Source organism: Takifugu flavidus, chromosome 6, assembly GCF_003711565.1.
Source record: "Takifugu flavidus isolate HTHZ2018 chromosome 6, ASM371156v2, whole genome shotgun sequence".
NCBI lineage: Eukaryota > Metazoa > Chordata > Actinopteri > Tetraodontiformes > Tetraodontidae > Takifugu > Takifugu flavidus.
Window position 1 is genome coordinate 13,418,566 of NC_079525.1, and position 70,027 is coordinate 13,488,592.

Consider the following 70,027-nt stretch of genomic DNA (forward strand, 5'->3'; position numbering starts at 1 on the left):
CTTGAGCTTTCTAAAGCTTGAGTGTTGATCTGCGCTTCCGGAAGGTTTTCGTCTGCGTCTGCACAGGCGAGAGTGGACCAAAACAGAATTACAGGACAATGGCAGTGATTTCAGAGCCACAATGAGTTGAGCTTGGTCGTGCAAAGCAACTGTGAAATGTTGAACGCGAGTCGCCAGAGTGCTTCAGTTCAATGGAAGACGAGCTGCCTCTGCCGGCAGACGTCTCTGCGTCGTTGCTCCACTCGTCCCTTTTTGCCCCCGCAGTGTCAAAAGCTCACGACTTTCGGGTTCAGAGCCCAAACAGGAAATGAGGAGGGGAAGGCTCATGCATTTATATGAAGAACTTAATCAGTCTTCTCCAATCACAGAAGACATCTGACGTTTGGTTTAAATATGAGAGATGAGGGGAATGATGCTGGAATAATCACTTGTCTGTAGTCAGCTTGGAAAAATAGTTGAGGATAAAAGCGTATTCACACACAAGAGATGAGGAACTGGTCTCAAAGCACCACAATGCCTTTAAAGAGCATTTGCAATCTTGATCAGAGGATTTTAGTAACTCCCAGATGTAAAAAGGCGATGAAGTATCAGTAATATCGGTAAAGTTGGTTGAGTACAGAAGTGCGAGTGATGCGCTGGTGGTAATGCTCCATATCTGCCATATTAGAGCTATTAGACTATCTCGTGGTGGTGTCAGAGTAAAAGTATGAGACTGGACTTTTGCAACATTTATCAAGTCACTTCCGGCTTCCTTTGTGACTATGAGCAGCCCCGGCCAGAAGGCAGACCTCCCTAACCCGTCTCGATTAGCTGCCCTGTGAGAAACTTTGCCTTCGCAAACATCTGCTGCAGATTTCACCTACCTGTGACCTGAGGAGGACCCACAACAAGGAGCTGAACATGTTCCCTTATTCAGTGAACTATTTAAAGATGCTTCCACAGCTGCTGCACACACACACACACACACACACACACAGATGCACGTAGCATCTGCCCCCAGTAGAGTTCTTACCCTGAACAGTGAATCCTCCGTCCACCTCTCCGTCCCTCCACATGCACAGCTGCTGCACTCTGCTCCTCTTCCCTGCTCTTCTTCTCTTCCTCCAGCAGATGTGCGTTGGAGTGGAAAACAGACAGATGTGTTGCTGTAAACTACTGCAGGGAGCATCAGACGGTCAGTACCTGGCTGTGGTCTGGAGGATCCCAGAGAGGGAGTATTCTGTCATTATAAATGGTTCTCTCTCTCTCTCTCTCTCTCTCTCTCTCTCTCTCTCTCTCTCTCTCTCTCCTCTCTCTCTCTCTCTCTGTCTCTCTGTCTCTCTCTCTCTCTCTATCTCTCTACCACCCCCCCCCCCTTGTTTTAACCCTTGAGATGACATGATTGCCCCGCGCCAGACTAATTTCTGCCGTTACTTTGACATGACTGCTGTCCTTATGTTCCTTTTTCCAGGACATTTTGTTGTCCTGGTAACGCACAATAGTTTAAAACTTCTCACTGACTGGCAGGGTGAGATCTAAGTTTTGCCTTTTACCCAGTAACATCATTTAGCCATGATTTTTTTTTTTTAAAGTGCAGATAATATAAGAATAATAATGCATCAGAAAAAATATGTAAGATTTTTTCTTACACTTTATGTTATTGTTGCTTATAAAATAAGTCTAGATATTTATTTTAGGCTATATTTTGCCATCCACTGCTGACCACTTGGGTCAGACAGACCTTGTGAGCCTGATAGGCAAAGATAATTGATCAATTATAAGCATTTTAAGTCATTTATGCATGTAATTTAATAATTGGAATTCATGCAATATTTAGGGCATCTGTTCTGCTGATCTATGGCAGAAGGAACAAAAACAATCAATACTTCATCATTTTACGGAGGGGACTGCTGATACTGACACTCAAATATGTCCTTAAAAAAACATGTTTGAGGAAATGGAGGCTGACAAGCCCTGCAAGTGTGCAGGGAGTGAGGGAGATGTTTAATATTGGGTGGGGAGCGGGGATGTGAACGAGCGCTGAGGTGGAGAAATTGCCGAGACGAGTCAGGAGAAAGAGGAAATAATAGGGTTTGCACGCATATGCAGGCAGATATACACACGCGCATGCATGCGCACGGACGTTCCTTCTTCAGTCCACCCCATCTAAATGCCTAACCCCAACCCTGACCTAACCAAACCCCAACCTTATGAGGACCAGCCTACGGATGATTCATTGAACACAATGACGGGGGGCATTTGTGCTTCAGCGGGGTGGAAGTTCCATAAAAGCATCCACACATGCGTTAAAGGGGACCTCTGCTCTCTCCAGCAGCATCAGTGACAGTTTGTTCTGGTTCTAAATCTGACCGCGAGCCTGTGCAGAGTCTTTCCGCTCCCATCTGGGACCAGGAGAGTCTCAAATCCAGGAAGAATCCAATGGGAAGAAAACGCAGCAGAACTGCGAGGACCCACTAGAGAAGGTATTAAGGAGATGCCGTCCTGAAGTCGGTTTCTCTCTTTACACTTCAGTACGTGACTCGAGTGGACCTTAATCCCAGTTGAGCAGTCCAGTCCAGCAGGATTATCCAACCTGGTCCCCAGCTCCACCAACTGCCCCAGAGTGGGAATACCTGCCTGTCTCAGTCTGAGCTGGGATGGTCCAGAAGTTCCCCGAACAGGCTCTGCTGCTCCTCCTGGATTTCATGATTTCAGAAGCTTTTATTCACACATGATGATGATCATCATCGGGCTCTTCGCTGTTCACCCTCTCAGTCATGCACTTCTGCACGCTGTCCTTCCTCTGCCACTGATCTCTGCCCCACTTCACCACCAGAGTAGGCAGGAGGTCAACGCCAGACCCCGGAGAGTGCGCCCCCCCCCCCCCCCCCCCTTCTTCCCGCTGGGGCGAGCCTCCACCAGCAGCCAAAGCAGGCAGCTGCTGCCTCCCCTCTCCCTCCACACAGGAGTGGATCAAATGTCCCTCTGTCCCACATCCAAAACCCTCAATGGTCTCTGGCGTGGCAAAATAACACGTAGCTGTAACCGTTTACGCCGTTTCAGGACCAGGAAGCCGCCGACAAGCCGCCCCAACCAAGCAGCCGATACACCAGTTCGCATCACGACAGAAAGACAGACAGACAGACAGACAGACAGACAGACAGACAGACAGACAGACAGAGGGGATAGCAAGACTCCCAGCATGCACTAGAGAGGGCCACAGCTTTGAAGGGAGACTCTTGAAAGAGCGTGTGGCGTTCCCTCAGTACAATTTCTCATTATGCTAATGAGAGCGATAACTAAGAGAAAAACATGGTGACATTCACAGACCTGCAGGAAAACGTCAATTTATGCATGTGCATAACCACACAAACACACACACACTCTGTTTTCTGTGACTAAGATGAGTCGTTACCAACCTTTCTCTTAGGTACGAGTCTCTCCAGTCCACAGCAACGTGTTGCCTTTATTAAAAATGTAACTATACACTCGATACATTATTCCCACTATAGGGGAGCTGCATAGTTTTTTCCCATGTAGCCACAATGAGATATTACATTGATGCAGAGATGGGAAAAAAAGTAGGAAAGAAAATATAGCACTGAAATATATTTACTCTTGAATGAAAATGTTTTGGGTTTTGCCCATTTCATTAGTTTTGGGGGAATGAAGGATGCTCATTTTACGAGCAAAAGCCCCAAATAAATCAAATGATCGCTTGGAGTAAATGTCCTCGAGGGTAAAGCGTCACCATCGGATCCAGGAACCGCCATGTTCCTGAGGCGTCGCTAAGGCGTTTCCGAATGCAGGTTCTTTTGTGGTTCCTGATTCTTCTGCACAACAGAACCGAAGCAGCAGAGAGTTTAAGGTTTGGCTGAAAATTGCTCCAAAGTTTCTGCGGCAATAAGCAGGTGCTTGTTTAATATTCTTCCAGATACGATAACAGGAAATTCAGCCCCGATCGCTCGGGATCCCCAGAACAGAACTATATCTGATAGTCTGACACATTACAGTGAATAAGCAGCCGACTATACTGCTGCTCCCCGGAATATAAATGTGGCCACGGCCTGACATTGTCAACGATCATATACTAAAATGGTTGCTCAATGGCCAGATTGGGGGGTAGAGGAGCCAGTCTGATGCATAATTGATTTGGTTTACCTCTTCTTTGGCATGTGTGACAAGTTGTGATGCACTGCCAGATCACCGCAAGGCACCAGTGGCAGAAACTCAGGAATCCCAACAGGAAAAAACAACAGGATTTTCTATTTTTTTCCCAGATAGGTGCCTCGACACTCTGCTGTCGGTGCCTCTCAACCTCAACGACCTCAGGAATGGACACGTGCATCATATAGGCAAGGCTGGGGGAGCAGAAATAGAAGCCGCACTCATCTGCAGGACACTCCTCAACCATCAGTAATGTGATCAGCTGCTCTCTGTACTGGTGAAGCACTGAAAGAGCATCACGCCTCGCTGCATGCAGACGGAATACACCTGTAGGTAACTCCTTTGGATGCTTTTCTTTTCTCCAAGTGGTCTTTCTGCCTTATGTCCCAAACATTTAACAGGTAATGACCTGCGGCTTTTAACTAATTGTGAGCAACGATTCAAAAACGCCCCGGGAGTCTTGTCGCCGCGAAAGCTTTTACGACAGCGTGCGCACAGCTCAAGCACCCCAGGGAGTGATGAAGGAGGAGATGTGGAACAGCCTGGACTCCCTGCAGCTCTCTTTAAGAAACTCTTTAATCCTGGAAAGAGGTGCAGGAAGGAACCATTGTAATACTGTACCCATATTTAGCAGGTCAAGACAGCCAAGACAGGAAGTAGAACAGCGATTAGCAAAATAAAATCACCTCTGGTTGACTTGTGTTCAGCCAACTAGTGCGTAACTCTGTGTGTGTGTGTGTGTGTGTGTGTGTGTGTGTCAGTGAATGACAATATGCACACATGCATATATGCACAAGTTGAGCTGTATAATTTTGTTATTCTCCACAGAATTGGGTTTCATGCATGAGGTTTGTTCTCCGTGCGGGTTCCTGCCTGGCGAGGAGAGCTTGTTATATTCTGACAGGGCCTGACTGTTGGAGTGAAATGCATGATGGGATGCTGTGATGAGCAGGAAGAGTCGGAATAAACACACACCCCCCACTGACTGACTGACTGACTGACTGACTGACTGACTGACTGCAAGTTGAGCTTGTAGAGGTGCAGCTCCTCTTAGCTTTAGGAACCAAGGTCACATAGGTCACGTGGGTCACATGTGGGGAGATGACAGGAGGGTGACTGGTAGCTGGTATGTTTTACATGAATATTATTACATTAAGCACTATAGAGTATATAAAAACAGTCATTAACTTGAAAACTAAGAATGTTTAAACATTTGTCATTTTCTTGGCTCTCCCCTCGAATTTAGATATACTTTTTTTTATTTTGTGATAATTGCATCCTGAACAACCAGTCGTGTCAAGAACCTGGCAGCCGTAGTCCTCAATGATCAAGCCTCTCTTCTCTGACAATGACCTTTGACCTCTGCATCCCTTTCTGTCATCCCCTCTCATACGCTCAAAGATGGGGGGGGGGGTGATATCGTTGAGCATGCCATGAACTGCATGGGACACACACTGTGAGAGAGTGTGTGTTGGTGTCGAGATTGATGACCACCCAATTAGAGCCACCGCTGCCCCCGGGGCAATGTTGGAAACCCACTCGCTTAAATACCTGGAAGACGTTCCCAGTTTATCCCAGCTTATAGTGGTCAGGAAAGAACTAAAACCTAAAACCAATAACGGGACAAACTGGCGGCATCAGTGTGAAGCTCTCGGCACCTTTACCAGCCAGACAAGTTGATTTTTTAATTAACTCCAGGAGTGCAGTCAGTGTTGGAACCCACCCAGCAGGTTGGAGGCAGGAATACACCCCAGATAGGTCACCAGTCCCTCACAGGGCGCACACACACACACACTCATACTGGGGGGAAGCTGAGGCCGACACCCAGTTGGTGTTTTCACACACACTCGTTTCAGATTTTATCCCTCACAGTACCGTGTGTACCAAGGAGTGTTTTCATTTTGTGACAGTTTTTTTTTAGTTGGGCCCCACTGTCACTCACGGCCACAAGTGTTAATTAGTGTGTGTCTGTGTGTCCATGCAGTCTTCCTGCACTGTCCAGGGAATAATCATTAAAATTACATGAAACACCGCTGCCTTGAGAATATACTCTGCACCTTATTTCAATCTGTCACTCAAGCCTGTGTGTGTGTGTATGTGTGTGTGTGTGTGTGTCAGTGAGAGAGAGACAGATAGAAAGAGAGAAAAAGTAAGAAAAACATACAGAGAGAGGGAAACACACACATATATAATCAAACCACCTATTAATACGATCGTTATTGCCATATGTTAATGCAGGTCGCTCCTTTAAGGAGAATAAATGAATTCCGAAAGCTGTTTAAAATGCTTCAACATGTCTCTCTCGCTCTCTCTGTCTGTCTCTCTGTGTAAGAAGACCTGCCACCGAATCACCATCTCCTCCTTCTGTCACTGACAGTTATTAAAACTTTACCCTAAACGATGAGCTACGAACCGTTGGGACTCTAATGAACCTCTGACTTTCACATCTCCTCCTCCAATCAGAGGAGAGGAAAACACTGTTGTGCGGTAGCACGGTGGCTCAAAAGTGAGCTGATCGGGATCCGACTGGTGGAAGAACCGGAGTCATCGCCATGGCGTTCCAAGCTTCGGCAGCCCGCGATCCCGACGCCGCTGCCCCGGGCAGAGCGGCGTGACTATGGCAACAAATGATGACCGAAATCTGATTGGATGAGAGCTCTAAAGGAATTTTACATGGCTGGAAGCTGAGCGAAAGCTAGAAAATGAAGAGACCGTTGGGAGTAATTTAAAAAGATTAAATTGGATTGTTAAAAACAAACTAACAAAAAAAAACATCTGTGATTCTGATGGAGCCGAGCGAGTCGGCCGCAGGGCCAATGTTTGACTGCTCAGTGGAGAAATGTCTTCCTAATATGACAGACACATTGCCAGTAATGGTCCAGCAGACAAATGATGCAGTACAGCTGATTCAATTTAACATCTACATTAGCTCCGTTATGTGATTTAGGGGATGCATCCACCGCCATTTTCCACCCCACACTCATCATTAATTTAAGTGCATGTTTTACCAGCTTTTTTACACCCGACTAACTTATTAATTCTCATTCTCATTGTGTGCAGGAAGACGAAAGGACAGAGAGAAAAACGTTTTTACAACGTCTGTATTTACCCATTAATTTTATTTACACCAGTTAAACTGCAACAAAATTATTTTTATTAGGAGTAAAAGTAGCGCCCTTCGCACTACTACTCTTGTCTGTCTGTCTTGTGTGAATGGATGCAACTGCAAGCACACACACACACACACACACACACACACACACACTCACACACACACACACACACACAGATCCCTGCTGTTGGAAGCATGTTTCTGACAAAAGTGCTTCTGCACCTCAGCCGCATTCGGAATTTCCCGGCTTTGCTGTCAGCGTGTCAGCGAGGGCTCAAGGTCCAGTGCTCATATCACCCGTCCACACGTGTGTGAACGGGCGATACTGCTGATCTGTCTATCTGCTGATGTGCTTCATGCTTTTCCTTCCATCCCACTTCCTAGAAGAACCTGCTTGTCGGCCGTTGTCGGCTTTTGAGGAAGGTCGTCCGCGGATAAATGCGCAGCTCTGCTATGATCGCTGGTGAGTCGGGGGTTGTATGTTTCTTAATTATCTTAATTAAGACCTCTTGGCGAGGGCTGGTGCCACCACCTGGGAAGAATAAACCCAATCAAAATGACCCACAGGAAGCATTTTGGCTGTTTCAATTAGAAGTCAGAGTATGAAAAGACGGAACTACCGAGCAACATGAAAGTAGTTTAAAGTAAAGTTTAAATACCACATCCAGGCAAAGCAAACGTTACTGAGAGTCCGGCTCTCCGCCCGTCGGTCCGTCCTAACTCTCATGTTTAAGATTGGTCCAGCATCTTACTGTCTTCATCCAGCCACACTTCCTTTATTGGACCTCAAACAAAACAGCCCAGGGAACATCTGAGCGTCTGCATCAACGGCACCTGTCAACGGCGGCTCTTCGCTGATGGATCAGTGCTCTTAGAACCTGCAAGATGAAACGGTTCTGTAGCTGTGGAACAACAAGCCACGTGGGCGATGGATCTGTTTGTGCTAAAGTAACCCATCAGAACCATGTCAGGAGGATGTTGACAATGTTTGACTTCAAAAAAGAGGGAACGTTTCGGTAGTTTTAATCTGCTACAGCTAAATACAGATAAATAAATGAAAAATAAAGATCAAACTGCCCAAACTCTGACAGCAAAACACTCATCTGAGGCAACGGTGAGGTACTGATACCTGGATGCCAGGAACCATGACACCATGACAACAGCCAGTTTCAAACACACTCACGGTGTGTACGGTGGGAGGGAAGCGTTATTAGAGTCGAGACGAACATATCGATAAGCAGCACACACAGAAGGAAGACTTAGGGTATATTTTTGTCTCATAACATCTAATCTACAAGGAAATTTATTTCTACCACAAACAAACTCAGTTATTAGCACAAAACATTACCAATACTGATTTTTTAGCACTCCAAATGAGTTTATAAAAAACTTCTTGCAGACACACACACACACACCACACACACACACACACACACACAGATTCTTGGGCCAGGTGTGAACTGACAGTTCCCTAGAAAGTATTAATATTAAAATAAAATAAAAAAATAAAAATAGCAGCAGTTCCTTCTTGACTTTAGTTTGGTTGCTGTTATTCTGATACGGTTGAAAACACCAAATCACTGCTGATAGTGGTTAAAAGGGCTAAAAAGTTTCTTTTTTAAATAAAAAATATGTCATGAACATTTCATATTTCAACATACACACACACGCGCGCACACACTTTTTTTTTCCACATTATATTCTGCTTATTCTCTTTAAATTCAAGACTCTGCATCCATCATCAGGAGTACAGCTTGGGGGATCTGTCCATTTATTTATTTATTTTTACAGTTTGTGTCGTAAAACTGAAAACACCGAGTGTGAGCGTGCGCGCGCACGCGTGTGATTTCCACAAATCATTTCCTTAAATGATCTTAGCATGCTAATTCCTGCTGATTCCCTCCCATGCTGCATTATAAAAGTCAGCAAAACACTCATTAACAGCAGAAAATAGCCTAAAACTTTATTCATCTGACTCCTGAATGAACCCAGCACAGCATGCCATGAAACATGACCCTGTGTGTGCGCGCGTGTGTGCGTGCGTGTGGGGAGGAGGGCATGTTATCTTCCTAATCCATGATTTATTGGCCATTAGTACAGCCTGAAAGTCATTACAGTTCATTTTGCTGCCGCCTTGACGTTTTATTAGGACAAATACAGGCTTTTTGGATATGTGTATGTGTGTGAAAGTGTGTGTACATGCTTGTGTGTTTATGAGTACACTGGAGTGTGAGTGTGCGCAAGTGACATTTTATCAGGACAAATTTCCCCCCGGAGACTGAGATCATTATTTTTTAAAAGCAGGAAAAACTCCAAAAAGCTTCCAAAATGATGGCTGCGCGATATAGAGATTGACAGACGGATACAAAGAAACGTAGAAAAAGAAGAATGGCATGATGTCATTCATACTGATGGCACAATGTTTACTGACAGAATGGGTAAATAATTGTGAAAGGGGCTAAAAAAGTGATGAATAAGTGGAATGAAAGTGCAGAGAGGGGAGAGTTGGAAGGAGCAAAGGTCACGTTAGAGCTTCAGTTACACGATGCACTTAGGGTTAGTGAGTATTTAGAGAGTATTTAACTAAGATGGCCACCTTCATTATGATGAACCTAATTGGAAAAGTAAATCCAAAGATGTAATCAGGCCTCATTGTAGCAGCAAGATTGGTTCCAATGCAGTCGTAAACTGCTCTAAACAGGCAGTAGTTACGCTTATATGCTGGCAAGACTGTCCTGTTAAATCACTACATGTGATTACAATTGTATGACTAATTAAATGCCTATTCAGCCCTTGATTGAAGCCTAATTAGTGATCTATAAAAGAATTCTAATCAAATTTGGATCTTTTTATTTATGGCATCTGTATGTTGAAATATGAAATGTTCAGGACATATTTTTTATTTAAAAAAGAAACTTTTTAGCAACTTTTAACCACTCTCAGCAGTGATTTGGTGTTTTCAACCGTATCAGAATAACAGCAACCAAACTAAAGTCAAGAAGGAACTGCTGCTATTTTTTTTATTTTATTTTAATATTAATACTTTCGAGGGAACTGTCAGCTTACACCTGGCCCAAGAATCTGTGTGTGCGTGTGTGTGTGTGTGCGTGTGTGTGTGTGTGTGTGCGTGCATGTGTGTGTGTGTGTGTGTCATTAGTAGCCTGTAGGAAGGATGTCAGATGGTGATGAGCAACCAGTCCATTCCCCAAAGGGGACAGCTGAGAAGGGGTAATAACTTTGGTGACAGGCGGGCTCTACGTGTGTGTGTGTGTGTGTGTGTGTGTGTGTGTGTGTGTGTGTGTGTGTGTGTGTGTGTGTGTGTGTGTGTGTGTGTGTGTCACAGTTGTGGCTTTTCTGTGTCTTAATAATTATAAAAATCTAACCATATGTTTCACTGGTGGCAGAGAGTTTTTCACGATTAAGCTGATGGACGTAAACAAGGCAACTCTCTCTCTCTCTCTCTCTCTCTCTGTGTCTCTCTTTTTTATTTTTATTATAATTTTTATTCCTGAATTTAAACCCCAAACCAGCTTAATTACTGATGCAAACTATATAAAATAAAGTGTAGCTGACGATAATATATATTAGAGTCTTGGGAAAATATAAATGTGCAAGACCCAAAACTACTGAAAGTCCACCGACCTTGACAGGGTGTGTGTGTGTGTGTGTGTGTGTGTGTGTGTGTGTGTGTGTGTGTGTGTGTTATTTCAGTGATTGAATGATTAGGTTTTCTTAGCTTAAATTTGGACTGTTGCCGTCTGTCTCCCGGCCTTCGCTGCGGCTAACTACCCCCTGTCATACTACCCCCTGTCTAACTACCCCCTGTCTAACTACCCCCTGCCTAACTACCTCAGTGTGTCTCCGCTGTCTCTCTCCACCCCCTCGTGTCCCATCCCCGTCCCTCCGGTGCCAGGTCCTCGCAGCTGCATCGTTCTGCTGCTTCTCCTCCTCTGGTGACCCAGCCTTGAGTCCTCCGTTTGGGCCGACTCTCACATTAGCATTCAATCGAGTTTCTTTCTAAAGTGCTTTTAAAAACCAGCTGCTTTTGCCTCCTTCCTGCTGTTGTGCAACTCTCTCCCCACCGACGCACCTTCCCCCTAAAATAAACACGTAATAAAATAAAAAGAAATTCTAATACAAATGGTAAACCTCAAGCAGTCACTTTGCAGGCTGGTGGGGGGGGGGGGGTTTAAAAAGGATCCTAGCTTGCTTTTCACTTGGTGTTTTCACTGTTTGGATTCTTTTGAGTCCCCGTGTGTGGCCTGCTTCATATTCAAAGGCCCATTTTAAGCCATTTAACTGTCACTCAGCGGCGCAGCAGCAGTGTGTTGCTAACCACCCCCCCCGGAGGAGTTTGGTATGACCCACTGGAGCTTTACCTCCAGCCTTGTCCGGCGGATGACAGGCTAGGTGGCGATCCTTGCAGGGGTGACACAGCTGAATGAGTCTGCTGTGTCTAATAAGACTTTAAAGGTTGGGAAGAGGAAGCGGTTAAGTAGGAGTTCCCCGGATTCTCTCAGAAGTTTTCGGCAGACAGAACCAGTCGTGCAACTGCAAAAGTGGAGGAACTGACATCGGAACCTGTCAACAAATTCAGTTTTAGCAGATCTTTGGCGACTCGGAGTCTCCGTTTGAGATGGAAACGAACCGATGGTCCACGAAATAAGCCACCTTCGATCTAGAAATGTGAGTTTCTTTTTATGTTCATAAGCGGTGGTAGCTCAGTATGGCGGGGGCTGGGAAGCGGAGGGTTCTGAGTTCAAATCCCGGAGCCCTCGGAGCACTGCCGAGGTACCCTTGAGCAAGGTACCAAACCTACTGCTGCGATGAGCTGGCGACTCATCTGGATGGGGGGGTGCTCCAGCATCCTCCCCGTGACCCCGGAAGGGATAAAGCAGTAAAGAACAATGTTTTAATAAATTGTGATTGTGTTGTTTCTGTGCACGAAGCCTCTTTGTGCACGTTGTGGTTGAAAAAACTCACAGCAATGAGTTATTCCAGCAAACATTATCACGTCTGCACAAATTTACACACTTTCATGACAACCCCGTCTCTCAAAACTCAACATCCTGAAGGACACTTAGACAGATGGAACTATGGATTCACTCGTGCACGGACGCGTGTGTGTTTGTGTGCAGCCGCACCAACACTCACTGACACTTTTCTAGGCATGACTAAGACGAGGAGTAAACTGTCGGGAAAAAAGACAGCTCGTGCTCTCAGAGATCAGATTAACCACAACAGAGTAGTGAAAGACAAGAACGCAACCATGACTGAAGTCTATCTGGGAGGTGGGGGGGAGGGGGGGGGTTTATGGGATGCAGTGAGTATTCTTGTGGTTATCCTCATGTAGGGGGGGGAAAGGAGGCAAATCTGCGATGTGTGTAAGCTTCTTACAGCGTGTATTATAATCGTGCGGGGGTGGCGGTGATTGACAGGCCGTGATGAAATGCCTCCCATTACCATCTGCCCACTGACTCTTTCAACCAACAGCTCTCCGAATCAATCAGATTTGGGGCGGATGGGAATGTTGAGGCAGCAGGAAAACATGACTCGCTTCCCTGGTTTAACATGAGCCTGGACGGACAGATTGATCTACAATATAAAAAGTCTTTAAATGAAATTCATGCAGTGTCAACTTAAACCCCACAGGCTGGAAATGTTTCCTTGGAAAAGCTGACTGGTGGACTGCTGTGCCCCCCCCCCCCCACACACACACACACACCCGTTGCCGAGCTGTCGTGCGGAGGGACAAGCTCATTAGCTCAGGTCATTAGCAACACATTCTTCGAATGGCTTTCAATGGATTAAAGAATCTAAGCTTTTCATCCACGTTCTTTTGGTGAGAGACTCCCTGAATCGGTCAAAAGTCCACTCTCACTACAACTCTGTCCTTCCTTCACCCCTGGACGGAGCGAAGACAGGAGCGAAGGGCGAACATCACACAGTCGCTGCAGGACCGATGGGAGCGATCGACCACGGCGTGGACGGGCGGCGGGAAGCTGCACAGCTATTTTACGCTGTTAATGCATGTTTATTTATGCTGTTTGCTTGCCAACATCTTTTAAACATGCTTTAGTTTAACATTTCCTAAAAGGAACAGGCCTCCACCCCGCTGACCTTTCTGACCTTTTGACTGGTTCTAAACTACCCTTCCTGCCAACTGTGTACATTAAAACAATGTCAGTTGATTAGAAATACTTTGTTCAAGAAAACTATTTATTTTAAAATTCCACTCTGATTACAGAGCCTGTCATAGCACCAAAACAGCTCTTTTAATGGGGTTCTAAATAACTTTTTATGTTTCATGCATCTGAAAAGAATTGGCAAAGATTATATTTTATAATATATGTAATTATATACATATATAAGCAGCAACAATAATAACAATAAGTGAAATGAATAAAATAAGTTTACTTTTATTCATGTTAGTCTTTGTGACCACAAGGCGGCAGTATTTATCTGTTTTAAATCACTGCGCTATAAAAGTGAAAATCAATCTATATTTTGCTGTTTATGCTAAAACAAATATCACAAAATTATGATGAAATAAATAAAAATAAAATAAATAAAGGATGCACAATAAATCTTCAGCCACCTAAAGGAAATTATGAAAACTAAAGAACAAAGCAACCAGCCACCTCTTCCTCCTCTACTCTTCATGTCCGTGTTCTCTCCCTCAGTCTGTCTTTCAGCCACATTTTCATTTTTAAAAAATATTTTCCTGCTACACCTAAATATGCAAGATTTCAAACAACAAAAAAACCCTGCAGTAAACGCTTTGCTTAAGAAATTGTATATTTTTGCATCATTCAGTGGAGGTTTTGGACCCTTGACCCTGCAAGTGTGTGTGTGTGTGTGTGTGTGTGTGTGTGTGTGTGTGTGTGTGTGTGTGTGTGTGTGTTGTGTGTGTGTGTGTGTGTGCGTGTGTGTGTGTGTGTGTGTGTGTGGTTGGTTGAGTAAATAAAACTTCCGTAATCACACCTTTTTCACTTAAGTAAACAGGATTAAATGAATTCTTTTGGGAAATGCCAGTCCCCTTTTAATTTTGATTTGGTACACAGAAAAACACACTTCCCATTGTGTTACTTTATCTGAGCAGCTGATACACCCAATACCCCATTTCCTAATACCGTAAGTACTCTCTCTCTCTCACTCTCTCTCTCTAACAGGTCTTTATTAAAAAAAAAAAAAAAAGATTTCAATACAAGGAAGGGAGTGGGACTGTTCCTACCGGACTATACTGTAATGTATGTGTGAGCTCACCGAGTGCTTTCTCTCTCTCTCACACACACACACACACACACACACACACACACACACAAAGACACAGACACACACACAAACACACACACAAACACACGTGTGCCAACATTTAGCCCTGTCTTCAGTCGACCTGACTTCTTATTCCAGACTAAAGCTGAAGAAACCATTGTTCACTATTGATTCTTAGAGACAAACAAACAGAAATGTAATGCACAAATAAAAGACACAACCTTGGTAAAAAATATCAACAAGCAGTGAGAGACCACAAAACCATTGTTATTGAGGATGAGAAGGAAAGGCCGCAGCTTGAGAAGGAATGGGGCACCGGTCAACTTCACCGGTAGACGACAATATTTAACTCCCTGTTCTTGTGCTCAGGAGATTCTTCCAGATGAGGAAAGGACACCTAACAGCCCAACATGTCAACAGAACCATCAGGAGAATGTAATTTGGAGTTGTATGGCTAATATTGCATAGATAAAATACCCCAGTGTTTATCAATAAAGCTGAAACAAGTCATGAAATGGAGCCCTAAAGAAGGATCGGGGGCCCACATTCACTGACAAAGAAGAGCCGTGTGAAGCAGAGTAGAGGTGTGTGTGGAGTGGGCCACATTCTCCAAGGCAAGGCTGGTCCCACAGTTGCTACAGCCGTCTTCAAGTCTGTGAAGTTAAAGTTTGCTACAGTGCAGGACCAGAGGACAGAAGAAGGGATAGAAGACCTCACCCTGAGGAGCTCCGTTCCTTTGGCGATCAGTACCCAGACCCAGGGGACTTGCAGAGAAGAGAGGCGCCTGTATGTGCTGGTGGACTTCATGGAGCCATTGATGGCTAATGCCAGCAGTGTTGGGTCTGAGAGTGCTTAAGGAGCACAATGGAACTGAGTTCCATAATATCCAAGTGGGCCAGAGGCACCAGCACGATGGGGTTGGATCTGCAGTAGGGTGGAAGATGGAGCCAATGTTCTATCACCCCCTTCCCTTTGTCTACAAGGAGGGGGGGCGGGGGTTAATGAAATAAAATCAACAACTTATCGGGTTATTAATGACAGTTTTGCCGTTTCCTTCTGTTGTTATTAGTGGTTAGTAGAAGAAGAAGCAGCAGCACCAATTATAGTATAGTATAACACATAAACTCCATCATATCAGATACGTTAGTAATACATAACATCCAGTACACTTTATTTTACATAAGGTACATGATACAAAAATATTGATCACACTGTAATTTCAGAGGAAAAAAGACAGAAATTGCAGCGAATGATAAAATAACTTTTAATAAATTATGTAATCAATATCTGACATAAAGAATACTGCCATAATTCGCATATTTTAAAAGACAGTGGTTTACGAATGTTCCGTCTTTTTCTCTCCTTGTCCTGCACCAGTTCTTCTCAGAACTCTTCCACCGTTTCTGGGTTTAGGCGGGAATCTCCTCCATTAAACTGCTGTTGTCTCATCACTTTCCCGATGGTTCGATCATCAGGATTCACACCTTAGCTGCCAGTTCAGCTGATGAGGATACGCAGAATCAGCAGGTCTCCAAACGAGAGTCGGTAACGTCTACTTGTTGTGGTTTCTATGACTTCGTTGTGATGTTCTCAGAGAAGCCCCTGCTGATGCTCAGTCGATCCTTCTCCAATGGGACGGCACGCAGCGGCACACTTCCTCGCTGAAGGAGAAACCAGGGTCACACCTTTGCCTCCTCGCATCACAGGGAGGCCTGAGACAACTGGAACAGAGGAGACAAATCAAATGCCATTAAAGAGGAGTAACACCACGTTACTCTCTATATGCAGATGATATTTTGCTTTATATAACAAACTTGTCTAGGATTACAGCTCTGCCTTTCCTATGATTCTGCCTGTCAGGACCAGGAGAACCTACATCCAGACATGACTGGGACCTGGACTTCCTGTCAGACAGACCACAGATGTGGTGTTTGACCCTTTTGTTCATGCATCTGGCATCATTTGTTCCATTCTATTGTCAAATATTGCTAGCTTCAAGGCTCATATCAGAATAACTGACAGCCTGCTTATCTGAATTAAAGGTAACAATCAAATTTCATGATGTTTTATAGGGATGATTTGCCGTTGGTAGACCACAGAATATTTATCTACGATGAAAGCAAAGGCACATAAGTGCCCGATCCCAGACACACCAGTCCTGCTGCGACATTACACTCATAAATCACTTGAAACAAGGGGTCACAACTAGACAGGGTAGATGGATTTGTGTATGTGTGTGAACTTCCTCCACTGTGGGAAGAGGAAATGGTTAAGTGACAGCCAGACAAAGTCATTAGTACAATGAGATCTTATATTACACACCAGTTCCCTGCTATTGCCACTTACTACTCACAGACAAGAACTTCACCTAAAATGTGTGGGCGTGCGTGCACGTGTGTGTGTGTGTGTGTGTGTGTGTGTGTGTGACACTTTAGCTGAAAATGATGTAATTAAATGGAACCAAAGGTAAAATATAACCATAGAACCATATGTGGAAGATAAAAATTCAATCGTTACCTGCAAGTAGCCCGGTGAAACCTTTTTCCTTTCAGGAAGCACTTCTTTGGTGACTCGTTACACTCACAAGAACATTTGGTTTTATTGAGCGGCTGGTGCCTCGGGCATGTTCTGGTGCACATGCACTGACAGCTCTCCTTGTTGAAGACATGGTTTGGCGGGCAGGAGGAACCGGGCAGCGTGTTGCAAACGCACTGGCAGGTATTCAGGTCGAGGTGGTGGTGGGGGCCGCAGTTGTTAGTCGGAACGTTGCGCTGACACACGCACTGACAGGTTTCCATATCGAATTCTTTATCTGGGCCACATACATCTGTAGAGAACACGTCTGGAGAGAAGGAAGGGCAACTGTGAGGTCTGGAATAGAGTCATTCGGTGACTCAGGTAGGAAGAAGAATAGAAGAATACCAGTTTAAGGGGGCAGATCCTACCCTGTTACTGAAATCCACAGAGGGTCATTAGGTTTGCTCAGCAACATTTCAGTCTCAGTTAATTAGGCATTCTAACACACTAGATTTAAGCAAAAAAATAATTGGATAAGATACAAAAGAAGGGCTAAAGAAAATAAACACAGCAGTTGTGTTGGTAAAATAAAGTGGAGGGATCACATCAAAGTAGGGCTAAATTTATCTGATATTTGTTGCATATTTTAGCAACATTTAGCATAGCCACGCCCTCACATTAACAGGCTATGCTGCAAATAACACTGGCAGTAGGAAGAGGTAACTCATGATAGTGCTGTATGTGTCACTGAAGCCAGGCTACAGCGGCCTAGCACAATCGCCATTCCTCAAGAAACCTGTCTCAACCTCTGCTAGACTTGTCATCGGTAGACGGGCTGGCTTGCAGGCTCGTCATGCATCATCCATACCTTCCCAGACACACATATTGAGAAAGTTGGGAATTTTTCTGACAGGCGAGTGAGTCGATGTCCTTAGAAAAGGGTTGAAATGGAGACGAAGGGTAGCTGAAGTGGCCCATTATTGGCCCATTTACAGTAGCTTGTGTGCTACTGTGAAGGTATACCTATAAATATATCTCTGCTAATACCTTGGTGCTGTTGGGGTCTCGTTGAAGTTAGAGGTGGAGACGAGGGGCTGTGTCGTACATTAGTAGTCGTGCTGACGCATCGACATTGCCGACTGTTCCATGTCTCACCAGGAGGGCAGCTGCTGTTAGCCATCGAACACCTTCAACAGAGAAAAACCAGAGTGGTCAAGGAAGAAGGATGGAAGAAGGATGCATCTTTCAGTTCTTTTTTTTATTAAATTGCAAGCAATGCACTTTATGAAAGGATGACGGCATGGCCATAAGGTACAGCACTCTCCTGGTAGGGTAAGCCTGGTTCAATCCCCAGGTCCTGGCCTGTGTAGATGCTATATTCTACTCACGCTCACCAAGTGTGCGAGTGTGTGTGTGTGCATCATAATGAGTAAGATATTCTCTGCCACCATTGTATGACAGAGTGTAGGCAGGTAAAAAACGGAGCCATAAACGATGTCCAGAAAAACTATAGCCTCACAGCAAGAAGGCTGGGCTCCATCCCCAGTTACAACAGCCCTTTCTATGTCGGGTTAATATGCTGCTCTTTGTGGGTTTCCTCTGGGGGCTGCGGTTTCCCCCACCACCAAGAGTCCAGGTTGGGTTGATCAACAGTGGCAGCTCAGACTGACCCTACGCCTGGCCTCGGAATTTACTGCCATGATGACAAATATGGAATGTTCTAGATACGATGCATCAAATGTCTGGAAATCCTTTGATGACTGAGTTTTGTCAGTGTCCTTGTCCTGCACCTCTGTGTCCTAACCCTAATTGATCCTAATTACCCTCATGTGTCTCACCTGCCTGTAAGTGTCTCCTTGTGTATTTAAACCTGCTTCGTCTTCCCTCCTCTGCTTGACTGTTGTGTCAAGCGCGTGTCTGTGCTTGTTGGTCCCGTTTGAATGACATCAGTTTGGTTTATTTGAGTTGTTGACCTGATTCCCAGTCGGCTCATCCGGTTGAGTCCCGTAAGACATTAGATTTGCTTAGGGATTCATTCCCTTTCCATTGTTAGACATTGTAAATAAAGCACAACGTTATTTCCTTTCTTCGGTTGAATATGGTTGTCACATTTCCTTGTTCCTTGTTCCGTGTTCCTTGTTCCTTCTACTGAGTTTAATATAGTTACTTCATTCACTCACACCTGCAAATTATGGCAGCCAGTATTAATAATAATACTCTGGCTTACACAATGGATCAATGAGAGGCCAAGCTCAAATCCTTGGAAAAGAGACTTAATTGGATCGACAGGATCACAGCCAAGTCCTTGAAAAGGAAGTGAGGGCAAAATTTACCCATCAATAAATGGACAAATTTGATATCAAAGTTCAACATTTACATGCTGTCGACCTGATCCCCATTTGGGCGCCACTGCTTGCGCTGCCTGACTGTTTGGCTTTTGCTGACTAATTCCTTTTTGCTTTTTTTCACGTGGATCCAAAAGCTAAAAAATCAACATCAACTAGTATTCTTGCATCCCTTAAAAAGATGCGAGTGTGTGAGAGAGAGAAACAAGAGGATGAAGAGTGTGTTAAGGTTCCATTGAATAAAGGATGTAGTAAAGCAGTACAGGTGCTTACTGGGGAAGGGCTCTCCTGATGATGCTGTGAACTTGTTTGTAGATGTCTAGTTTGGAAAGGCAGCTGCACTGGGTGTGGTTGGCCACACTGATGGTTACTGGCTTGGTCCCTTGTGTAATCGGCACTGTAATCTCAAAAAGCTGAAGGGAAAGCAAAATACAAGCGTTAATGAGAAGCAGCATCCTAAAAAATTAGGGGAATTTTCAAGCACAATGCAAATGCAGTGACCACTTTTTTTTCAATTTTGCTGGATGAATTAGCTGTGAATGGCCAGTTGCGCGATAATTATGGCATTTGTAGGATAAATTCACCCGATTTTAGATCAATACTTCCAAATTTCCCTAAATGTACGATAATCTGAGAAGGCTACATTAACTCATTCATTCATTAAACCCAATCAGGACACAATTATTCCAATAACAAATGTATTTATACTTGGTTTGGATATGGATTTTTTTTTGGGAGGGGGGACACAGCTTCATTTGAACCAGAATACAACACATTTGTTAGTGTAAAACAACAATAATGTGATTCTGGGCCACAGAAAAGCCTTTGGTTTCCTCCACAAACCAAACACTTGATTATATTAGCTTATAAATATGTGTACTAAGAGCAGCAGCATAACCAGTAGATCCTGACAGCTGTGTAGTTTTGTTAGCAACTTTAATCACACTAGCTGGATTCCCCACATTCCTGTTGGATGTAGATTGTGAAACCAGGGGTAAAAAATACACACACACTAGATTTGCTCCTTGCTGACACCTCAAAGGCATTCAAAGCTGTCCCCACCCCCGACTTAGAGACTCTGACCACATATCCATCATGCCAACACCACTCTAAAACACCCTACAGGGTGAGTAAAAACAGATAAGGGTGTGACTGGCTGGACCATTTTTTTAAAAATGGTGAAATGCTGCAGCGGCTCAAGTGGGGACGCCACAGCTACCGCTCCCACTCCATTCTTTCACACCTAAATAAAGACGCCACTGATGCCAGGAGCTTGGCAAACGTCGATTGTCTTCATTGTTCAGTGCTGAAACTGCCTCTGCTTGGCCTCAACCCTGCTATGTGCTGGGGGAGCTTGGATTTCCTGAGTTCATCAGCAAAAGCGATGAAACCACGTACAGGGAGGAGGTCTAACAATGTTGAGGGAAAACAACCCCGGTGTGCCTCAGGTTAAGGGGATGATCGTAGACTTCAGCCTCTGCGCACACTTGTCAGCTCCTCCCCGGTGGAGAGAGTGGGGAACGGCCACAGACAGTCACACATTATCGCCTGCTCCATGAACACCTCTGGGATATGAGAAACATTCTCAGTACCAGCATCATGAGGAAAATGAAGTGACAACAACCCCCCCGATAACATTCTAAAGGTGAATGGGTGGTGAGAGGAGCAGAGAGGATCATGGGGGTTGACTTCTGTCCAAGACCTTTATCAGAGTGCCTTTCTTCCACAGGGCACAGGACATCAGCTAAGACCTCTCACACCCCCTCCATAATCTGTTTCTGATCCTGCCTGAGGAATGAAACCCAAAACAATGGGTTTCCTAAACAGCTTCCTCCTACAGACAGACTGCTGAATACCTGAATTAACTGACTCTGAATCTCTTTGGATTGTAATTTCTAGGTAGAGACAGACTTTTAGCTCTTTAAATAAAGTTCCAATGATACTTTTGTTCCCATGCGTCCCTTTGAATCTTGTTTTCTCCGGCATAAGACTGTTGGTTTTCACTTAAAAGTACAATCTTCTCTCTCTGTACATGGTAAATGTTGTTTCGGTGTTTTTTTGTTGTCGTTGCCGAGGCATTAATCTGGCCCCTGGCTCATAATTCCTTTTGGATCTCTTGATTTGTTTCATTTGTAGAAAAATATATGAACACTCGTTGTGTCTTTTGGGTAATTGTAGAGTAAGCATTGTATATCTGCACTAAATGTATTCACTCTTGGATAATAGACACTGGATAAAACTGACCTGAAGTAAAATGTATGCATGAAATGTACTATAAAGCACCCTATATTGGCCCATATTACATTTCACAGGTTTCTGCCAAGTAGGTTTCAAGAATGTTCACGTTTACAAAATTGCTGCACTTTACACCACTGTTCTATTATTTATTTATTTAAGTCAAAATATTAACACACGTTTGTCCTTTTAGAATTTAACATGAAGCGTCAAATGGCGCGAAACAATGAGTGAGAGTGGCCCTGAAAGGACAAAAGGAGATTGGTTTGGGCTTTCACACGGTGCCGACAAAGATACATCCCCTTACGCAACGCCATTGTAAAGACCTGAAAAAAGAAATGCTGAGAGCCGCTTCAGTCTTTTAATCCCACAGTTGAACGGATTGAATAGGAAATAATTAGTCTCAATGACTCAAATTCAGACTGTAAGATGACTTCAATACTGTGTCTCTCCCTTCTCCTAATTAGGTTGTAATAAAAGGAGCCTTCAGTTTCTGACCTTATGAGTGCTTACCGCACTCACAAAACACACACACACACGCACGCACACACAGCTCACGAGTCTCTCGTAAGGAATTCCACAAAAAAAAAAAAAACACTACATCTTGTTTCAATAAACAGAGGAGGTTCTGTAATTCATGAAAGGTTAAATAAGACTGACACGATGAAAATCAAAGCACTAAATCTGTGTGAAAAGGTCTCAGTCACGCTTGCACGTCTGAATTTCTGCTCCTGTCCTCTGAAGCTCTTTCAAGATTGGTTGGAGAGGCTGGGAGAACCCAAAAACCCTTCTGCCCTGACCTGTCACCCTGTATTTCTCATGCATGGATACATAAAACCAAGATGCTTATATAATGCCGATAAAGACTTAATTTTGGATTTCCCACACACCCACTTACGGTTTTGCTGAGGTATCCTGTGGAGATATTTCTGCATTGTTTGTCCTCAGAGTGGCAGCATCCTCCACATCTGTAGACGGACACACATGGTGGTTTATAGAATATGTTGGTGGGAGCCCCAAACTCCCTGCCCACGTCGACACACACTTCCCTGGGAACGCATTGTGTCTTCCTCCATTCCGACTCTATGCCTGCGTAAAACAAGCAGGAAGTCAAACGTCACAGCCGTCAAACGCTGCAGCTGTGCACACAGATGACGTCGCGCAAATCCGAGGCACAAGTGACAACATGGTGTGGACAGGTGGACGATGTGGACAGGTGGGCGTCGTCCAATCGCTTCGCTGGGAGCAGAGAGGCTACCTGCTAACTGGCGGAGATCACTGGCCACACACGTTCATGAATCAGAGGCACATCTTCCAGAATAATCTGGGGTTTGTTCACTTTTGGAGATTAAAACGCTTCTTCTGACCTATGCAGTCCTGGGGGACCAAACATATCTGGGCTACTTATTCCTAATAAAGGTCACAGGGGTCGCCACTTGGAAGAACCCCCTAGTCCATTATGAGGCACACACCAGTCACTCACACAGAATCAAACCATGGCTGCTTGGTTCAAGGGAAATCTGACATCAAATGTCGTACTTTTCAGGACATCCAAGTTGAGGTAGACGGCAGAAAAGACTGGATCCTCCGTGGAAGCTGGTGGCTGCTGCCGTTCAGCGAAGCGGGATCTGGATGATGCAGCAACTGAGGAGAGTTTGGAGTTGCACTTCAGAGTGGCCCAGTAGGAAGGATAGATGAGGGTCATCAGCTCATCAACGCTGGAGGCGGAACGCAACCTCTGCTCCATGTCTGGCCTTGGAAGAGAGTCCTTAAAGAGAAGAGAAGCGTTGAGAGAGAATCCTTTCTCACCTTCTCACCTTCTCTGTGCAGGTACCACAAGAAGCAACCCTAATGGATCAGCATGGTGGAATTTAAGCATCCACACACACACACACACACACACCACATTGACTATATACACACAAGCACATTCTGGTTGTTATGCTAATGTTACCATCAATTGTATTGTTTCATTGTTGATGAATTTCAGTGCTGAAATCCTTATTTTGAGATCTCCGAAAGATCACTTTGAAATAACAAGTTCTTAATCGGTTGGCAGAGCGATATAAAGTGTAATGCAGTAGGAGAGTGAAATAACACTGGAGTCTTCATGAGCCGAACCAGTAAACAGACATTTCTATATTTTTTGTTTGTTTGTTTTTTGGGGAAGGGGGTTGTTGATTTTTTTTTCCTCTTTTTGCCTGTGTGCTCAGACAATTGACTGAATTCTTCTTGTCTGACAGATTTATGGCTGAGCCCTTTGAATGTTATCTCACTTCCTGTCCTGCCCGGCTCACTGATAAATGTCAAAATCCACACAATCAATCAAATCCGAACAATATAAATGTTTGCTGGAAAAACTCAGATCTCTCTCCCTCACACACACTCACAAACATACGGACATCCCTGTACTTCTATCTTTGTGAGGACTTTTGTAGACATCACCAAGCTCCTTACCCAAACCCAAACCATCACAGCTAACTTCCTGACCCTAAACTAAACCCAATACTATCCTCGACCCTTGACCTTACAACCAGGTCTTACAAACAGGCCTTTGATATTGTGTTCACCTACAAAAAAAAGGTGCTTACTTCCCACTTTGCTAGTAGATTTTGATACTCTACTAATATGTAGAAATTACAGCGACACACACACTTGACTCTGCTGGCTGTTTCAAAAATGTCTGTTTGCTTCAAACAAAGCCTTTCCATTCAAGAAACTGGACACAGACACTACTCATAGAAATAAAGAGGAACATCACACAACCCAGACCTTAAAAATGTAAAATTTTCCAGTTGAAAATCTTCAATGATTACACTGTGTTATTGAATGACGTAAGAAATCATGCAAAAGACATTCAGTGGAAAGATAAATAAGATCACATTCGGACTCAACAGCAGCTGGACAACTCAAAATGCGACTCGGGGGGGGTGAGCCCCATCTGTCTGCGTGAGCTCCCTACAATTGGGACATGATCCTGATAAAATGACAGCTGGTCTCCTGGAGAGGCTTCTCCCAGGCCTGGATTAGGGCATCGGTCATCTCCTGGATAGTTTTTGATTTGTTGTGGCTACATGATTCATGTCTGGGGAACAGGTGGGACAGTCAACAGCATCAGTGCCCTCTCATCCATTACAGTACTACCATAATAAAATATTATTGCTCTGTGTATCCCTCCCTAGACCATCGCTGGACTAGGACCCTTATGCGGAAAAGAAAGCGGAGTTCTTCCAAAATAAAAGGTTGGCACCTAGTCTGATAGTTTATAGCAATGCTTCCTTCATCAAATAAAGTTTCCCTCCCTCCACTCAGCTCAAAGCTGCTGTTTGGAGCAGCTAATATCAATGTTTAATCTGGGAGTTTGCCATCCTCTCTGTGACTGACTTCTGGACTTTCAAACTGCCAAACCACAAGCAGTTTGGTTCAGCAGGCGCACAATAAACACCTCTCAACGCGCTTGAGGTCCCTCAAAGATCAGCGCTCGGCCCACTTCTCTTCAGCCTGCTGACCCACGCCTGCACACCCAAATGAGCCGATGAGGCCGCGTCATCAAGTTTACGTTCTAACCATCGTTGGTGGGTGTTATCAACCATAAACTGGACTACAGGAGCTACACCAGCAGGCTGTACAGTGTAATTATTAACAACAGTCTCCTCCAAAATAAATGACCTGCTGCTGAGTAACATTAGATTCAGCAGAGTATTACTAGATTAGTAGGGATGAACAGCACAGAGGATCTTTAATGGAGTAACACCAGAGCCCCACAGGCCAAGGAGGTAGAGTAACATCCCTACAACGTTCACATATTAAAGAGAGCACCCAGAATGCCCTTCTACAGGGGGCACCCCTGAATTTACCACAGCCCTCTCATCAGCATAGCACTCAGCATTGTGGATGCCCCCATCCCTCCCTGCTCCTGCTTAGGGGAGAAGTTCAAACACCCTGAAAATCAGCTTTTGCCTCATTTTAATGTCCTTTGGTACGCTGGACAAGGAAATCCTGTATATCAGTACACTACAGATGAAATTCAACCTCTTGTGTCTTTCTTTTAATATATAGGTTATTATGTAGGTCTGTCTGTGTTCTTTAACAACACTGCTCGGCAGCAGCGGAAAGTATGCAGCATAAACTCCACCGTTTTTCAAATAAAGGCAGCAAACGAGAGATAAACCACCAGGTTGTGTCGAGCGGGTGTATTCAGGTGTGTGTGAGAGTGTGTTGCTAAATTATTGAGCACAACAGCGCAGACTCGGTTGGTGGTCTCACGAGTCAGTAGCTTTGGTTTGATTTTTGTTTTTCCTCCCTGGATCTGCGTGCACGTGTTTATTTAGCCATCAACTGACCCAGAAACAACGTTTGGAGCCACATGGGGCCGTGATGCTTTGATCAGTCCATTTTGTCTAATCCCAGCTTCTTCTTCTCCTGTAAAGGAAATCTTTTATGTAACGGGAAGAAAATAAGCAACTCTATATGATCCTCCATGCTTCAGATAAATACCATCATGTTCGCAAACATGTGGACTATAATAGGGATCGAACCAAAGCAGTAAATAGTTCAACAAGTCCCCGGTTAAGCTTAATGCCTCTTGGCCCCTCAACTGTGACAGCCTCACTTAATTATACATTCTATCCTCAATGACCCTCGGTCACCTTTATTCAAGGGTCCCCTGCCCCCAACCAGGCCCACACAGCGTAGGACCGAGCCCGGCGACCGATGAGGTCTACAGGTCAAGCTTTCGAGGGTCCACGCCAAGCAGCCATCTTTTAAAAAAACGCTGACTCACCCTTCATGTGTCCGGAACAGCGGGATTGATTTCATTCTTCAAATTGTCGTTTTTGCGGACAGCGTTTCACGTTGGAGACTCTACGTACTGATTATTCCAATAAGATTGGAGGAAAAAATGAAATAATTGATTACTGCTTATGAAACTGTGGTATTTAGGTCATGGTACCCTGCCTTAAATAGATCTAAATATGATTTAAAGCCTGATGAAAATATCCTTATTCATTATTCAAATTAACCTATGAATGCTTCAGTACTCGTGACATCTATTATGCATTTTCTCTTGGTTTTTAAACTTAAAATTGCCCTTTTGCAGCCTCTCAGCCTGGTCACATTCTCGTCTTGGCCCTATTATTCCAGGTGGCTTTATGACCTGTTGTGGATTATGCTGCTTATGCAGTTTGCTGCTCAGAAGCAAGGCAGCAGTGTGTGTTTATGTTCAGCCTACAACATAATAGCACGTAGTGAAATTAGGACGAGGCGCAAACTTGCTCCCGACATGACGCCTCGCTGCTCAGATTCTGAAATGAATGGCGGGCCCTTATAGTGGTGCCCCAGACCAGCGTGGTCTTTGTAGCCAAATGGCGGATGATGCTAATCCCCCCGTGGACGGTGCTGCTCTCTTCTCTGCTAATTTGACTCACATTATTGCCAATCTGACAGGCAGGGTTGAGGCCAGGAAGTGTAGTCTTACACATTCTGTTTCTCCAGAGCTGCTGCCCTCCAACATAAACAACTTGGGCCGCGTGGAGATATTTTGGTTTCAAGGTTAGGAAAAGTTCATTAGCAGAAGAGTTGTCAAACTCCATAAATGATGACCAATAAATCATAAACTCATAAACAAAACACAACAGTGCTGTAAAAAAAACCAAAAAAAACTGGACGCTTGGAAGCAAACGACTAAATTTAGTCAGGAAGTCGACTCTATCCACACTTTGATGAGTGACTCAATAAGTAAAGTTATTATTATGGGAATGCTAAAGCTCATGTTTGCATCACTCTCATCTATGCTGGCATTGATCCCCCTCCTCTCCTCTCCTCTCCTCTCCTCTCCTCTCCTCTCCTCTCCTCTCCTCTCCTCTCCTCTCCTCTCCTCTCCCCTCCTCTCTCCTCCCTCTCCTCTCCTCCTCCCCTCCCTCCTCCCCTCCCCTCCTCTACCCTCCCCTCCCCTCTCCTCTCCTCTCCTCTCCTCACCTCTACCCTCCTCTCCTCCCCTCATCCTCTCCTCTCCCCTCCCCTCCCCTCTCCTCTCCTCTCCTAACCTCTCCTCTCCTAACCTCTCCTCTCCTCCTCTCCTCTCCTCTCCTCTCCTCTCCTCTCCTAACCTCTCCTCTCCTCTCCTAACCTCTCCTCCCTCTCCCCTCCTCTCCTCTCCCTCCTCTCCTCCTCCTCTCCTCTCCTCTCCTCTCCTCTCCTCTCCTCCTCTCTCCTCTCCTCTCCCCTCCTCTCCTCCCTCTCTCCTCTCCTCTCCCCTCCTCTACTCTCCTCTCATCTCCTCTCTTCTACTCTCCTTCTCTCTCCTCTCTCCTCTCCCTCTCTCCTCTCCTCTCTCCTCTCCTCTTCTCCTCTCCTCTCCTCCTCTCTCTCTCCTCCTCTCCTCTCCTCTCCTCCTCTCCTCTCCTCTCATCTCCTCTCCTCTCCCTCCTCTCTCCTCCTCCTCCTCCTCTCCCCTCCTCCTCTCTCCTCTCCTCTCCTCTCCTAACCTCTCCTCTCCTCTCCTCTCTCCTCTCCTCCTCTCCTCTCCTCCTCCTCTCTCTCCTCCTCTCTCCTCTCCTCCTCTCTCCTCTACTCTCCTCTCCTCTCCTCTCTCTCTCCTCTCTCTCTCCTCTCCTCTCCTCTCCCTCTCTCCTCTCCTCCCTCTCTCCTCTCCTCTCTCCTCCTCTCCTCTCCTAGCCTCTCCTCTCCTCTCCTCTTCTCTCCTCTCCTCTCCTCTAATGCTTGCTTTTCACCTGAGAATGTGAGTGGTAGCGACACCACACACGCTCAACTGTTAAAATCCCCAAAGCATTTTGCACGTACGAGGTATCAACGGTTAACAAAGCGGGTAACTCGGTAACAGGTTGTAGGATCAAGACATGCTGTCCACCGAGAAATCAGAAAAATTCCTTCAAAATGATTCCTAATTACACACTACATTCTTCTGCAGACCCCAGGGGGGTTGTGAAATAACTGAGAGGGAGCGAGGGAGCTGGGGTGGTGGATAAATAGAAACGGAGTGATTGTCATGATAAAAGCCATAGTGAGATTTGTTATGTTCTCTGAGTCTTTTTTCCATCATGAGGAACGAGACAGAGACAGAAAGTAAATACATAGGATAGGATATACATAGAGAATCTGCATAACCAACAGTTGCTAACATGCTAACGATACTGTGTGACATAATAGCTGCTATAGAGTGCTTTAAATGATCATTTAACACACAGGTTGCACTCCAGAGGCTGACCTCACTTTTGGATATCGGTGACAGTTAAATTCACTGACTCAGACAGACGGGCCACATTAAAATGGAGGAAACCGCTAACGGTACGATGCCCCTAATGCTTTCTGCTAATAGTTCCTTGTTCTGCCATTATTGCTCTCACTTGTTCGGGGATGGGGGAAAACCGCTTTTCTCAAAGAAATGGAATACGCATCTCGCGGGTGAAGAATGGAATTGTAAATGCAAGCGAACATTCTCTCCTGGCACAATAAAGAGCAACGCGAGCGTCAAAAGTGGGAAACTTATTTCAACACTTTAAGCAGAAGCAGCTGCTTTCACCGGGTTCCACGTTCGGAGATTGTTTTCATTGATCTCACTGAAGAATCGGTGAGTGATGGACTCGCAGTATCCCTCACAACTGAGGTCATTACTTCGCCTTGGAAGAGCGCCGCCTTTTGTTGCTTTTGGCCACCGCTGCAGTTCTTCGGTGTAGTGTAATACAGAGGACGTTGGGTCTAAACCAAACAGATCAAACCCACAAGTGGTGGGATTCATTTGTAACGCAAAAGCCTATAAAAAAAGGTTTCAGCCTTCTGGACTAAAGATAAACCGAACTCTTAAAGTAAAACTTTAGTGAAAATTAGCCTCGACAACACAGAGGATGATGGGTCATTTCCAATCAAATTAAGGCTCAATTAAGTACAGCAGCTTGAATACGATTGTAAAAAAAATGCTGATGTATGCACCTTTTATGACAGGAAGCAAGTGAGCCTGGATCAATGATACACAGACGCCATCGAACCATCAACGCAGTTTCATTAGAAATGGAAATAGATCTGGAATTCGGGGTTAAAGAAAAAGGGCAAAAAAAGATCTGACCGAAAATATGAAAACAGAGTGTTCTAGACAGGGTTCACTGGAGGTCTGGACAGAGGATTTTTTTTCCCCATAAGACAAATGTAGCTTAGCAAACGAGGCCAAACGATCTTACGGCTCCAGATAGATCCCCGGAATCTGAGGAAGTTTATTGTCTTCGGGCGACAGGGGCTGGAATTTGATTACATTCCCCAAACCAAATCAAACCAAATATAAACTGTTGTACAAGTCAAAGGTGAGTAGAGATGTCGCTAGGCCCCAGAACGGGTTCGCAGGTCCAGTTTCATCGCTAAAGCGCTCTCACTATCCAATCAAAACAGGCAAAAGCGCCATTTTTACAGGTGTATTAAATCCCTCATAGTATAGCGACGCACCAAATTTGCATTTTTTTTGTGTGGGGGGGGGGTTCCATGTTTCAGGATATTGTCTCAGTTTTAAAACAAACTTGAGATGCCATCATAAAAGCAGGAGAAAGTTGTTTTGGTTCAAACTCGGCACCAGTAGAAAGGCAGAGGGGAGTCCTTCCTCCCACCGGAAGGAGTGCTCCTGACCCGCCTCGGGTTCCGTGCGCTTTCATCACGCGGCTGCATCCTTCTGTCGTCCTGGGACCAAACGAGCCGCAATCAGCCGAGATTAAAGGGCTCCGAATATCTGCGAGGGATTTAAAGGTGCATGAGAGGGGTGCGACCGCAGCGCCAGTCCAATTAAGAGTCCCCTGTGATCAAACACCTGCCCACTGTTGCTAGGCAGACACACACACTTGACCCCAGTGACCCCTACACTCTTTGGCTCTCTACTCCCCTAATTTCCCCTCTCCTCACGTAAAAGCCGGTAAATGCCGGACTTTGCTACAGAAATGATGCGTCTGATTCTAATTGCAGCTCTGGCTCAGAATGAAGCAGAAAAAGGATCAGTAAGATGGAATTATGGTCATTTGTGAGAGAAACACACTCACACACAGGGTTCTGATTTGGGTGGCCGATGGTGTGACTAACATTCTTTCTCTCTCTCTCACACACACACACACACACACACACACACACACACACACACACACACACACACACACACACACTTGAACCTCTGTGAATAATGATGTCCAGTACTTCCAATTTTTGTCCTCAAAGCAGCTGTTTAAAAATGTTCTGAAGAACACTTAAAAACACACAAGTGAGGGTTTATGGGAAATGTTGTTTCAGATAAATGAAAGGTAAATAGTGGGTAATGTATATATATGATATTATTACAAGTTTGAAATGGCTTCAACATTTTGCCACAGACAATGAACTTCTCTAAAATAAAGTCAAAACAGAGGGAAGAAAACCCAAAACTTAGATTTAGATCTAATTAAGCCTCCTGGAACATTCTTGTCCACTTCTGTGATCTAAAAATATCAAACTGCTGTAATAAATAAAATGACGTGCATGAGTCTGAGTGCATCACTTCAACATCTGGCTGTCAGGTAGTGTGATGCTCCTGACTACCCCGGGGGGCTCCGGGGCACCACAGGGACTATATCTAAGAGGTCTGCAGCACCTGGACCCGCCTGTGGCTCCTGATACCAGAATATCACATGAGAGCAGACCAGGAATATTATTATATGCATCCAGCGGCAGAAATACATTTTCTTTCTTAAAATGCCCTTTAAATCATGAGGTAACGTCCGTTTGCTCGGACAAACAACGCTCCAAACTATTCAAACAAAGTTGTGCCGCACTTTTAGGGAATCTGGTCACGTGGTGCTCTCTGCGCCATAAACCCTCTCTCTCCCCACCTGGGCGAAGCAGTCTTTTTAATGTCATTTTTTAAAAATTCGTTTCTGATGAATGGAGCCCCGAAGTGATCCCGGCGGTTGCCGGTTCTCCTAACGGAACCGATCCCCCTCTGTACTCACCCTCACCGGCTCGTCCGTGCGCTCCTGCTCGTAGGAATAATCGTAGTAATAATCGTCGCTGCGGCTAAAGTCGCTGGCGAGGTTGGTGAAGAGCAGGAAGACCAGCAGTACACATATTCCCAGTAGGTGCATGGTGGTTAATCACTTGTTCAGCCACTGTGGGCCAGAAAAATTAGGGCTTAAAAGAACTCTCTCTCACACACACGCACACTCTCTCTCTCTCTCCCTCTCTCCCTGTCTCTCTCGCTCTCTCTCCCCCCGGATCCAGTCAGGGTCCAGTGCTGATCTTCTGAATCGGTGCGCCACAACACGACATGAACATTTAATGAGAGCTCAGAAGTGAGAGTCAGACCCGCCGGTCAATTATGCCATTAACGCGACAATTACCGGAAACGCGCCAAAGGCCTTCAAAATAAAACGCTCCCGCTCCCATTAAAGCAAAACAAAAGGGTTCACTAATTGTAAAGAATAAGGACACCCACTGTGATCGAACGTGTGTATGTGTGTGTGTGTGTGTGTGTGTGTGTGTGTGTGTGTGTGTGTGTGTGTGTGTGTGTGTGTGCGCGCGCGCTTGGTTCCAAGGGTGTCCTTCCAAGGGTGAGCAGCGCAGGTGTGTCACCGCTCTGCAGGTCATTGACCGTGAAGTTCCCCCCAAACGCGCCTCCCAGACTGAGCATAAATAAACTTCTGAAGCTGTTATCAGCGTCCATCCTCGCTCCTAAGCTGAATCGAGTTTTACAGATGCCGCTGGCAATGAATTGTGATGTATAGATCCTTCGAAGTGAGTTATTTTTTCAGAAAAAAAAAATTAGTATGAATTTTTGGGGGGCCCCAGGACTCCTCCGGGTCTCGCGCACAGGCTGGGAGCCAGTGCTCAGCAGTTGGCCCCGGGCTGCGGGACAGTCATCAGTTTCTCTGACACATTAATTGCTCAGAAATGTTGGCGGGGTTTTCTTTCTTTCTCCCACTTTCTCCCCGAAACCGCAGGCATCGATCACCGCTGGTGAATTCAGTTCACGTTGGAAAATCAGGCTCTTTTTCCTCAAGAACCGTGCACGTTCTGGGGCATTTGAATGTGAGCCTAACCCCCCATGGAGACAGAGGGGGGCATCTCAGCCTGCAGGTACTGGGGGCACACAGCGGCGTGGACCTCCTGCGGTTTATCCTCTTCCTTTAAACTCTCCCAGTTGGCTGTAATCACTAAAGCCTACAGACACTAGTGCCATGTTTGCTTTTTGGCTGTCACGTGACATGGTGGGATGTCCTGGGAGATTTTAGTTCATAAAGTACTCTCACAGGTGAAGCATCAAAACCTCCACTCGAAGTCAAAATATGAAGAAATGGCACAATTTCTATACTTTATAAGTATTCATTATTGATGTATTTGTAGTATTTTTTTTCTTTCTGTTCATTTAAGGGTTCTATATCAGTCGATAGGATGTTTCTGAAGATCTTCCCGAGTAATTCAGCTTTTCCTGCTCTTCTCTTTTTGTTTTGTTTAACAAACGTTTGCTGCAGTTATAAGCGATGACCGGCAGGGGGCACTATATAGCGCCGTGATGTTGTGCAACTCCCATGAGAAAGAAATAATAACCAGGATATTAAAATGATTGTTGTCTGCCTGGATGAACAGAATGAATAAAAGGGTTGAATGATCCTAGATGAAAGAAACAAATCATTGCCTTTCAATGGAAAAGGTGACTGCTTCGTTTCAAACCAATCTTTGTTGAGCTTAGATCCAAAATTACCCAAAACATACGGCCACGTCTCTTTTCTAAATTAAATTGTGAAACGGCCTGACTGCCGAAGGAGAGAAGATGTTGTTTTCTGTGCTGCTTCTCTCCAGGTCTCAGCTCCCAAGTTACGCAACACGTTTAGCACAGTGGAACATGAATGCAGATTAATTCCAAGATCGAATAGCTCAAGACCCCACCAGGTGGTGTGTGTGTGTGTGTGTGTGTGTGTTGTGTGTGTGTGTGTGTGTGGTGTGTGTGTGTGTGTGTGTGTGTGTTGCTAATTGGAATGCTATGCTTTAGGACATGCAATGGCAAACATCTGGAAATTGATCAGATATGAAAATAATTGCTTCAGTTTGACTTTGACCTGAGTTAAAAATGGAAAACAACAAGCTTTAGTGTGCACATTCTCCTACATGTTAAATCATTTCCCCTGCTACTAATATTTTTTTTACAACTTTACACCAAAAGAGTCCAACATCTGAAAGACGTTGCTGTCTTTTGGGATTTTAGAGTGAAATCAAATCTGTTCCCCCCCCCCCCCCTTTACGTTTCTGTTTCATGCAGCTTGTAAAGTACTGGAGAAAATACTGTTACCCACCAAGAGGGAAGTGTGCAAGTGATATATGGACATTAGGTGGGGAAAAAAATCTCAGGAATTTAAGGAATTTTCCCACAGGAGCAGGTGTCAGGCTGCAGATAAATGTATTCTGTTTGCCATGTGTGGGGCAATGAGTGAGACCGGGGCCCTTAAAAAGAAGAGTGATGTCTTCAAACCCCTATGCATGTGTGTGTGTGTGTTGTGTGTGTGTGTGTGTGTGTGTGTGTGTGTGTGTGTGTGTGTGTGTGTGTGTGTGTGCGTGTGTGATGAAGCCTTGATGGTTTTATGACCAACAAACACATCCTGTGGCTCCTCAGAGTGACAACTTCATCCTAACAAACAGGCCTGAACAGAAAGGCCATAAGTGCTGGCCTGGATACCAGAAACCAGGAAATCCCAAATTAATTAGATTCAATAAATTGTGTGCACAGTTTTGCCCTCTGAATCTCTGACTTTCACTAAAAACCCCAGTATTTGAAACAGTTGTTCTATCAGAGGTCGCTCTGATGTTGATCTTTTTGGTTTGTACTTTAGTCAAAGAACAATAATAATGACCTGTGGACCAACAGCGATAGAATGCTGCTTCAAATTGGGAATATTTTTTTCCTATGTAGTGGTTAGTAGCATTACTGTTAGTTAGCAGCGGTTAGCAACTAACTAACGTAATAGGTCGGCCTCCACGTGCTGGCGCTGCGGTCGCACGTGCTAAAACTTCCTTCCACAATAGGGCTTGAACTTTACAGTCCAAAACTGCCAAAGGCTACATCCCAATATGTTGTTAATGCAACACAGATATTTCTCTACAGTACAGTTAACGTGTGATATGAATTATTTTCAACACAAAGTGCCATGAATGCTTTGAAATGTATTTGAACATGAGGATATAATGATTTCTCTGTTCTGTTTCATCTGTTTGACAATCAGAATGGCTGTGTGAGTCCCTTTTCCTCCCACAGGCCCACTTCCTATCAATGCACACAATAGTAGAATCTGTGAGCCAACAATAGCGCGCGTCTGATCCGCTCTGGCAAACGGTCCAACAGTTTCAAAGCCACGACGGCTGGTCTTGTTCTTGTCAGATCGACTTCAAAGCAGAGCTGGAGGTGTCTGATACTTGAGCGTTAACACTTTGGTTGCAGAGCTTGTGATGCAACCTTGTCACATGTGTTCTCTCAGATCAGTATCTTTGCCTCTGACTTTTCGAGATGAACGTTGAACATTGAATCATCAAACCCCGATTGTTGAACCATATGAGGGACACTTTTATGGGAAACGTCTACCATGAACACGAAGAGGCTATGATTAGTTTGAAAATTCTTTGGTTTCTGTCGCGCGGATTTGTTATCAGTTATTTAAATTGTGAGCTGGTGCTGCCACCTTCTGGACACATTTGGTAAAATAAGAATAACGCACTTGCTTCTTCAAGTATCAGTATTGTAACATAGATGACGAATATAAGTGTTCTGAAAACAGATAATGTTTCCATAAATATCTAGGCTGTAGTTTCGTTTCTTCCCTAAACGTGTTTGTAAGATTTTCCTATTGAGATATACCAAAGGTACTTGGTTAAAATGTATAGCGACCACAAAATTTTTTGATATCGTTTATTAATTGTTTGGATATTTTTTAATGAAGCATTTTTTTCTTTTTTCTTTTTTAAACCTTTGATTATTTTCGTGAGGAAAGTACTCATAAACTTCTGTGCGGGTTCCCGAGGCTGCACTGCGCAGCGGTTGTGCGCATACCCGGATAAATATGAGCCCACGTGGTGAATCCGATGGCGGCGTGGGGATGTGTCAAGTTCTCGGAGACACGGGGTGACAATCACCGGAAATTACGCATTCTTACTTCAAAAATTTACTTATAAACTCTTCAGCTATCGGAACATTTGCTTGGTTTGACATCAAAACGCAAGATAAAGTAACATATTATACTTTTCAGGCCCACAGTGCTTAGTATTTCCATGATTTTCTTCAACCACCGTCGGCAAAAGCCTTTATTCTTTAAGGACAACAACGGAAGTAGTTTCCAACTTTCCTTTATTGACACGTTAGCGTTTCAGCGAAGTTGTTCCAAAGGCCTCGTAGACGAGCAGGTAACTCGTAATTGTTAGTACATAAACATGGTATTTGTAGAATTTGTTCTTATGGAGTTATAAATGGCGCAAGTTTTCACGTCGATGGAATCTAATCTGTTAGCCAACTTTCGCTCATTGGCTAGTTTAGTGTTAGCCAACTGAATGGAGCCAGAATGGGAACTAAGATATTTTTGCTTGTTTAGTATTGAACTGAACGAAAAAGTAAATTGCACGCAGACAGTTAGCTCTTTTGAATTTGAACGTGTATAGCTTAACATCACAGTATTACTGGGAATAAATAAAAATGAAGCAACATTTAAAAGAAAAAAGATGTGCATCAAATAAAAAACAACTGCTGGTTATGTTGTGTCAGTCCGATGGATCAACCGGAGCAGAATGCCCAGGAGGCGGCTGCAGAGACCATAAACGTGGAGGATTCCATCTCAAACGGAGCTGCAGAAACAGGTCAACATCTCCCAGGAGCATTGGCTCAACTCACTGCATCTTACAGAGAGATTGGTGATGATGATGATGGCAGCTCAGAAGATGACGAGAGGTAGTAAAGGACCATGGCCACCAGTGTTCACTCTTGTGATCTAATTTCAGTAAAAGACAGCAAATTATTGAAGTTACCTGATCACCTTCCTCTTATCTACCCAGCGACAGCTCTTCTTCCTCCTCTTCATCTCTCTGTGGCCCTGCGTCTGGACCTGAGGATGATGAAGGATTTAGTCAGCCCGCTCCCATCAAATCCAGAGATGAAGTTCTACTCGAGGTCAGGCTTGTTGTGGCTTTTATTCCAAACCGCAATTGAAATAAGACGACGACCATTTCAGTGAAATGACGCCACATTTGCTGTTCACAACCCTGGAGTTTAGGAGCTGCCTCTAGTGGAGGAACTCAGTCTGTCATTGCCAGAAGACGTAGAGCTGCAGCCTGTAGGAACAGTCTCCAGTATTATACAACAGCTTGGTAAGCATATGCATGTTCAGCGTGGACCGGTTCAGACAGTTAACTGTTAAAAAGCGCCAGTGGCGACTTCCAGGGTCTCGATTAACCTCTGTCCCCTTTTCAGTTGTCGTCCAGTCTCTGAAAGATGCTCCACCTTTGACAGACGACAGCATCCTCTTCAGATCTGACAGGGTGGCCTTGGCCAAGGTGGGCCAACCACCGCTTAAGAGATTTTGGTCCCCTTAGTTTGTATGTTCTTGGAATATCTAATGTAATCTTGTCCCGGTTCAGGTTTTTGAGGTGTTCGGTCCAGTGTCAAGTCCGTTATATATCCTACGCTTCAACTCTGCGGACCAGATACTCAGCAAGGGCCTGATGGAGGGACTGACAGTTTACTACGCACCAAGCGTGAAGGAATACACCAAATACATTCTAGTTCAAGAGCTGAAGCTGTAAGTTGAGGTGTTGCTCACCCACAAAGTGTTCTTTGTTACTAAACATGCCGTTTGAGATCTGTAGGTGACACCAGTTTAATCCGCTGGAACTATTTGCTTTCAGTCTAAAGGGATCCGATGCCTCCTGGAAGAATGACCATGAGCCGCCGTTAGAGGTAAACATGTTGATTCTTTATTAAAGCAAGTGTTGTGTTGTTTTCACTCCAAAAGGTTGTTTGAGAATCATATTTGAGGCTCCTCTGTCAGTTTCAGTGAAGCTGCTCTTTCTCAAGCATCTCGTTTTCATATTATCTATAATGTGACCCAATTAAAATATGTCATGACTGACGATTATTGTGCTCATGGGATAGATCTGAGTATCACGATCAGCAGTCTGATAGTAGCCCGAATTGTCTGGGAATGAAAACGACTCTCTTTCCTTCAGGCTCTGGATTACAGTGACGATGAGAAAGAACAGGAGGCTAAAAGGAAATTAAAGAACTCCCGAAAGAAGAAGGACAGCAGCAATAAAGGTGTTTAACATTCCATTCTTTTCTGCTCGTGTGTGTGTGTGTGTGTGTGGTGTGTGTGTGTGTGTGTGAGATGCTCATCTGTTCTCTCTTCCAGATAACCCTGACCACTTTACCCAGAATACCTTGCAGCAGTTCAACAGCAGGCCTCAGACCGCCGGACGCGGCTTCAGGCATCCAAACCCTCGGAATGAACTGTTCAGACACCTCCCCCCACCCCCACCCCCACCACCTGCCATGTACCACCCTCTTTCCTACCCTTATCCTCCTCCGCCCTCTCTCCACTTCCCACCGTCCAACTTTCCCCTCTACCCGCCCCCTCCTTCCTCTTTTTCTGGCGCTCCCTGGCCTTCAAACCCGGTCCCCTATTTTGACCTCCCCCCTCCCCCTCCTCCGCCCCCTCCTCCACAGTGACACAACACATCCAACCAACTCTTTTCAAATGCTTCCAGTTATTTTACCTGTATATAACTGTGCAATTCTTTTTTTTGTTTGTTTTCTTACAACAGGAGCTTTTGATTTGATGCTTAATCTGAATGATATTTTTGATATGCCGAAGTTTTTTAGTTTTGGTGCATGTGTGACACTATGAGAATCACTGCTATAAACAACATTCAATGCAAAAAGAGCCCTTGTTATTTCTGACACTTCAAACCTTTTTTCTTTATACATAAAGAACGCCAATTTGGATAATTCACTACTACACTAAAAGGATTTATAAACCTTTATGGAAATTTTGTGGCATTTAATTGCCTTGAGAAAATAAGTTTGAAATTTTATGATATCAATTAGTGGGATTTCCACTTAATTTTAGCCACTAAAATACCTGAATAGCACAGATGTGTGCATGCCTGTACGTCGCTGGTCTCGACACTAGGTGGCACTATTTACACACCGATGTACGCAAACAACTGGCGCAACATGAACGTGTTCTTTTGCGGATTTGTGTCTCAAAATATGTTTTGGCTTCTTCCCATTACTGCTTGTTTAGTTGAAACGATCTGTCTTTGTGCCGTTATTGTAGGTGGAAAATTACCTTAGGTGTCTCTAGGTGTGTCTTAGGTGTGACACACCTGTGGCCCTGCGGCTAGAAACATGAATTATGCCCATTGTTCCATGTCCTCTGATATTGAGAGCGGCAGGTTGCACAGCAGCTCTGCATCAGTAGCTGTTGTTTAATGTTTACGCCTATTTTCTAGGTTTTGTCTCCTGACTCTGCAGGTTTGGGTAAGCGCAGAACCGTCTGATGTTGCTGCAGTGTAACCTTTCTACCAACAGAGACGCGCTCTTGAAATATTCACACCATCGAAATGCAATACACCCGCTGCCCATTGTGTCTTCCAAACACTTGCAAACCATCACCGTTTTCCTCTGAAACGAGGAGCCTCTGTGACCTAACGTTAACATGTCCTGCTACGAAAAGAGGTGTGTGTAAGGTAAGCGTGATTTGGACTGTGCTGGAATCTGGTCATGTGATCCCTTCAAACAAAAACATCAGGGTTTCATAACATAACTAATTACAGCTCATTCATGCATCAGGTTAAGTTGGTTTGGGTTACCATATAGATTATTTGGATTATTAGCAGTGTGTATTTGTTGAATATTATGTGTGTGTGTGTAATTTGACCTAGATACAACCAGCAGAGTAAAGTGTAAAGCCAGAGTGGGATCAAGTATACGGTGGTGAGGTTTAACGCTGATTCACATCCATGTTGTTAGTGACTGGTGTTGAGTCACTTTGTCGTCATTGTGGGGCTTTTCTGAGAAGAATAATCAAAGCAGCGATGGAAGGACGGATGCATCAATAAGATCCAGCCGGGGATTTTAGGGACTTTGTTTTAAGTTGATTTGATTCTCCATTAATGCGCCCGTCTTTCATCCAGCACCAGCAGAGGGTTGTGTGAACACTCCGTCCATCCAGATTTGCATATCTGCTGCAGTAAAACAATCAATAATCTACCTTTTCTTCCTGGAATTTCCTTTCCCTTGAACACACAAAGTCTTTTATCCTTATCACCACATTTTACGACTGTGTTTGACTCTGCTCCTGCTTATTTTTGTGTTTATTATCACGCATTGCTCGGCTACAGAGGAGCTCTGTCTTAGGACACCTTTCTTTTTCATCTTGAACATATTTGAGTGCACAGCTTCTGATGCATTACTTAGCAATCCTCAGCACGCCGGTGCCGCTCTGCATAATCCTCTTGTGCTCCTCATTTCCATCTTCTCCCCTCTCCTTCCTTCCACTTGTCAGTTGAGTTGTGGGGGATTTGCTTTGCCAGCCGCTGCAGTCAGAAAGCGGCGAGGTCGCAGAGCGGCGAGGAAAAGAAAGTTGGAGCACAGATAAAAGAGTACAAAGGGCACGTTTGTTTACCATCGCCTGCGAGCAAGATGGGGAGGTCGCTCTTCCGAGCAGCGCTGCAGACTGTAGCTGAGCACTTCCTCATGACAGCATCAACAAAGATACAGAACCAGCTCATACAGCAGGTCTGAATAACTAATAATGAGCTGGAAGGTCAAATCTCCCTTCTAACAGGTGGAAACCTTGAGCAGAACCAGGCTCATGCATGGAGACCCTTCTAATGATGGACAAATGAGTAGAGGAGGAGGGGAAGGACAGAGAGGAGACACATACATCCCATATTTACAGTAAAATAAGACTGCACTGTTAAGAACATGTTGCAGTACGTGCACGGTGAGGGATTTGACGCAGCGCAGCGCCATGAGGAACCGTGAACCAACAAGGAAGGATCGGATTCAATTTCTGGCCACTGGGAAAGCAGAAGTTGAGCGATAGCGGCGTCGACAGCCACAGAAACCTCACGATCCGCGCTGCCACATCGCGACTCATCAGCGAGGATGGGATGGAGCAGCACGTTCCGCCAGGCTGTCGTTTCCATCGGCCAGTTCTCTTCTGATTAAAGACGCGTGGCCTTTTGTCTGCTAATGAGGTGATGAGGCCGTATCGTAGCGAAATGTGTGAACTTTAAAACCTTCTGCTGGAGCAGATGTTTCTGAAGGATCTCGTTGCATTTGACCCGGTCTGAGGGTGTTCTACTGGTCCACTCCTAACCCATCTTATTCTTGTGTGGGTGTTTGTCTTCCTCTGTGAAAGACACGAGGAGCGATGAGGGTTTACCAAGACCTGCTCGAGGAAGAGAGCAGAAAAAAGATGCGTTCGTCATTTATTTCATTTGGATGGGCAGAAGAGAGCAGCCCACCCCCTCCTCAGGTTTTGGCACCGACATCTTTGGCTTAGCCGGTTAATTAAAGTTTTAAAAGACTGCTGCACACATGCAAACAACCCTACGCACAAATTCTGGAACAGAAACAAGGGCCAGCAGAGTTCCGCCAATGGCGCTGAAGGACAAGAGAGGACGCCATAACGCTGTAACTGTAGGCCGACGCCGCCGGACTGCTAATGAACCCAAACATCACTGGTTCATCCTGGGACATTCCTCCCGCTCTCCTTCTTACTTTTACCTTCCTTCCTCTCTATCTCTGTTTCCTGTGTGTGTATTTGCATTTATTTGGGTCGCCTTTCATGCATGTGTCTCGTATTTTGAAGAATTGAATAAGGTCAACTATTGCGAATGATTCATTATAATTTAAGCGATTATGACCTTTTAAGGATCAAGGGACTATTGTCGAAGCTGCAACCAATGCAGTCCTGTCAAAGAGGAAGCTGTGGTTCTCTGCTGTTCCTCTTCAGATCTGGAAGTTCAAACGACTTTTGTTTTGACTTTGTGTGCGGTTCATGTGTGTATTTTGCTGTGCTTCTGGTCTGTTTGTATTAGGACAAAGACAAACCTCTTGAACGCATGTGTTCCTGCACGTGTCGTACCTGGACACAGAAGGTGACATTGCGTCCTCTCATGTGCACAGGAAGAAGCAAACACAAAGTTTAGAGCACAGCTGAAGCTTATCGGCCACCAGCCACAGAATGGGGAGGGTTGTTTGGGAGGGTCCTTGAGTCACCTTCAGAAGGCAGGTTACCAGTATCCTAGCACGGCTCATTAAAGCGTGTCTATGGTGAACTGCAGTGATGGCTTTGCTCAATCTGGGAGCATTTCTGCCCGGAGACAGGTCCGAAATCCTGGACGAGCCGTTTGAACCCACGATGTTGAACAAAAAGCGACGTTTCTGTTTGAAGTGTTCGCTTCCAAGCAGCTTCCCTATCTTGAAAGGTTGCCTCAACTTTACATGCAACGCAGCGAGCAATGTGTGATATGACACAACTGTGAGGAAGGAAGCGGAGAACCCAGCCGAATATAGAAGTGTGTGTTCATATCTGGCTGCGCTCGAAACCACACAGCTGGTATTGTTCAAGCTGTGAGCACCCAGGTCGTGTATCATAGATACAGTATAACTCATTTCACTAATGCCGATAGAATGTTTGTCTATGCATGTGTGTGTGTGTGTGTGTGTGTGTGTGTGTGTGTGTGTGTGTGTGTGTGTGTGTGTGTGTGTGTGTGTGTGTGTGTGCATGGCAGCGCTGCAGACAGGAAATCATTTTGGTCTGTGTGTCCTTCTCCCCTGGCTCTCTGCTGACTGGGGCTGCTGGAGGTCTGGCCCATCTTCTTCTATCCAACTGACTCTTGTAATTCATAATTATTATTTTGTTAGGTTTGTGTGTGTGTGTGTGTGTGTGTGTGTGTGTGTGTGTGTGCTGTATCTTCGTCCTCTCACTGCTGATAAACTAAACTGCTTGTAACAGCCCCAAATCAGCTTTATTTAACCTTGTCATGCTTCCTCATTTGGTTTCCCCATTCTCATTGTTTTATTGATTTCCTTTCTCTCTCTCTCTCTCTCTCTCTCTCTTTCACTTTATCATTCTTCTTCCTTGTTGTTCAATTAATTTTCACTTTATTTACAAAGCATCTGTTGCAGTCAAGGTTGTCTCAAGGCTGAGCCAGACCCGCATCCAAGCAGGAAACTCCCCTCAAACAGGCAGAAACCTTGAGCAGGACTGTGCCCCTAGTTACAATCAACCGTCACATTCGGTTATTCTTTTTCAGCTTCCGCTATCATGTTAACACCGAAGCTGTGAGGAGATCATGTGGCTTATCTATGCAAGTCAGAGTCACCCGAGTTTCACCTGTTATCTCCGCGTCAGGGCGACAGTACTGCTGTAAAGGTCGGTCGTGTTCCAGCAGATGTTTCCCTCATAAACAATAACTGTGAGCAAGAGGACGAAGTCCTCACGCTGTAAGTGTTAACGGCTTCACCCGTCGCCCCCCCCAGGTGTCTTTAAACCACAATGGTGCTGGTATAATTTGGATGGGAGCCACGTGCTGCCCATTTCTAAAGGCCATCCCATGTTACACAGCGCTGGAGTTCTTGACACTGCATTTTTGGAAGGAATGAGTAATTTGAGGCTACTCTGCAAAGCAGGTGTTGCTTAAAGTGTCTGTTCTTCTTCCTACTAAAGTTGTGTTGCAGGGAAATGAAAGTTGCTTTAGCTGGTATGTGGCAACCATCCCCTCGGAGCTGAATAAAGAGCTGCTGAACAGCTGCTTCCAGCTGTTACGTGTTTTTCCTCAGCAGTGATTCGGTAGCGTCCAGATGGTCGATCCCAGCCTTCTCCCTGGAGAGGTGTGCCATTAACGAATCACTATCAGACTGTCACGTCTTCACGGGGAGCCAGAACAGGACAGGAGCCCCCTCCAGAAAAAGGATATTAAAATGTGGGCGACGTGTGAATCTCGGCGTCAACCGCCATTGTACTATCAACCTCGTTGGACGACCTGAGCTCCAACCTGCCTCTCACCTTTTAACAACTTGGCAGCGTTGTCATCTTTGATCCAGTTGTCACCGGCTTCCCGACGGGCCTGTTCTAACGTGATCGACGGGGGCTCGTTCGCTGAGACACATTTGACTCGGTTGAAAAAGGCCTGTTAAAATATGTCAATGAGCGTTACATGCACGGCATTCTCATGATCCTATGAGAAGCCTATCCTATTACAGAACATACCATTCCCTATTAGGACATTCCAAACCTTTGTTGCACTGATTACTTATCAGTCAAATCTCTCAGTGCATGTGATTAGTAATCTGTCTGTGTAGCGAATCAACTATCCAGGAGGGTATGAATATTCACTATCTCCACGTCTTGAGGTGAATTCCTCCTGCTCATGTTCTCTGGATCCTCCTCTTTCTTTTCCTGACAGGCATGATTTACCTGATTTGCTCCAATGGCGCCTCTCTTTAGGTCAACTTATCCGCCCCCCCTCCCTCGTGCGTACTGTAATTCGTCTTGCTGCATTGCGAACCCCAGCAGCTGGTTCGGAATCCCCACAGAGCTCCGTCGGCTGGACTCTGGAACGCCGCGTTGATTACAGTCTTCTTCTCAGCCCGTGGTGTGGGACAGTCGTAGCCTGTACGTGGTCTTCCTCTGATATCATCTGACTGAGCTTTGAAGTGTGACCTACAGTCGTACACCCCCTTGAGCAGTTTGGGCGTTGCCAAAGCCAGTAAACAGTCGAGAATTTAACTCTTTTTCCACTTACAAAGGCATTTTATGCGGACCAATCTCAAGTCCTGACATAATTTAATATTATTTCATCTGTATTTTAACTAGCACGTGTGAAAACGGGCCTGTGCCCCATAAATATGCTGCACCACGATTGAGGCAAACATGAATAGAATTATAAATGACTTCTTTGAAAGGGAGGAAAGGGGCCAGGCCGCTAACAAATTGCACCTAAACAAATAACCAACAGCCATTGGTTAAACTGCTGCAAGAAAGAGCAAAAAAAGCAAGACGGGTGGAGGGAAAGGGGAGGGTATTAAGGGTGCATGCCTTTCCACCCAATTAGTTTTACTTTGCCCGCTGTTTAAATGATTAAGCCCCCATTCGTCCTCATTTCTCTCGCCTCTGCAGTTCCCTGCACCCGTCAGCGAGATAAGGCTTCCATGTTTGAATCAAATGGAAGGATAGTTGGTTACAGTGACAGGTTATATTGGGTAGAAATCAATGTGCAGAAATAGCCTGTAGCTAATAACACTGCTTACACTCTTCAAACTATACAATTAATCATAAAAGTGAAAAGTACTTCATTTAATAATAATAATTTTATAACAATTACATCCAGACACACATTAAAGGCAACATTTTTCTGAACTTTTCTTCCAAAACAACATTCGAAATGGAGATCTTATTTGTTCTTAAAGCAGAAAAAAAAATCAGCCACCCTATAATTTCCAAGGTAAATTCTGGCTACTTGTGTTAGAATTATTGATCTAATTTTTATTTGAGCTCCATTTTTGCTTGGACTTAAAATCTGATTTTGTGCGAAGGACTTAACATAACATTACATCATGATAAGGTCCACATTGTCCTCCTCTTCACCTTCAAGTCTGATTTAACATGCAAATCTATTCTGAGTATTGGATCTTAATTGGATTGCTTTAGGAAAATTAATTATTGCATCAAAAGCTTTTTCTTGCTCAACTGTTCAGGGTCCTTGCCTTTTGTTTATGTCTGCTTAATCCACCTTAATTAATTTCAGATTCAATGGTTGATGTTGTATTTATAAAGAAATGATGAGTCACGTGATTAGGGACGTAATCAAATTACAAGAGTTTGGAGACGCAGAATGCATGTAATCATGTTCTACACACATTCAACTCTTGAATACTGTCACCTCCCTCGTCACTCCACAGTTTTGTCTTTAATTCACCCACCTTGTAAATTCTGCTGCATCACCAAAGCGGAACAGTTTCAGTTCAAGTGGCAGTTGTTAGCCCCCCTCCCACCCGTCGCACCCCCCTTCTGTGGCCCACACAGGCTCTGGCCTCTTCCACAGCAGAGGCAGGCAGGACTTGGTATGCAAATATAGCCTGAGTGGGAGGCAAAAGGGTGCAGAGTGTGCAGCAATGTGAGGACTCGAGCAAGCCACGCCCACCGAAGCCAGTTGCTACGCGACCAACCAGAAAAAAGGAGGGTGTAAGGCGGAGGGGGCGGGGCCATGAATTCAACAACTGTTGCCTGATCCGGGCTCGTAGTGCGTGAATGCGTCTCAGCCAGGGAGCCGGCGACCATGAGAGGGAACAAAGTGTGAGGTCCGGCGTCTGTGCTTGTTTGTGTTAGCAATAGGGATAAAGGGAGTCTGTTCAGATGGAGATCAGGTCAGAAAGAGCGGTTTTAGAATGAGCGATCCATCCTGCACCGCTGCTCTGCGCTGTCTGTGTTTAAATTGCGCCGCTAACAGCCGCTCTCCCTTCGGATCCTCCTGGGCTTCCTCAGCCTCTCGCTGCTGAGGGGAACACCTGTGTGTGAGTTCTGCGCGTGTGCTTGTGTGCGTGGTGCAGACCCCGCAGTCCCCGTGGATGACTTCAGCGGCTGACGGTTGGGCTGGTGAACAGAGGGGGACTTCTGACCATGGACTCCCCTCGCTAATAAACAGGGTAAGCCAGCAGACTGCACCCACTCACCCACCCACCCAGCCGGAAAATGGGGTTGATGAAAGAGCACTTGACAGAATGGGAGCAAAACAGGGAAAAAAAAGTGCAGCGTAGACACATGAAGCTTTAATGGCAGCAGAGATGGGCTTTTACTGAAGAGGGAAGACTGAGTTGGGGTGGTGGGGGGCAGGTCAGTGACAGGGCACAGCCTTTTGTGCCCCCCTCCCCTCCCCTGGTTTGTGTTTGAATGTGTGCTGCATATATTTGACCCTGCCTCGCCGCTTTCCTGGCACAGATGCTAGGGTCTGTGCCACATCACCGCTCTTCCGCCTCTCTCTGCCTCCAGCCCCGGCGTGCTCCAGCATCCCTCCGATAATGATGGGATGGATTGGAAATCAGGGTAGCAGGAAGGGGTGGTGATGGCAGACTGGGAGGAGGAAGGAGTGCGCAGAATTATGTGCAGAGCACATGACAAGATCCAGTTTGTCCTGGAAAGGACAGTTCATGCTAGCTAACCCTTTAGATTTGTCAGTATTTGAGCATGTGACCTTAAACACAAGTGTTTGACGCGGTGATAAAATGTGATAGAGGCAACAAAATTTAACAAAATGATATGTTAACTATTTCCCACATACCAAGGTGAGTTAGTCGGAGGGGGACTATAGCAAGACTGCAGGTTCCTTTATGATTGTTGTTGAAGGGCATGATTCCTCTTTCACATCCATCACAGCTCTTTCTCTTTCTCTTACACACACACACACACACACACCATTTGCTTACATTTAGTGCAGTTTAGAGTCGTCAGTAGACCTGATGCACATGGTTTTGGACAGAAAAGCTCACACAGACATGAGAACATGCACACGCAGAAAGACCTCATTCCCAGTTTGAAATCTGGAATTCTTATATTATTATATTAAGGTGCAACGCCAACCGCTGGTATTACTGTAATGTTTGCGGTCTTATCTTTAGTGGGTCATCAACACCCAAGAATTGTCCGAATTACTACAGTTGCAACAGCACGTGGCACAACCGTCGGTTGTTGTGCCTTTTGTTTAACCAGCTATTTGCTCAGCGCCCTTAAAAACAGCGCCGCTGTGGTGAGATTTATGTGTATTGTGAGGATCGAGACATGTCGGGCTCGCTAGTCATTTTAAATACTCCTGGGCTGTGACTGGACGTTGCATAATGAGATTTTCTCTTGAGTCAAACAGGAAGTCTACCATTTATTGTGCGCGGCTCTAAACATTCCTAGAAGAGTTTTTGTGTCCACCCAGGCGACTTTAATGGTGTGTTCATGTACACCTGTGTTTTGACAATAATATTTTGGTTTTGGTGCTTCAACCAAGATTAAACAAAGTGTGACTGACATTGTACGTTGTGTACACTGGGACTAGAATAACTAGATTAGCGTGCGAGGCTAAGCTGCTACTGGATGAATGGATGCTAATCTGCAGCGTTTGAAACAGACAGTGACTCTCTTCTTGTAATTTCCTGTCACCATGACACTAGAATGAAGACCAAAACAAACATTTATTGTTGGTTCTTTACTCCAGCCAAATGTCCACAGGTGCTTTGTCAGCTCTTGCAGGTCTTTCTTAATGTGCTTTTGCACATTGGAGAGAAGAGAAAGGGCCCTAACCTCCTGCTGAGGGGGCCGCCGTTACCCTAATGGCACAGTAAAATGCCCCCGAGCGACAGACCGGGGCAACAGGAACTGCTGCTGTCACTGTGCGTGTTTGAGTAGAGCAGACAGAACTCAAACTGACTGGGTAAGAGATGGGAACACTGAAACACAGCGAGAGGTCCAACGTGAGGGACGTTTGTCAGTGCTGCTCCACCCTGTCGCTTTGATGCTGGAGCTGCTTGGCTCAAGCACGCCGTCACCACCACTGAGACGTGACTTGTCCCCCATCAGCACGCGAGCATGACAGCTTAAATTATTCCCATACTCGCTGTGAGAGGATTCCTGAGGCCAAGGGCTGGGTTTTCTGCTGTTGTTGTTCTTTTGCCTGCTTTTTCTCCCTCTGAAGAACCGCCACCACGCGCGGTGAGAATGAAAGTGCTGCTCTAACACTGTAACACCATGTTTCTTTTCATGTTTTTCACGCCCGAGCTGCAGCACTATCACTGCATCATTTAGGCCGAAGAATCCGCCTTCTCCGGCTATGAAGTTATAAACCAAACCGCCACAGACACATTTGTTAGGTGAAGTGAAAGATATTGAATTACTCATAATGAAGGGATGTATTTCAAGTTCTCCTTGTTTACCGGTCCCTCTTTACACACCCACCCACACGCACTCGCTCACCCACACAAAAAACGTCCATTTTGTGTGGAAGCGTTTGCTAGGACACATTTGTCAGTGGTTTAGGTTCCCACCTGATGAAACTCGCGGTGAACTCGTTTTGAAATCTTATTTTAGCTCCTTCGCGCGTGAAAACCCGGTACACCTGAGAATTCCTCCACACATTCCCGAGTGTGGAGCTCCATTTACTCCCGACAATGTCCTCTGTCCTCCACAGCATTCCTAGTAATCCAAGGAGCTACCTGTTACCCTTGAGACCAAGAAGTGAAAAATGTGTGTGTGTGTGTGTGTGTGTGTGTGCGTGTATTACTGGATTTGTGAGGACAACACATTGACAAGCGACCTTACAGTACGTGTGTGTGTGTATTACTGGATTTGTGAGGACAACACATTGACAAACGACCTCTCGTGTGTGTGTGTGTGTGTGTGTGTGTGTGTGTGTGTGTGTGTGTGTGTGTGTTCGCGTGCAAGAGCGAGAGAGACGCCTCAAACGTCCTGGTTTTGGTGCTCTACCAACCCTTTTATGCTCATGAATGAGCAGACACAAAAAGGAGCTTTACACTCTCAGGTGTTTGTCTGTCTCAGAGTTTCTCTGTCCGTTACACTTTTTCCTCACCGGCTTAAGAAAATGTTTGCAAAGTATGACTCAGTATTTCCTCTTTGGTTACATGGGTGAGATTTGTGCACACGTGGGACAAACACTGCTTATCACGGAAGCTGAGTAATAATGTTCCAGACATGACAGATGCCTGATGTACTCTGTGTGTGTGTGTGTGTGTGTGTGTGTGTGTGTGTGTGTGTGTTGTGTGTGTGTGTGTGTTCGCGTGCAAGAGCGAGAGAGACGCCTCAAACGTCCTGGTTTTGGTGCTCTACCAACCCTTTTATGCTCATGAATGAGCGGACACAAAAAGGAGCTTTACACTCTCAGGTGTTTGTCTGTCTCAGAGTTTCTCTGTCCGTTACACTTTTTCCTCACCGGCTTAAGAAAATGTTTGCAAAGTATGACTCAGTATTTCCTCTTTGGTTTACATGGGTGAGATTTGTGCACACGTGGGACAAACACTGCTTATCACGGAAGCTGAGTAATAATGTTCCAGACATGACAGATGCCTGACGTACTCTGTGTGTGTGTGTGTGTGTGTGTGTGTGTGTGTGTGTGTGTGTGTGTGTGTGTGTGTGCGTGCGTGCGCGTGTGCGTGCGCGCGTGCGCGCGTGCGTGCGTGTGTGTGTGTGTGTGCTTTCACAGTATAGGAGCTAATCAGCAAATGTAGGCAGTTATTTTTAGCTTTGAAACGGTAGCCAATCACAACATTCCAAGCTGTAATGAACCAATCACTTGCTCACAAAATAACAGATTTGATAATTGGTGATTAGCTCTTGTGTCTTGTGCCTTCCTGCCTTTTTTTCCCGGTGCGCCTGAGACTCCCCTGTAGATATTTTTGCGGCGGGGACATTCAAGACAGCTCAGGGCTTAGAGGAATGGTAAAGAGAGAGGATGAAATATCGCTGGATGTTAAACAGTTCATCTTAGACGCTGCATCGTCCCCTCTGATTTTTAACCCTCATTTCCTCTTTTTTAAATGTAAACCCCCCCCCCCCTTCACAGACACAGAGCAAAATAAGAATTAGGAATAACACGAGTCAGTTGGTAGGGAGGACATGGGCCAGACCTCCTCCAGCCCCATTTACAGCTGATTTATATTAAATAAATGCCCCATCATAATGGATCGCTGCAGACCCTCCGTCTTCATTTTGTCACTTGTTTTGCCCAACAGGAGCAGCAAATTGTCTCATTGTGTCATCATGTTCTACTCAGTTTGCAAACACGGCAAACCACAAAGCTGGCTAAAGCCTTTTAGAGGCCCATCCTTCTTAATTTACGCAGCGTTTTCAACCATTTAGGACATTTTTAAACTATTTGATCTGATTCGGTATCAGATTGCCTGTCAAGAAAGAAACCTGCCGGATTCTGAGATCTGAAGTTTTGATTGAATCTCTGAAGAAACGACAGAGTGCAGGTGTTGCTCTTCCACTTCACAAAAATTTAAAGTATTTCATTAAACACACCTCTGAGCTAAATTGGCCTTTCAGTCACTAATTATCGCTGTGACAGCCGGTGTTTGTCTTTTAGCAAAATAACTCACAGTTATTAACTCATTTTAATTGAATTCTCAAGAAATGCTGATAATGAGACAAGGAACATGGAGATGGGCGATAGTCTGGATTATGTTCTGGTTCCAGACAGGTTTTGAACTGCATGATGGGGCCATTTTCAGCATATGAAGATGATCAAAGCTTTGACAATAACCTACTACGTTACGTAACGTTGTATTATTACTCCCTGTATTTCTTACCCTACTTGTACTGGTTAACATCTCAGATCTCCGTCTCCAAGTACCTTGATCCTTGAAACAGAATCCCAGCCCATAATCTGCCACCTCAATCAGTGGCCCTTTCATCGAGGCTCAGCCTGGAATCCAAGACGAGCAATAAAAGGTGGCAGACAGCCCTCAACGTAGCTATTGGAGTGTTAGTTTGGGTGTAAGTCGCAATATGTGGAGAAATGAGCTGCAGAGGCGTGCACTGTGAGCACTTTGCTAGTTACATTATGTCACTGCCTTTGTGTGTGTGTGTGTGTGTGTGTGTGTGTGTGTGTGTGTGTGTGATTGATTACTGCATCTCAGCTGTCAAAACCAGCAACCACTCTTGGTTGTGGGGTTTTAACCTCCTGAGTTAGGAAACATTTACGTTCCCGTTGGCCTGAAAACAGGAAGCAAACCTTCTCTAAAGCCTGTCTTTGTTGATAATCCACTTTGCAGAAACTATCATCTGTGGTCATAAGTCTGTGGGTTTGACTCGTTGACACGGATGACTAATAATTGGCCAATAATTAAATTTGCTACTCTCGTAGGGAACGGATGGTTGTGCCTTATTCAGGTAGGATTAATGAACATTTCTTACAACTCGTCCTACAAACCAAGAGTTGTTACGGTTTCACCTGTAATGTTTCAGGTGGATTTAAAGGAGTCATGAATCCAATTTGACTCGTCTAAGATGGATTTGCATGTCGAAGTGTTGAGGATTTGACTATAATCGGAGGAAATAAGACAAATGCTGTGCTGTAACAGCCACATCTTCCTGCTGTGAGCACATTCAGGACTGTGTCAACAGGCAGCGATCAAGCTCATCATTCATATTGCGTAAACCTCCAACTAGGCCCGGCTGAAGGTCTGAGGACATTACTCAGGTTTTAGGAAGGATGTTGCTTCACAGTTGCTTCAATCAGCTTTGCCTGGGTTGTTTGGCTGGTTTCTAGTATTTTTTAAACTTTTCTTTGAATTTTTTCTGCGTGTCTCCACTGTTTCCCATCAAACGGGGGAGAGTGTTGCAGGTCTTTACGATTGTTCTTACTTGTAATACAGAAAAAAAAAGATTAAATGTGATCAAAATGCAGACGTTTAGCTTTATTCTAAGAGGTTTCTGGGGCTGAATTGATTCATTTTGAATGCCAGGTGTGGCTCCTTTGCTTCCATTCCTGAACTTTCCAGCTTTTCTCGCTTTCCCATGTCATCAATCAATTCCATGCGTGGGGTTCAGTGGTGATGGATGGTGCTGTAGACGAGAGGACCTGGAAGGGGCGGTATTAGGCCAGGTGCTACAGGACAGAGGAAGCATTCAGCAGCACACACGGGTTATTGTGGCGTCCCCATAAGACAAAAAAAACGTCGAATCAGCACAAACATGCAACATTTGTCTCAATGTCGTCTCAAAGAGCGAGGGGAAAAAATTAGGAGAAAAATGATTAGTTCCCTTAATTGGGACCTACTTTTAGGTGGGTCAGAACCTACTGAGCCATTTTTGCCCCCTTTCTTTTTGTCACTTCTCTGTTACCCTCTGCAACTCCGGCCATACTGAGATAATTCCTACTTTCCTCAAATGCTGTGGGTCACGTGACAATTGAATAGGACCTGTGACCTATGACCTATTGCCCTTTCACCTAGCCTGCGGACTCCCATGGGTCTCTGAAGGCCCTTCCCACTGTGAAGGAATTCATTCAATATCAACCTGTAATTAATCTTTACTTTTTTTTGGTTCTTTTTGTTCTATTATATTTAATCATGATACCTTCTGAAGCATTTCAACTTATATGAAAACATTTTCTGACATGACATGCTTTTCTTTATAAAACTGGATATTTTTTATTTACATTTAAATTGATGTGTCACTCAACTGTTGTCCAGGGTGGCGAGGGGGAGGCGGTTTACCCGGTCATCATGTGCACGCGGTCCCATCCTGACCCTGTCCCTGAGTGTCAGCTGTTATCGGTAGAGGTGGAGGATTTAGAACGGGAGGTGTCAGACGAGGGCAGGGAAAGAGAATCGGACCGAGACAGCGCGGTGGGAAGCACCCAAGGGTCAGACACCTCCGACAGCCTGATCAGACCAGGAGACAAGGACGACGCACTCGGGGATCTATTTTTTCCCGTGGAGAAGTAAGTCCCGCCCCAGCGTCTGATTCATCATCTCAGAATCTTCCTTCCCTCAGCATTTGCTCTGTTTTTCGGGATCACAGCAGCCCCTTCCACTTTTTTCCTCTTAGGTGTCCTCAGACCAGCATCTCGGTGACCTCTGACCTATCGACACGTTCCTCAGCTTCTCTGAACGAGGAGCAATTTGAGGACTACGGAGAAGGCGAGGAACCGGACTACATTCCCAGCAGCCCTTGCCCCGACGACGAGACTCGTACCAACGGTTATTCAGACCTCGGCTCCTCTGTTCCCTCAAGGTGACTTATTAGGAGCATTATTAGTAAACTCCGTAGCTGTTTTATATCACCGCACATCCTTTAAATCCACATCATTTTGATTAGTAAGATAAAACTTTTGCCTTTTACTTTGCAAATACACAAAGTTTCTTACTTGTGCATTCAATAACAGTAATTTCTGCTATTTAAAGTTCCACTCTAAAGTGGAGAATCAAATATGCATTATTAGTTTGTTAGCATCTAACTTCTAAACACAAATAAACTTGTAATACTTTACTTTATTCTTATTGTGTTGGATTTTCCTCCTAACTTTCTGGCCATCTGTGTATCCGCACCGAGCAGCTCTTTTCTCTCCAACTGGGGGCAGCATTGAAGCTCTGAAAATAAAATCTGTCCACAAATAGACTCGCTGACTCACCCCCGGTGTGATTATAATCGGGGTGAGGAAGGAGTGAATTTTTGGACTTCCAGTTCACGTTTGGGCCTCTCGTTCCGTCGTTTCCTCCGGCTGGCTGAGCAAATGCTGGCATCTTTGATGAGCACGCTGACTCTGACATTATCAAATCATCTCCCCTGGAACTCCTGTGACCAACATTTGCTCTTCCTCTCCTCACCAGAAGCAACATTTATTTGATCGTTACATTCATATTTTGCATTCTTCGGGGGGGGGGGGTTGCCAGTATTGTGCTTATCTGTGATCTCATTCATGTCATTCTGAAGGACCATTCCTCTCCTGAGTGGTACCCACCACCACCTGGATGCTTTCTTCCAGTGCAATTCATTCAGAGCTTCTCTGGAATATTATGTTGCAGCCCTGGTATTTTATTTTGTCCTTGTGGTTTTTGGTTCTTAGGAAGGCATTTTCTTTTCTTTCCCAGTCAGAAAAACAAAGCTGCCAGTAATTGCAAAGGTGCAGATGACTGTTTATTACCTGTTGTGTAATGATAACCTACTTCAGCTCAGACAAACCTGTTACCACATCACAACAGCGTTAGCTTTGATTTGATTCTTTGGTTCTTTGCATCGTCGTCCTTCTTGTCTTTATCCATGTCCTCCAGGCCCAGACACAAACATTTGGTGCATCTGAACCCTTTGGGATTTTTGTCTTTTCCATGATTACCACACTCAAATGGTTCAATGACTCAATCTTTAATATCAGACGCAGTTATTACAGTTTTAAATGATCGTTTTATTAATGGAAAGGAAACTTGCGGTCCTTGTTATGTGTGAAAGCGCAGAATATTTACCCAGAAGTCTTGACATCAACGAGTATTTTCTTGGCAAATGCAACCGAGACTTTGTGTTCTTTTTGATCAGCAGAGGTTTTTGGCTTGGAACTCTCCCATAATGCCCCTCCTGCCCAGTCTCCTTCTTATTGTTGATTCATGAACACTGACCTCAGGTGAGGCAAGTGCAGTTGTTCAGGGGTTATTCTATTATTCCCAGTTCATTTATGACCCCCTGGATGGATTTCGGTAGACCGCGTGCTCCTGGGACGATTCCCACTGCTCCCATTTCTCTCCATTTGTGGATAATGGTTCTGAATGTGGTTCTCTGGAGTCCCAGAGCCTCACAAATGGCTTGGTGACCCTTTCCAGACCGATGGATTTCAACCACTTTGTTTCTCATTTGTTCTTAAATGTCTTGTTTGTGGCGTGATTAATTGCTTTTCAAGATCTTTTAGCCTCTTTTATGGAATGTATGGATTGCGAAATGACTAATGCCTAAAACAGTTGAAACTGTGATCTGGGTTCATGCTGTTGAACAGAAACCTGTTTTGTTTTTTTTACAAGGTCTCATTGTGCGTCTTATTTCTGAAGGTCTAAGCCTGCGCTTAATGGGTTTGAGACTCCTGGCTGATGGCCTGGTAATAGTTCTTAATGTGCTCCGCATGCATAACAAACGGATAAAACTCACTAAAATGAATTGGGAATAATAAAAAATGTAAATGTATCCTGAGTGCTTCAGCATGAAAAGGGATTTGAGTGCTCACCGATGTAAAGTTGTGACAAAAAATGTTATTTAGTGACATTAATGAGGCTTCCCCCCCGCCCCATTTCAAACCCTGAGAGTGATTGTGGCCTTTATTGGTTTTACACGCAGCAAGATGCTGTCTTTGGGTGTTCTGGTACCAAAGACATGCACGTGGGTGATAGGTGAATTGGCCGTAGCTGTTCACGATGGCGCTTACATTGGTCCGTGGGTTTTGGCCTTCATTTATGTGCCTACAGTAGGTTCTGCGTTTCCTGCCTGGGTAGATCAGTAACAACTGTACGTAGTAACAGCCGTTTTCCTTCGCCAACAGTGCGGGCCAGACCCCTCGAAAGGTGCGCCAGCAAAACATGGAGGAACTCATGGATGTTTACTGTTCTCAGTGCAGCAAAAAGGTCAACCTGCTAAATGACCTGGAGGCGCGACTCAAAAACCTGAAGGCTAACAGGTAGGACACAGTTTTCTTGCTCTGATGTACCTGCCTTTGTGCTATTAATAATCTTATACCAGCTCATCACCAAAGCGCCTCAGCTGTTCTGTCACTGGGTTTATGTCCAAAAGTTTAAAAAAAAAACACCAGAAAACACCTAAATTAAATAACTGTATAGTATTAAAGGATTTGTAATACTGGTGCCCTCAGTCCAGATTGGTCATGATCATTTTTGCTCATTTGAAAACTCTTCTTGTTATTAATGATTGTGATAAGGTGTAATAAAAAAAAAACGTACATTACCTTGTGTAATGTTGGTGCCGAGAAGTGCGAGGTCCACCCTAATGCTGCTTCACACACGAAGCACTTAATGATTATATAACTCTTAGTCCTGCGCTTACCTCATCACTCATTATAACAGGGATTCTATTTTTGGAAACTTAATCTGTGTGATCATTAGTGTCCTCACACAGGTGTACATATGGGCAGACAAAGAAGTGTTTAAACGAAGGATGCTTAACGGAGACGCTCTGCTGAGCGCGTATCATTCATCAACTATCAACCAACATGGCTCCGCCAATCGGAGCTTTGCAAAAAAAAATGAGCAGGAAGGACAAAGAATTAAAAGAAGAAGCAACAAAATGGGTGGCGTTAATTAGAGGAACGACTCTGAGGAGGTGGCACGATGAAGGAGGCAGGTTGTCGGTGTCCAGATAAGCCAGTGACAGCAGCAGTATTCAAAGGTGGTTGGTTTAAAGGAGCAGTATGTAAGTTTGTGGCCAAAAGTTCTACTGCAATCATAACAAAAACACGGCGGAGCGTCGTATCCCTCCGCCTCCTCCTCCTCCAGAGTAGAGGCTGGCTCATGTCTGCAATGAAGAGTCGCCATTTTTATTCCTCAAACTATTACGTCGGCGTTGCTCTCCACATTCTTCTCTGCCTCCATCTGTCAAAGGCGTCCCCTTATAAAGACCCTCCTTTTGTCTCTGACTTTGTCACAATGTTCTTGGGAATTATAACGAGGCCTTTTAGGTGTCGCGACATCAGACATTTGCGATTTGACCATAGCTGCAGCTCAGATTTTGTAGTTGGGAGATCGAGCAACAAGCCCAAACACAAAATGACGACATCAATAGTACATGTGGGCTGCCACTTTGCTTATGAAATGAGAATTAACACGATCCCTTAATGTCTGTTAACATGTCGGGGGCATATTAGGGTTACTCTCATTCGAACAAAGTTTGTAATTTTTTCCTTTTTTGCCTTTTGTAGCCCTAACAGGAAAATCTCCAGCACTGCGTTTGGAAGGTAGGTAAAAACCCCCCCTCACCTGTCTAAGTGTCACAGATTTATCGGCACGGTGTGTGCACGTGCTTCTGGGGACAGCCTATGGCTGCTCTGGTTATTAACACAGCAAATGCAAACAGGCATAAAGCAAATATGATTATATTGTCTTTATAGCTCCCCCAGAACTTTGAACTCTGGCTTAATTATCTCAAGTCTAGAAGGACTGAAATCCATCAGGCAGCAACGAGGAGCCTGAGTGGCAGGACCGATTGTTTTGATTTTGAACACCAACAGGGTGAACGTTCCCCTCATGACCCATAAGCCTCCACAAGTGGAAGAGTTTCACACACATGGAAGCTGACTTATCGTGACAGAGTAATAACGGCCTGTCCCACTTGATCTACGTATTCAATATAAGGCCGGCTTCTGTCTCCCAGGGTTCCTTTACTGTCCTCCCCCATCTGTGGTCTGTCATTTGTCTTAAAACCTCCCTTCAATTGAGACATTTATAAACCTAATATGCGTAGTTTTACTGTTTAAAGCACTGTCCTGTCTTGTATACAGGCTCTATTTTTTACACACACACAAACACACACAGAAGGAACCAGCAGCTTATCCTCACTTGGATCTTTTTCCCGGAGGGATCCTTCACCGCGTTTGTGTGCTTCTGTGTGTCTGAGCAGGCAGCTGCTTCACAGCAGCAACCTGAGCAGCAGCAACGGCAGCACCGAGGACCTTTTCAGAGACAGCATCGACTCCTGCGACATCGACATCAATGAGAAGGTGCGCGTGTGTTCCTGGGTCTATTGTGAGCAGCCAACAAATGCTTACGGAAATGATTTATAGGGCTTCCTCTTTCTTTGTGGCTACCCTGTCAAAGTAAATTGATAAATGGCACATTCAGGAGAGGCGCCACTTCAGACCGGGCTGAACCACTTGGTTTGAAAAATTCGGTCTTTTAGAAGTAGCAATGAGCATCGCTGCCTTTTTCTAAACGATTCTGGAGCCTACGGTCAGTGATGTCTAAGTCTTTGGTTCTCGTGACCCGGTTTTACCAGGTGTCCTCTCTGGAGAAGAAAGTAGCAGAACTGGAGAATGAGATTCTGCTGAATGGGGACCTCAAGTCCAAGCTAAAACAGGAGAACACGCAGCTCGTGCACAGGTACCGAGCGTCTGCTGCCGTTCCTCCCGCCACAAATGCGTCGATTCTGACTCACGACCTTTGCGGGTTTATCCTGTGATCTCAGGGTCCACGAGCTGGAGGAGCAGCTGAAGGACCAGGAGACGCGAGGGGAGCAAAATCTGCTGGAGGAGTTACGACGACATCGAGAGGCCTTCAGTAAGATGGAGAGAGACAAGAACACGCAGATTGACCTGTTGACCAACCGGTGAGACAGACACGTCAACAGTAGGGTCACAAACATCTGCATCCTGCGTCTGCACACGCTGAAGGAACCTCAACGTGTCTCTTTAGGGTGAAACAGCTGGAGGAGGAGAACGGCGACTTTGCCAACAACATGTACCGGCTCAAATCTCAGACAGAGAAACTGGACGAGGTATGTACTCGGCTAAGATCAGAGGTGTTAATATATATTTCTGACGTGCCTTCCAAGTGAACGAGTGAATAAAGGAATACGCCAAACTGTCCTCTCTGTCTTTGCACTCGTGCGGGACCAGGAAAAACAAAGGATGACGGACAAGCTGGAGGACACAAGTCTGCGTCTGAAGGATGAGATGGACCTCTACAGGAAAATGATGGACAAACTGAGACAGAACAGGCAGCAGTTCCAGAAGGAAAAGGAGGAAATGCAGGAGGTGGGAGGGACTTTTCTGTTCTCTTTGCTAGCGGTTAGGAGCACTGTTTGTTCTAGTCCACCATTTGTTTTTCCTCGCCGCGCCTGCAAGGGTTCAGTGCGCTGTTGCTCTTCATCTGCCATCTGTGTAGTTGATAGAAGACCTGCGTCGAGAGCTGGAGCATTTGCACATGTTTAAGTTGGAGACGGAGAGGCCCGGACGCGGTCGGAGCTCTTCCTCAGGACTGTCCGACTTCAGCAGCAGGACCAGGGAGGTGGAGCTGGAGCATGAAGTCAAGAGGCTCAAACAGGTAGCGATGAAACCATCCGACAGTATCGTATGTGTGTAGAGTCCTGGAGCTGTTACTTTCTGCAGGGTTAAGGGTTCAAATTAACCTGAAACACACAATTAAAAGGAAACATCAGCTGGGATTCTCAAAGGGAGCAGGCTGTCTTTGCTATAGAAGGGGGGAATTCGACTTAGCCTAGCTTAGCTAACATTCACAACAGCAGCTCCGGAGGATTGTTTACTTACCTGCGTTCTTCAGATCTACAAGATCCATGTTTGTAGTTCTACAGGACGCACCTGTTGCACAGCAAATAATAGACATAATGGCGTCAAGGACGCACTACCTCAATCGAAGCTCACTACAGGTTGAGGATATTAGTATGTTACACTCACCTGTGCACCTCTGTGAATGTGGGTGTGTGTGTGTGTGTCCCAGGACCTTCTGGATTCCTGGGACACACTCGGCTCCGTCGCCTCTGATGGTAAAATCACATTTGTGACCTTTGACATCCCCATTAACCATTAATCGCAATGGAACGCATGAACTCATACTAAATTGGGGTTAATGCTACAATTTGCTCCCCAACGGTTCAGGAGAGACGCCGGAAATAGCGACAGAGCTACACAGCAGGCAGAGAAGTGGAGCAGTCTGTTCTGTGACACATAATAACCTTTGTTAGGTGCTGTAGGTGTTGCCTGAATAGGTTCTGTGTTTGCTACTGAATGGGTTGAAAAGTGCAGTGTTTTTGTTACATGCTGGGCTGAGTGAGGCTTGACTAAAGGCCATTCTTCGCTTGCTCTTCAACCACCATCTCTCCTGACACTCGTGCGTTGGCCAGGTATCTCACCGTCATCCCACGTCTCACGCCCACCTTTGTTGTGTGTTTTTTAGGAGAATCAGAAGCTGAGGGAGCAGAACGATGAGCTCAACGGTCAGATCCTGAGCCTCAGTCTGTTTGAGGCCAAAAATCTATTTGCGACGCAGACCAAGGCTCAGTCGTTAGCTACGGAGATAGACAACGCCTCCAAAGACCAGGTAAGATAACAAAGCAGTGTTAGCATAACAAAAATGCATTTCTGTAGCATCTTTAATAGCTTTAGGGTCAGAAAGATGCAATAAAAAGTCTATAAAGCGGGCACGTCTGGTAAAAACCAGGAACCAAATCCAGTACTATCAATGGCAAACAGTAACAGAAGCTGCAATCGACTTGAATTCATATAGCATTTTTCAAAATTTAAAAGGTTTTAGCAAGTTTAATGGTGGTTTACATCTCATGGGATAAGATCAGAGTCATTAATCGCAGGTTGTTGCCCTTAAACAAAGTTATATGGACATTTATTACATTTCTACCCTTTTGTTGAATGTATAAACGTTGCTGTTGCAGTTAATGGAAGCCCTGAAGGAGCAGGAAGAAATCAACCTGCGTCTACGACAATACATGGACAAAATCATCCTGTCCATTCTGGACCACAATCCCTCCATACTGGAGATCAAGAAGTAGCGGCAGCTCAACTGGAATGAGGACTGTTCCCCATCTAAGGAGACCTAAAAATCATTCCAGTTGTTCCGTCAGAACCAGGTCAGGAATCGGCTGGTTGGAAGCGAAACCGGGCTTGGGAACACCTGCACAAGTGTCGCCCCCTGCTGTGAGAAGAGGAGAACAACTTCTCTTTGGATTATTTTAATTATTTCCTTTTAGAGGGGAGCTGAAGGTGAGAGATTTTTCTGTCCCAGATTTACGGGACTTTTCAGCCAACTCAAAACCGTGATGAGGAATTCCCCACCCCTGAATATACTACAATCAAAACATTTGAGAGATGACATTTGACGTTGCACATTGGACAAATGCCTCCGCAGAAAACGTGGAAAAGATGTCCGTGCTAATGTTAGTTCTACTGTGTCACAGTATTAAATAATTTGAAACGATATAATCGAGAGAGGAGCTGTAAACGGGCTGTAAACCTGACCTTTGGTGGCATCAGGGCGGACCGCTCGGGTGCTACCGCATCTTTTCTACACCAGGGATGGAGGATGTTGACAAGCTAGAGAAGAGTCAGAGTCAGGTGGCGCCGTCACAAAAAATAGGAGAGGAAATGAGAGGAGGGCTTTGGTAAAGTTGCTGGTGGACAGTGGAAAGTGAAGATTGTTATATTTGTTGATGTTTGAAAAGGTCTTCCACCCAGTTTGTGACCAAATCTGTGACGTCAGTTGGTCCGCTGCCGATTATCGGTCATCCAAAAGTGGCCCTTAGCTTGTTCCGGTGAGAAGCGTCACTTTATTGAGCAGCCCAGGCATCCCAGGAGTGTCTTCTTGCCACGGCTGCTGGACAAATAGTTGCTAGCAATAGACCCAATAATGTTGCACAGAAACGTAAGGATATGAATGTAAAATATATGTGATGGCTTTTTAAAAAAGAAATAAAAAAACCCCAGAAACATCTCTTTATGCTCACGGGAATCATCTCAGCACAGGAGAGTCACTTTCCGGATCTCATCTCATTCAACCGGCATCTTGTTTTTGAAGCCCAACAGCAAACTGTAAATATTATGAATGTGCAACAGGGTATTAATATGTCTGTATGGCGAAAATCAGGCTTATTAAATGTTTTTTAAAAAGCTTTAATTGGTTATGATATGCTGTAATAGACATGTACGGTAGTCAGCGCTGTCCTCAAGACGCCGTTGCTTGGAGATGAGAAAGAACTACAATCGGCTGTATTTATACTAAACTGTTCTGCACACACACACACACACACACACACACACACACACACACACACGAGTTCTGTTTCTTCTTGCATGGTTCATCTCTGTCTGTGCCTTTTTCAGAGTGTTTTACGAACCGATGTGGCTACAGCCTGTGTCCATGTCTGACACAATTTCTTGACCTGTAAATGTTGTAAGAATATAGTGACCATTTGTATTTCTGACTTGATACTCTGAAATCTATTTTGTACTGTGTTAGCAGAGTTAACTCACAGTAGGTGTGTTTGGAGGAACGCAATAGCACAATGTTTGATAGGCAGACCATGTTAGCGGCAAATATTTTGTCCAGGCTGTATTTCTGCGGACACGGGTTGTGGGAAGCCTAATTGCATTTTCTTTTTTTAAAAGAATAGTTTTTGGTCTGTTTTGAACTGGACTTTCACACTGGCTGCAACCTGTCTTCCTCACACGGTACTCAGCGGCGAGCATTAAGCAATATTACGACGCTTGCTGATTTGTGTCCTGGTTCGCTTTACAAATCTGCTCACGCTCTAGCTGCTTGTGCTGTTCTGTTTTAAAACAATTAAACTGCACATTAAGCAATACAATTTGTCGCCCGATGATTGATAATAGTTTTATTATTGTTATTGTGCTCCTGTGTGCAGTGTTGTGTGAGGTAATTCAGCCCTGGTAGGTTCATCCAAGACTTTGTCTGCAGAGAGGTCAAAGAGCAGTTCAGACCCATAAATGCACGCCAGTGGTGCTGGATGACCCTGGTGAGGCCTCACTGCATACAGATATATGGAGCTGAAGCACTGTAAAAGAGGAGAAATCAAAATTTAGTACTAAAATTGCTGCCACGAGTGACCGGATATAAAAACACCTCTTGCATCCTGTAACTTGGAACTTGGTTTGTGTGAGTCCGAATTACTGCATTGACGCCCTTTACCGTCACATTTTTGTGACAGTGACGGTGTAAATCTATATCTACAATCAATTTGCAATGTCACATTGAAATACGTCACTGACTTTACACCTTACACAACCTCCAAGGTTTAGAAACTAGGCCAACTGTCAAAAAGCTACCAAAACCAAAGAAGAACAAAAATCAACAGGAAAAGTGACTGACAGGATGTTATTTATTCACTTTTAACCATATTACAATCACATTAGGATTTGGATTATGCATGTTATTTCGTGTTTCCTTGCGATTGCCAATGGCGACTTTTCCTATAGGGGAGTTGGTACCACTGGTGGCGCCCCCTGCCGGCGAGGCGGTTGTTGCGCTCGCTGTCGCTGCGTCGGGCAGCGGGACAGGTAAGTCTTTTAAATCGGCAAAAATTCTCAACTTAATGGATGATTGTAAAAAAAAAAAAAAAAGTTGCTCCGCCGAAGTGTATTTCTTGCAAATTTATTTTGGAGCATTAGCCGTTGTTATTTTAAGAAAATGTCATTAAGTTAAACGCATATAAAGTTGCTAATGTGGCCGAGTCCATTGGTTAGCTTTACCAATTAGCGTGGCTAATCACTATGTGTGTGTGGGGGGCGGCAATTAACTGTTATAAGCTGACAATGGCCTTCACTTCTTTCACAATTAGCCGAATATTAGCGAATTTGTGGTTTTGAAGAGATGTCGTGGTTTTATTTTAGGTTAGCTTATTTAGGGAGGGGGGCGTATGTCAAGTGTAGTTGGGACTCGCCATTCTCCGAGATCTACTTTTCCCACCTCCCTTCATTAAACACGTGGACGTGCAGGGCAGGAGAGGTTGTTCCACCAACATCTCGCTCCAGATCAGATCCGACTTCAGATCAGATCCGATTTCAGATCTGATGAGATCAGATATTCATATCTAAGGAGAGATGAGGGTTTGATGATTACGGCCGGCGCGCTGTAAAATGCGTCATGATGTCGCATAATTAATACGTACCAGATCGGGTCGGTTGGTCTTGGAAACGCCGGTTTTACACTTTTTAAAAAAAAAACTGCGTTAATTTTGCTTTAAATGTGCTTAAAACAAAATGAATCAAGACAGACAAATATATGGCATTAATAAGCAATGTCCATGTTTGTACCGTTTATATGTATATATAGAATTTAATATGATTATCTGATATCTTTTGAAAAGTTTCGAATATTTGAATAATTTAAAACTTTATTCCGTCACCCTTTGCACCTTTTTAATGCGTTATTCTATTTCACAGGTGAAATGATGTCAAATGGCCACATCAGGACTGCAGTTAATCCTTGTATTTGGAGAAAGAAAAGGTTCAAACAAAACAACAGGTAAGATGCCTCCTGACCTGTAATCCTAAATCTGCCTGTTTAACATCTGCCATTGATGTCTAAACAGCTGATAATACATGTGACTTCATCGTAAACGTGTGCAAATTGTGACCAAACTGTCAATGTCCTATGTAACCACCATTATTATGGAGCACGCCATTATCCTTCTTAAGCGAGGAAGTCACCAGAGCTGCATAGGGTGCTGCTGGAGTCCTCTTCCACTCCCCCCTGCTTGAGGATGGCCCCCCGGTGGTCAATTTAGGTTAGGTCTGGAGGCATACTGGGCCAGTCGATCACCTCTACCTTCAGCTTCTGGGGCAAATAATAACCTTGGAGGTGTGTTTGGGGTCGTTTGGGTGCACCATTTGATCAAAGCAAGGTTCTCTTAGTCTTATCCTGGTTCAAGTAATGCATGTTTTTGGACTGCTGGTCTTCAGCAAACCCATTGGCAGGCTGACGCACCAACCTCCCGCCTCTGCTGCAGCGCTGCTCGCACTCCTGCTTCTGTTTTTTAAAACCAGTTTGGGGGGCGCCATTTTGTAGTCCAACAATTCTATTTCTGGCATCCTCGGCACACAAGTGTCTCATCTCGCACTGATAAACAACCGCATGTGAACTTTCAGCTGATTTCTTCCTCCTGTTGCCTGTGCAAACATGCCTGAACGTGAAATGTTTAAGTGAATTTAAAAAGCGCCTCTCTGTTCTAGTTCTCCTGGGAATCCAGCTCGGGGGGGCAAGGTTGCGGCAGCATCGAGACCTAACGCGACCTCCCTGAAGATATTCAGGGCCCAGAAGAGCTCAGCTTCAGCTGCGTCTCGTTCCTCGGCGCATGCCAGCGTCGGTACTGCAGTGAAGCCATGGGCGAGGAGAAAGAAGAAGTTGAAACAGAACAACAGGTGAATCCTCTTTGGAGAAGGTGCCCCATGATTCCGCCTGTAATCCTGAATTTGATCGACTTCCGTAACAGTGATGTTTTCAAATAGTGTATCTGCAGTGATAAATAACAGCAATGCTCGTTAACTTTTGCCTCATTCCTCCCTGTTGTCTGTGCAAAGACCCCTAAACGTCTTCTGTCCTGGATGTCCACCACAAGCGGAAGATTGGGACCTTGAGATCTCAGTTACTGCCAACGGTAATTTCATATACCCTAAATTTTGTTATGAGTTTATTTTAAAAAGTGAAAGAAAAGATGGAGCCTTTGGCATTATAGGACCGCTGTAGATCAAATCTCTTTGTCTCCTCCAGGTCTCGATGACGTAACCGGCGTGGCTTTGCAGGAATCGACACTTAACGGACTGGTTACAGGCGGTTACATACCAGCCGTCCACCACGTGCCGCCTGTTAACTGGGTTCGTGAGAGCTTTCCCACTGAACCAGACCAGTTTGCAGATGCTGAAGAGTAATCCACCTTCCTTTTCCCTTCAGTCGGATTCAGTTGAAATGATGCCAGGAATTGGAATGTTGGTGACTTGACTTGTTGGTGTCTGTCTGTTTTAGTCCTGCTGGGATGCCACCACAAGTGGAAGATTGGGACCGCGAGATCCAGGACGTGGCAACAAAACTTTACTCGGTTACTGCAGATGGTAATTTATTTTTTTTAACGAGACATTAGAACGTTAAAGTGACGTCAAGAAAACCCCCTAGAATGGTCCAGAACATGCCGAGTTTCATTTCTGGTGGATTTTTAAAGCAACATTGGTGACTAACTCCATTTACGAACTCTCGCCTCTGAAGTAATAATATAAAAACAGCTATTTTAGAGAGTTTTGTAATTGATTGAGACAGCCATGACTGTGAACCAGATCTCTGTATTTGTCTCCTCCAGGGCTGAAAGACAGTGTGGCCTCGCAGGACTTGACACATCTGCTCACAGGCGGTTACATACCAGCCGTTCACCACGTACAGACCATTAAATGGGTTCGGGAGAGCTTTCCCATTGAACCAGACCAGTTTACAGATGCGGATGAGTAATCTAGACACCTTCTTTTATAATTTACGATTATTATATAATCGGTGTTTACGTTGTAAATATTTGAAAGCCGCTCGTGACTGATCTGACTGGCAGATTCTCTTTGTTTGTATTTTACCTTCAGTGAAATTCAGTTTAAATTGTGTCAAGTTTGTTTTCTCTGCTGCAGTTCCTGTGTGAAGGGTCAATGCTGCCATCAAAAATGTCCAGGCCAGAGTCAGGTTGTTGTTTTATACTCGGTTTTATTTCATCATTTTTATTCAGGTTTTATATTTTATATTGCAGCATTTATATTGCTTTTTTTGAACTCTGTGATCTTAAGTAGTGATTTTAGCTAAGTGTCACATACACAATGCTGTTTTTTTATTTTATTTTATTTTTTTTAAATCTCACTTGATGTCATATATGAAAACTAACCTTGTTGTCCTTTATTGGCATCCTTGGTTACGTTGTTTCTATTTTCCACATTAACAAGTACGCAAAGAAACTTCTTCATTCGTGAAAAAAATGGAAAACGGTGCTTTGTGTTATTCAAAATTTCAATAAAACCTTTTTTTTACATTAAATTTTGCACGTTAATTCGTTAAGATTCAAGTTTTTATTTTATTATTTTTTGAAGCAGTGACATCATTTGGCCACTAGATGGGGTGCTTGATGTCGGAATTTGAGTCAAGTCGCCACCTCCGGGAGTTCAGTGGGTTCGTGTTCAAGGATGTGGAATATTTGAGACACTTTTTTTCGCCCTGGTTTCAATAGAAAGTGTGTTGTTAATGCCAGGATTATATTATGGATCATTCTAAATGATCAGTTGACACAGATTTAATGGGCTTATTTCTCCCTCAAAACTCTAATCTGCATATTTCATGACACCAGGAAATCATTCAGTGTACATGACTGTGTTTAACTGCAGCCACCGTTTGGAGTATAGCTATCAGGAAAAGGTCGTCCTCTAAAATAAACAAGTATTGAAACACACAGGACCCAACAGACTCATTTCATACTCCTGTAGCTCAGATATGATTGAAATATAGTAACATTTCCTTAGTCATCAGGTCTGTGTCCATGACCATGAGATGACCATCAGCCAGTGGGTGGCACATGTGCTTTAGAAAACAAGCACAAGGCTGATATAAAATTGTCATTTTGGCCATTTTGAAGCTCTTTTTGAAAATGTTCAGCAGATTATTAAATCATGGAGGAACAAGCCCCCCCCCCCCCCCCCCCACCCCAGTTTTCTCAGTATCTTGGGCTGAGTTTCCAACCTGTTTGTATCTCTCTGCATGTTTGGGTTTCATGAACCAATCCCAAACTGAATGTCGATGTTCATTTCCCCTACCTGTAATCACTCTGTGAACTTGGCACACAGTAAAGTAAAGATCCACTTCGGAGTGGACTCCACATGCGCAACGTATACGTTTTAATGAATATTCTTGGCCAGAGCAGAGAGGAATGGAGCTCGTTTGCATCGGCAGATGAAGTTGTTGTACGCGCTTGTTGCTTCAATGTTTCCTTTGTTGTTTTTGAAGTTTAACTGGTCGATGAAAAGGCTCTGTTTCCTCCGTCGGAGTTCCTCCCTGCCCTCTTCTGCTCCCATGCAGCCATCTGTTATTGATTGTAGCAGGAGCAGCGTCAGATCTACACAACCCTGCTGCGACGCAGTTACGTGGGGGTGGCATCAGAGATGCACAGTTAAGACATGGAGTGCTTCATGCAGAACATGTGACGTTAGCGCCGAGTGATTAATGCTCCAATGTGTCTCAGTAGACCTTTTCCCCACTTCCTGTCTTCGGGGCAAACATCCTCTACCGTAAACTCCCCCGCTCAATGTCACATTTAATGTCAATCTGAGTGTTTGTGGTAAAGTGTGCTCTAATAACAGAGGATAATCTAAATTAAATCTCCCATTTCGCCTTTGTGAATCAGCAACATTTGGTTTTTTTGTGTGTGTGTGTTTCCAGTGTGACCAGTCAGTTGGCGTGGAGTCTGATCTGGAAACATAATGGGTTTGTTCGCCTCACACGGGAAGCGGCCCAACAGGAGGCAGAGAGGAGGATTGTGGTTTGTTTAACTCTTTTCACCTACGCAAAACACACGCATGAAATCCGTTTAGAACTCGCCATGTGGACTCAATAATACTTGCTGTTTCGAACTAAACATTTGATTAGGACGATTTGCATATCGATACATATTCTGCTGGCTGTTCGATATTCAGCCATGTAAAATAGCGTTTTAAACCCAACCAATCTGCTTTATTCCTGTTCTCGGTGCTGCTGTTGTGTCACACATCGATGCTGGTTCACAGATTTTTACAGTGAAGGCCAACTGGGTCGGTCCGAAATCCCTAAAAGGCTCCATATCGGTGGGATCCTGGATGGTAGCGATGGTGACCTTGTGAGTGTGACCGGCTCTCTGCCGTGACTCACCATCAGTCACGTCTTTCTCTTGTCTCCTCTAAACGCGTCTGGTCATTCCGCTTTGGCGATAAGACGGCAAATCCCGGAAGAAGCCTGTGGTGAGCTGACCGCAGCCAGATCTCAGAAGAGCAGGAACATAAATAAATTGGCTCTTTTGGAGGAAGCACAGGATTCTGGTAAATTCAAACCATTATCTTCAGTCCACAATTGTGAAAATTGGTAAAAGATGGAAACAAAAGGCTCTTTTTTGGAAAAGCCGCCTCACTCAGGAAAGAAACAGCAATTTAATTTTACTACGGCTGTATTAAACTTAACAACGGCAGGGACTGTAAATTTTCCTTTGGGAACATTTTGATGGCCGTGAGGATGTAATCGTATTGATTTGTCAGAGGTTCTGAGTTCCTTGCTGTCAACAGCACAGAAATACGCCACCGTAATGGAGAACACCAGCAGTGACGTTTGTGGCCGCATCGCGTCCAGGTCCCCTGCTTCTAAACGCTCCCAAACCTTTATCCAACTGGGTTAGCTTTGTTTCGATACCCTGAGCCAGTGCAGCAGTGCTTCAGATCCAGAGGGGAACTAACAGAAGGAAATCTCTCGCCACATCTGGTGAACAGAGTAAAAGCAACAGATTTGACTGAGTCACAGCAATTGGAATCAGAGGGCCTGAAACCATCAACATATGGTGAAACCGGAGCTCCGCACCAGTTTTAGAAGCTCGTTCCTGGTAAATTCATGTCCGGTGCGTCACTGGAACACAGCTGATGGACATTCTTAACGTGACCGGGTGGGTTTTATGAAGGTACGGAACATAGCAGAACATCGGCACTGGCAGAGATTCCTCCCGACTTGATCGACGGCAACATTTTCAGCACAGACCAGCCAATCGTCTCTAGAATCTTCTCTTATAGGACTTTAGTTGCGCTGTGTTTTCTTTTTAAACGATACTGTGTTCTTTCAGGTTTTGAAGCCTTTTTGAAGCATCAGTCCTCATTTTCGCACGCTCAAAATTCAAAATGAAAACTCATCTGTTTTATCTCATCTGTCTCTTGCTGAAACCAGCTGGTTCCTCACATCTGAAGGTAGCTCAGTGAGATCATGACTTGCCTCTGGTGTTTTACGACTGGCAATTAGAACCTCGGCGCGTACCTCATCGGGCATTGTTCTAGACCCCCACCTCCGGCATGTGTGTTAGAACTGTTTCGCCGCACACACAAACCTGAATGAGAACAATCACCTTCTCATCGAGCCCCATAAGAAACCGTCCATTCGAAGTCCATGTGTTGGAGAACATGCGGGACAGGGTGTCCCTGAACCGGGCTGGTGGCACAGTTGATCAGACGCAGATGACTTCAAATAATCACCGTTTAATAAAATGTCAAATTAGTATTGTCTGCAGAAAGGCTGTCGTGTATTTCTCACACGCAAAATGTCATCTCATAAGTCTGACTCTAC

General features: G+C 44.8%; 4 protein-coding genes across 8 annotated transcripts; 3 read left to right on the forward strand and 1 right to left on the reverse strand.

The window, feature by feature from the left end:
* Positions 1-14,274: 14,274 nt before the first annotated feature.
* Positions 14,275-32,086, reverse strand: vegfc (vascular endothelial growth factor c). 2 transcript variants are annotated; one of them, XM_057036519.1, is made up of 8 exons: positions 31,602-32,086; positions 23,170-23,398; positions 22,680-22,719; positions 22,529-22,598; positions 19,669-19,808; positions 18,098-18,237; positions 17,051-17,375; positions 14,275-16,254 (listed from the first exon to the last, which is right to left on the reverse strand). In XM_057036519.1, exons 1-8 carry the CDS (start codon positions 31,731-31,733, stop codon positions 16,146-16,148), a joined length of 1,185 nt encoding a protein of 394 aa, XP_056892499.1. In that variant the 5' UTR covers positions 31,734-32,086; the 3' UTR covers positions 14,275-16,145. The 2 variants fall into 2 exon arrangements, with proteins under 2 accessions (XP_056892499.1, XP_056892498.1); XM_057036518.1 differs by having other exon boundaries at positions 22,529-22,719; positions 31,602-32,084.
* Positions 32,087-35,880: 3,794 nt separating this feature from the next.
* Positions 35,881-38,556, forward strand: naf1 (nuclear assembly factor 1 homolog (S. cerevisiae)). The gene is made up of 9 exons (XM_057036619.1): positions 35,881-36,033; positions 36,389-36,571; positions 36,676-36,790; positions 36,894-36,987; positions 37,091-37,173; positions 37,258-37,418; positions 37,525-37,576; positions 37,846-37,933; positions 38,028-38,556. The coding sequence occupies exons 2-9, from the start codon at positions 36,393-36,395 to the stop codon at positions 38,342-38,344; spliced, it is 1,089 nt and encodes a 362-aa protein (XP_056892599.1). The 5' UTR covers positions 35,881-36,033; positions 36,389-36,392; the 3' UTR covers positions 38,345-38,556.
* A 7,368-nt stretch (positions 38,557-45,924) lies between these two features.
* On the forward strand, positions 45,925-62,513 carry rab11fip4b (RAB11 family interacting protein 4 (class II) b). Of its 3 annotated transcripts, XR_008950956.1 has the most exons (14): positions 45,925-46,339; positions 52,886-53,136; positions 53,244-53,429; positions 55,714-55,848; positions 57,103-57,138; positions 57,801-57,900; positions 58,176-58,279; positions 58,365-58,505; positions 58,592-58,673; positions 58,795-58,932; positions 59,063-59,221; positions 59,636-59,681; positions 60,092-60,235; positions 60,585-62,513. XR_008950956.1 is itself a non-coding variant. In XM_057035494.1 (13 exons), the coding sequence occupies exons 1-13, from the start codon at positions 46,262-46,264 to the stop codon at positions 60,699-60,701; spliced, it is 1,671 nt and encodes a 556-aa protein (XP_056891474.1). In that variant the 5' UTR covers positions 45,926-46,261; the 3' UTR covers positions 60,702-62,513. The 3 variants fall into 3 exon arrangements, 2 of the variants coding, with proteins under 2 accessions (XP_056891474.1, XP_056891475.1); XM_057035494.1 differs by lacking the exon at positions 59,636-59,681 and having other exon boundaries at positions 45,926-46,339; XM_057035495.1 differs by lacking the exons at positions 45,925-46,339; positions 59,636-59,681 and adding an exon at positions 51,962-52,711.
* A 594-nt stretch (positions 62,514-63,107) lies between these two features.
* Positions 63,108-66,716, forward strand: LOC130527230 (uncharacterized). 2 transcript variants are annotated; one of them, XM_057035498.1, is made up of 7 exons: positions 63,108-63,222; positions 64,108-64,189; positions 64,897-65,085; positions 65,245-65,321; positions 65,435-65,588; positions 65,687-65,772; positions 66,015-66,716. In XM_057035498.1, the coding sequence occupies exons 1-7, from the start codon at positions 63,123-63,125 to the stop codon at positions 66,158-66,160; spliced, it is 834 nt and encodes a 277-aa protein (XP_056891478.1). In that variant the 5' UTR covers positions 63,108-63,122; the 3' UTR covers positions 66,161-66,716. The 2 variants fall into 2 exon arrangements, with proteins under 2 accessions (XP_056891478.1, XP_056891479.1); XM_057035499.1 differs by having other exon boundaries at positions 64,897-65,084; positions 65,268-65,321.
* Positions 66,717-70,027: the final 3,311 nt, after the last annotated feature.

What these genes read in the sequence shown, in the direction of transcription:
- vegfc (XM_057036518.1), bottom strand. Translation starts at nt 31,733, where the DNA reads ATGCACCTACTGGGAATATGTGTACTGCTGGTCTTCCTGCTCTTCACC. An exon ending in CAACTTGGATGTCCTGAAAA is followed by an intron (nt 22,720 to 23,169) that starts GTACGACATTTG and finishes TGTTTTACGCAG; the next exon opens with GCATAGAGTCGGAATGGAGG. An exon ending in TTTCACCGGGCTACTTGCAG is followed by an intron (nt 16,255 to 17,050) that starts GTAACGATTGAA and finishes CCTCTGTTCCAG; the next exon opens with TTGTCTCAGGCCTCCCTGTG.
- naf1 (XM_057036619.1), top strand. Translation starts at nt 36,393, where the DNA reads ATGGATCAACCGGAGCAGAATGCCCAGGAGGCGGCTGCAGAGACCATA. An exon ending in CTAGTTCAAGAGCTGAAGCT is followed by an intron (nt 37,419 to 37,524) that starts GTAAGTTGAGGT and finishes ATTTGCTTTCAG; the next exon opens with TCTAAAGGGATCCGATGCCT. An exon ending in ACCATGAGCCGCCGTTAGAG is followed by an intron (nt 37,577 to 37,845) that starts GTAAACATGTTG and finishes TCTTTCCTTCAG; the next exon opens with GCTCTGGATTACAGTGACGA.
- rab11fip4b (XM_057035494.1), top strand. Translation starts at nt 46,262, where the DNA reads ATGACTTCAGCGGCTGACGGTTGGGCTGGTGAACAGAGGGGGACTTCT. An exon ending in AAAAACCTGAAGGCTAACAG is followed by an intron (nt 55,849 to 57,102) that starts GTAGGACACAGT and finishes TGCCTTTTGTAG; the next exon opens with CCCTAACAGGAAAATCTCCA. An exon ending in ATTGACCTGTTGACCAACCG is followed by an intron (nt 58,506 to 58,591) that starts GTGAGACAGACA and finishes GTGTCTCTTTAG; the next exon opens with GGTGAAACAGCTGGAGGAGG.
- LOC130527230 (XM_057035498.1), top strand. Translation starts at nt 63,123, where the DNA reads ATGGCGACTTTTCCTATAGGGGAGTTGGTACCACTGGTGGCGCCCCCT. An exon ending in TGCGTCGGGCAGCGGGACAG is followed by an intron (nt 63,223 to 64,107) that starts GTAAGTCTTTTA and finishes TCTATTTCACAG; the next exon opens with GTGAAATGATGTCAAATGGC. An exon ending in AAGTTGAAACAGAACAACAG is followed by an intron (nt 65,086 to 65,244) that starts GTGAATCCTCTT and finishes GTCTGTGCAAAG; the next exon opens with ACCCCTAAACGTCTTCTGTC.